Raw genomic sequence first — 72,089 nt, 5'->3', positions numbered from 1 at the left:
CTGAATATTAATATTTTTTGATTTATTCTTTTTTATTTATTACTCATCTGAAGTCATTCAAGACATAAAGTGACTCTTCCCTAAAACTCACTTTAGTTCTATTATAATTGAGGGCTGTCATCAAAGGTTAAAAAACAAAGAGGGGAACTAGGTGACTCAATGGATAGAGACTGGCCCTAGAATCAGAAGGCTCTGAATTCAAATCTGATATTAGACACTTAATAATAATTACCTAGCTGTGTGACCCTTCGCAAGTCACTTAATCCCATTGCCTTTCCAAAGGTTCCCAAAAAATTACTGCCTCATTAAATCAGACATTATAATTAAATTATAGAAATTTTCTGAAGATCAAATGAAAAAAATGGAAGTAAAACATGTCAATCCTTAAAAAGAAAAATTAAAATGTTAGCCACAATCATCATTGGTAATACCCATGGGAATTCTACTCTCAAAATATCCTTATGTTCTGCTGAACTTGGATGAACTAACTTTTCCATTTGCCCAATTTCTTCTCAGTGCCCCTACAGATGCTTGCCTGAAGGTTGCCATATTTTATAACTTTGAAAGCCCTACTCAGTCTTGAATACATGGAGGAAAAATTCATTTAATTTTGTTTCTAGAATGATAATTAGAATTACTAAGTTAGGACTTACACCATTATATTACTGACACTAGCATATTTCTCAGCTGTACATCCATGTTTATCTTGGCAAGAGAGATTAACATCATATTTCAAAAGAAGACTGTGCATGCATGGTAAGTTCCCTCTGACAGCAATCATGAGGGCTGTTCTAGAATAACAAAGAAATAATTCACATTTATGAATCTAAATAAATAATCAGATATTTTTGATACATTTCAATAAGAGGATATCTCATATTCTTTGGTGTTACTATGCATATAGAGGTATGAACATTTACTGATCAATATGAATACTTTTATTGCTCACATGCAGCATTACTAATGGCAATTAAGACCAAAAATATCAGAAAAGAGTTTTGTGGGGTTTTGGTCCCCTTAGAGTTTAGTAGGGACTAACAAAATTAAGATTTTGTAATAGACAAGACTGTGTCAAAGCCACCGATGTGCAACAATCAAGGACTTTTTCATCTAGGGACACCACACTGCTAGGGACGTCACACTAGTGTACTAGTTTTCAAAGTAAAATAGAGGTTCTTTGAAAATTATTAGATTAAAAACTCTTGCCAAGTTATTCCACTAAATTTCTATTGAGATGCCCTAATCATAATGTGGATATCAAAAAGCTGTTATATATCCTAACAAACGAGCATAGCGATGAACTCTGTTATTTAAGGACAAGCCTAAGGAAATCAAGAAAGGCTCATCAAGAGAAAGCTAGCACCAGTGAAGAAGGCCCATTGACTGAGGAAGACAACACACATTAATGAAAACAGATCTTCTGAAGCACTGGATTTGTCATTATGTGAATGATTTGTGGGCTTTTTGCCTTAGGCAATACTCCAGTCTTATCAGTAAGGTCATAATGAGGGCTTGCTGTGCCTTGACTACTTAGTGATAACTGATACAACTGCCTGGAACTATTAAAAGGTGAGAAGTCACTATCTGAGAAAACTGCTGGGAAAACTGAATAAACAATAGGACACTTTGTGGACCAAGATAAGGTCAAATTGGGTGCATGATTTCCATGTAAAAAGGGGCCTTAAGTAGATTAGAAGAGCAAAGAATAGTTTACCTAGCAGATCTATGGAGAAGGAAAGAATTCTTTTCCAAACTGGAGATGGAGAGCATTGCCAAAAGTAAAATAGATCATTTTGGTTATATTCAATTAAAAAGCCTTTGCACAAACAAAATCAATGCAAAATCAAGTTTAGAAGGAAAACAGAAAGTTGGGAAACAATCTTGACAACAAGTTTCTCTGATAAAGGTCTCAATCATGTACCCATTTTGATCTTACTTTGGTAGAAGATGTGAGATGCTGTATGCATCAACACAAAAAAAGGGGTAGAGTAAATGTTGTATTGAAAATAAAAACCAGAAAGTACTGCTGTTGCACAGGTCATTAAATATTAAAAGAACTAGTAGAAGATTTCAGTGTGTTTCCTGAATCCTCAATGAAGAATTCACAGAATGGTAAGGGCAAAAATCATATTGGATGAGAAGGCATGGAAGGAATAAAATCTGAAATCTGAATGCAGGTGAAAAAAAATGCTATTTTCATATTTTTCATTAATTTTTTATTTTTTCATTTTCATGTTTTGTTTCCCTTTTTATTCTGATTCAGCTTTCACAATATGAGCAATATGAAAAGGTATTTAACATGATTATAACCAAATTACTTGCTGTCACAGAGAGGTAGAAAAATGTGGAAATGAATGCTGATGACAATCTGTACAAGTAACTGGAAAAAACCAAAATTTACATTTAAAAATTGAAGACTCAGAAGACCCTAAAACTCATATCTTAATATAAAGAATTCTCTGCCATAATACTTAATCAAAGAAAAGGCACTGGTCTAAAATCTAAAATCTCATCCCATGTTCCCTGAAAATTCCAAAAGCCAATGAGCTTTGACTACAGATTTATTTTGTTATTTTCTTTTTGGGGGTTTTCTTTTTAGGTTTTTTTTTTTTTTGCAAGGCAATGGGGTTAAGTGGCTTGCCCAAGGCCACATGGCTAGGTAATTAATAAATGTCTGAGACCGGATTTGAACCCAGGTACTCCTGACTTCAGGGCCGGTGCTTTATCCATTGTGCCACCTAGCCACCCTATTTTGTTATTTTCAATAAAGACATAATACTTCCATGAATAGATGAATTATAAATTATGTGAATTGGAAACTACCCTATTACACATTTTAGCTCATAAAATTCTTTATCACACAAAAGATGGTCTTCTACCCTGTTTTTTTGCCTCAATGTCGGATTTATGTTGAAGTAGCCCTGTAACTATGGCTGTGTTCTGACCAGAGGCAGCATAGTGAAGTGCAGTGTTGTTGAAGATATCTGCAAGATGAGGGTCTGCACCATGTTTAAGAAGTATAGATGTACATTCCTCCTACTGACCCTGTACTGCCTGTCACAAAAATAAAAAGAAAGAAATAATAAACCCTCTAACAAAAAAATTTAGTATACTAAAACATTATTAGTGATATTTAAACAAGGTAGTAAAGTTTATTAACTTAATCAAAAAGAGAAATCAAAATGCATTTCATTGATCAGCACTTAACTAGTGCATACCTTAAGTAAAGGTGGTTGATGTTCAATGTCACCTAAGTTCAGTTGGCATTTTCTCTGTACTAGGAGAGACATAACATCTATATATTCATAAGCACAAGCCAAATGCAGAGGTGTCCTATGGAAACAAGAGAGTGATGTGATTGTTTGATAATGTCCTACCAACAATTATCTGTTAGAATAATTTCAAACATAAAATACAATACTACTCTTATGCCTGAACTGTGACTCACTGCCAAAATAAATAGCCACCATGGTCACCTAAAGACATACACAATATGCATTAACTCTTGCTGCTAGAAATATGGAGGACAAAATTGTCAGGAGAAAAAAAATACTCCAAAACAGCAGGTAGAGTCAGATTTCATTACAGACTGGCATAGGAACTTTGCTCAGTTTCTGACCTCAGTTGTTTCCTCTCCTTAGGTAACAGGGTGGCCTTTTGTGTCATGGGACCTGCCATAATGATGCTGGGCTAAATAGAGACCCCCCAACTGGCAATAACCGACTGCAGCTTGGATCTCAGGAGTTCTGGAGATCTGGGAGCCTCAGCCTCACTGGTAGCTAGGATGACAAGTGTATATCAACCTACCCATCTGATTAGCCTTATAGACTTCTTTCCACCATGAATATCCATATTTACAAAATATTTCATATTGAGGGGCCTAGTAGAAATTGAAATTGTCCCTAAAATTATTTTTTCTTGACTGATCTTGATAAGAGTTTATGGAAAAGAATAATGGAACAGTATATTAAGGGAATATGCAAGTAATTCAGTCTGAGTAATGGGTTCTGAAAAGATTTGGATAAAGAAAAAAGGGTTGCAAGGAAAAATGAAAAGGCATATAGAGACTATTGGGGTTTTTGAACTATTTGTGAAGTATGGACATTGGTTTAAGCCTGTAGAAAGGAAGTATGAATGGATTTGACTTTGTATATATATATAAAAGATGGATTTTGGGAACTTTGAAAATGATTTACAAATCAATGTAGTAAGAGAAGAAAGTATAGAGAGTTATAAGTCTATACAGAGATATGTGTTTAAATGTGTTTGGGATAATCTGAAAATTGCATTAAACCACCACTTTTGCAATATCTGGCAGTGAATTGATTGGAAAAGTAATAAACCCCATAAAGTGAAAAGTTTGATATGAAAGCAATTGCTGAGTAAATGTTAACTGTTTCTTCAAATTGGTTAATTCTATAATGTGTTAATCCCATGTATAAAGTGATCTGAAAATACATGTAGCTGAATTTAGTTAATTGCAAAAATAATACTGATTTTTTTTTTTCAGTTATAATATATTTTGGCTCCTCCAGAGTAATAGGAGGAAAAAGAACTTATGGAAATGCTAAAACAGATAGGGACAGAATGGCCTTGATAAAAGTCTGGGAGTCTGCCAAAACCTGTTAGCACAGACTTCTTAGTTATGTGCTCTTAATCAGGCTTTATAATTGTCAAAAAAGGGGAGAGGTATAGTTCATGTATCTGAAAAACTTGGGGTGACTGAGGTATGATAAACAGTATAGGTAAAGAATTAGTACATACTATCTTGATATCTAAAAATGTGGGAATCTCCAATTCCCAAATATCATTTTGTCAGTGAGGATAGAGAGGTCTTATAAGTTAAAATATTGAGAAATTAGAATAGCACTGATACAAATAAGAAGAATTTGCTAACTTTCATATTTTAAAAAGGAAAATAAGGTAATTTTGAATCTGAGTTATGGTATTTATGAGATTATTAAGAGATCTATAAAGAAAATCTTGTAATCATAAAAATTTTTAGAAACATCTGGTCTTAAGAATTTTTTTCATTACAAAGTTTTAGGGAGTAAAGGGAAAATTCATTAAATTGAAATGTGTTATATATAATTAGTAAACTTTGCATAGGAACAGAATTCAAATATTTTTTAAAAATTTAAAATTGTTTAACAATATCAAAATATGAATGAATTGAAGTGTTATCCATCACACTTATAAATATTTGTTATAAGAAAATTAGAGAATACTTTGCCAATAGGTTGTATCTCTCAAGGTCTTTTTTGGCCCAGAGAGTTTGTGAAAAGCTTTGTTTTTCCATCTCATGTTTATGAAATTATATATATTGGAAATGATATATATATATTATATATAATATATATATACATATATATATATATATATATATATATATATAAATATAACTTGTAACACTGGCTTTGGTAAAAGATTTTACATTGGGTTTTTGAAATTTGCATATATATACATATATATATATATATATATAACTAAATTAAAAGAGAATATATTTTCTTTTTGAAAATAGGAGTGAGTGTATTTAGAATAAGAGGAAAATATGCTTATGAAAAGAGATGTGAAAGAAATTTGTGTGTAAAAGATATTCAGGTCTAAGGTTAACCTTAAGAGAATTTGTTTTGTTTTTGCTTTAAGAAAATGAGATGTCAGCCTGAAGATTTTATGTTTCATGTAGGTTAAGAGTTCAGTGTTCAATTTTAAAGAAGTGAAATGGGAAACTCAGAACAAGAGTGTATAAGGGTTTGGGAAGTATACCTTAACTTCAATTATTTCCAATAATATTGTGTATATATGAGGGACTTTGAAAGATGATTGGGAAATTGAAAATTATGTATCCCATAGTTAGGTGACTTGCTGATAATCAAGATATTGAAATTATGTGATCTAGTTTTGTCTATGTGAGCTATTTTATTATAATAATATTTAAGCCTGGAATTAATGATTGATTGCTTTGAAGAGGTAAGCAGGGAAAATGTCAGAAGTTATGACCCTCTTGTTTCCTTGAAAATTTTAAACTATGTGATAGATCTTGTTCTAATCATGGAGGTCCAAGTATATATATATCTATATCTATATATATATCTATATATATATTACAAAAGAAATTATATACTCCTTTTACATCAACACAAAAGAATGAATTATATGCTATAGAATTGGTATTAAGAGAATGGACACAACTCCTTAATATTTTTTTTAGGTTTTTGCAAGGCAAATGGGGTTAAGTGGCTTGCCCAAGGCCACACAGCTAGGTAATTATTAATTGTCTGGGACTGGATTTGAACCCAGGTACTCCTGACTCCAAGGCCAGTGCTTTATCCACTACGCCACCTAGCCGCCCCAACTCCTTAATATTTTTACAGATAGTAAGTATAATTATCATGTGGTCAAACACATAGTAATAACCTGTATTAATCATAGCACTGATGTAGTATTATTGCAATGCTTTAAAGAATTACTAGAAGTTATTAGAAAAAGATATAATTTATTTTTTACTGAATTTATAAATTGCCACTCTGGATTGCCTGGATATATATATATATATATATATATAATATATATATATATTATATATATATATATATATGTATTTGAAAGTAATCATAGGAGCAATCAATTAACCCTTCCACTCCTTATAAGCTTAGAAGAAGAGTAAGCTAAACTGTTTTGCAAAAAAATTTCATCAGAATGCCTCTTTACTAAGGAAAGAATTTAGAATCACCAGAGAGCAAGCTAGGAATATAGTAAAATCCTGTCCACAAAGGGGTATTTACCTACCCCCTCCAAATTATTTTAAGAATCCTAGAGGCCAGGCTCCAAATGCATTGTGGTAGATGGATGTGACTAATTATGCACCTTTTGGAAAAATGAAATTTATTCATGTTACCATACATACATTTAGTTTTTTATAAGGCAACAGCACAAAGTTCAGAGGCTACTCAAGGTGTGATTGATAATTTATTACACTGTTTTGCAGGGATACCCAAATCTATAAAAACAGATAATGGCCCTGGATATACTTCTATGGTATTTAAACAATTCTGTCTATATTACAATATAAAATATATTACAGGCATTCTTTATAATCTCACAGGTCAAGCTTATATTTGAGGGGAAGAATAAATTGTTAAAAATGTTCCTACATAAACAGAAAAGGGGGAATGTGGGAGAGCACACCCAAATAAAGCTTTGTATTTATTAAATTGTTTGACTTTGGATGATAAGAGTAAATCCCTGGCTGAAAAGCAGTTTGGTTACAAAATTACCATAGATAACATAATGAATACCCCTAAGAGTACTCATAGAGTAATGTGGAAGGACACAAAAGGTGGACATTGGAAAGGACTTGATCAGTTACTAACCTGGGGTCGAGGGTCTGCTTTTGTTTTGTCCACAGATGGAGGAACTGTCTGGAGGCCAGAAAGGAAAATCAGACTGTACAGACCAGATGATCAAGTAATACAGAAAATGAATACCTTACACTTAAGAAATCGAAAAAGAAAGCACAATAGGAGAAGGAAGGACAAACCACATAAAGGAAAGCACGACATGGACTTATAGGAAAACTTGTGATGCTTATCTTAATCATGAGCAATTTGGGGACTGCAAAAGGAACTGAATATTGGACTCATATTCGAAACTACTATGGGGATAAAAATATAACTGAAGTTTTGATAAGGGGAAGCTGCAAATTATTTAGGAGATAACAAAGTTACTATTGGAAATATCAAAGAAGAGATGCTGAGAAGTTAGATATAATTTTTCTGACTTAAGTAGTGTGACTACTATATGTTTTTGTAAAAAAGTATACTGCTGAACTATGTATTAAATTAAGTAAAACTAATCATTCAACTTATTCAAATATTTAGAGCATGGGAGCATTTAGGACCTTAGAAATTTTAAGAGTTCCATTTGTAGAAAGTACAGAAGGCAGAAATAGACTTCCTACAGAACTTCCTTGTTTAAATTTACATACTTGGGATTTTAATCATGAACATTTTCCACCCTGAGTTGCTTGTCACACCTCATGTAGAGGAATTTATTATCATTACTGAGAAAAAGAGGGGAATAATATTAACTGTTACAATTGCATTATTTGAGCATGTGTATGTAAAGAAGTGATGAATAACGAAAAGGCAGACCCAAAGTATGCTTAAGAATTATCAGAAAATATTACTAGAGCATTTAAAGCTCAGAAGAACACTTTATGAAAATCTTTATCTTTTGATTAATGCATTACAAATTTCTGTAATGAACAATTTATGTTAGGGAAGAAAATATATATTTGAGGAAGAAATTGTATGATTGGCTGTCTTCTCCACCTGCAATTAGTACATGGTTACATGGTATTATTTCTGTTTTCAGCTTTGTTATATTTATGATATTGATCATTTGTTGTTTGCCTCTCATTTTAAAATCTTTGACCTGAATAAGAGTGGGTTTCACATTCAAGATGTTGAAAAACAAAGGATGGTTCAAATCCAATGCTGATCATGGTTTTGGTGAATTAATTCAATGATAGGAGAACCTCCTATCTGGAAGGTTTAAGAGATGTATTAGTTGTTTTGTAGTTAGAGTTATTATGCTTGTATCTCTTATAGCCTCATCTGTATCACTTGCCCTGTCTATATATATAATATACAAAATGAAGTTGTTCAAGCATGTTATTAAGAGGAACTTAGTAAAAATGTAAGTTTGGGCTTCTAAAAACAGTCTGATATTGATGAACAATTTTGCTAATGTTAGAGGGTTAGAAAAAGACTATAGGAGATGAATTGGATATGATAGTGTTTAGACAAATACTTAGTTGTGAATATTGCTACATGGAAATTTGTGTGACCAGCCTGGAGTATAGTGATACTCAATGGAAATAGAAAAAGGTTAGGAATCACCTTAATGTATTGCTTGGGAATTCTACTATATCTTTTGGTATTGATGATTTGTATAAGTTGGCTAAAGGCATCCAAGAAACCTCCTAGCAAGACTTAACTCCTGAAAAGACAGCTGAAAAGATAAGGGAGTGGTTTCAACATCCCACCCTCTGCATTGGACCCAGAGTATTATAAAATTGTGTTTTATATTGATTCTGTTGGTGTTTCTCCTTTGCTATTTACCAAATTTAATCAAAGTATTTTTTTCCTGTAGCCAAAGCTTCTATATATGCTATCAGTAGAATTCAGAATTGTGTAACCCAGGTTGAACATCAGGTTGGGCAATTCTGAACTTGTGTAAATAGCAAAGGGGGAAGTGTTGAGAGCTGCTCAAGAGAGTTTGCGTTAAAAGGTCAGTTGGTGTCCCTCGAGCTGAAGGCTCTCCACAGAACTCTGCTGTGATAACACAACTGTGTCATCCATGACCTCACTTGTGTGATAGCCCTGTGCCTGAACTTATTGACCTGGGTTACATCCTGCTAGGTTATTTCCTGTACCAGTTTTAGAAACATCATTGTTTTATCCTGTATGCTAATTTTGTGGTTTTCTGCCATAAAGAACTGTTTGATACTGTCAATAAACGGCTCTGCTAGTTGTCCTTCTAGGACGCTCACCTGTGTGTACACATTTAATTTCTCTCTTGAGTCAAACTAATCCTCCTGCTCATCAAGGGTCCTATTAGAAAATGACTATTCGTATTCTTTGCTCATTTATCAATTGGAGAATGACTTATAGTCTTAAAAATTTGACACCATTTTTTCTATATCTTAGAAATAAGTCCTTTATCAGAAACACTAGCTGTGAACATTCTTTCCAACTTTTTGCATTACTTCTAACATTAAATGTATTGGTTTTATTTGTGTAAATAAATTTTAATGTTGCCTCTGGTCATAAACATCTCCTAATAGTCTTATGGTGTCCAAATCATGTCCAAATTCTCTTGGACCTGATCTTGGTAGTGGCTGTGAGATGCTTGTCAATGCTTGATTTTAACATACTAGTTTTGAGTTTTCAAAGAAGGTTTTGCCAGTGACTATTAGTCTAGAAACTGAAGACTTTGGGTTTATTAACAGTAGATAACTGTAGAAACAGTAGAAAACTGTAGTAGAAAACTGCTTTTTGTTACATAGTAGACTATTCCACTTCTTTATCTCTAAGCCAGTTCCACACAGTTTTGATAACTACCACTTTTTTATACAGTTTTGGATGAGGTACCTCTAGGTCATCTTAATTTCAATTTTTTTTCATAAATTTTCTTAATATTCTTGACCTTCTGTTCCTCCTGATGAATTTTCTTACTATTTTTAATAAAACTGTAAAATAATATTTGATAGTTTGGTATGACACTGAAAAATTAATTTAGTTTGGGTAAAATTGTCATTATTATTATAATTGCTTGTCCTAACCATGAGAAATTGAAATTTGCCCAGTTATTTAGATTTCATATTATTTATGTGAAAACTGTTCTGTAATTGTGTCCCTATAGTTTCTGGGTTTGTCTTGGGAGGTAGATTCTCATTTATTTCATTTTGTCTTCAGATACTTTAAAGGGAATTTCTGTTTCTATCTCTTGATTTTGGACTTGTTTGGTCATGTACAGGAATGTTAACGGTTTATGTGGGTTTATTTTCTTTACTGAAATTATACAAATGTTGTTAATTTCTGCAAGAAGTTTTTTAGTTGATTAAGTTGATATTACCATTACAATAGGCCTTAATATTACCTATTATAATAGGCCAAGAGTGAGAGTTTGTTTCCTTATCATATATTCTAATTTCTTTTAATTACTTTTTTCAAATTCCTTCAATAAGATATTCTCTTATTGTAAAGCTAGCATTTTCAAAGCAATATTGAGTAATACTGGTGATAATGGGCATCCTGGTATCATGGGAATGCTTCTAGTTTATCACCCATTCCATTTAATGCTTTCCTGATGATTTTAGATAGACAATGCATATCATTTTAAGGAAAATTTCATTTATTCCAATACTGTCTAATTGTTTTAATAGAAATGGGTGCTATATTTTTCAAAAGTTTTTTAAGCATACTCTGAGATAATTGTATACTGTCTGTTTATTTTTTATTCAAATTATTCTGATTGTTTTCCTAATATTGAACCATCTCTGCATAACATATAAATCTTAAACCTTGCTGGCATCGGCTAAAACTGTTTTAAAATTTTTTGAATCAATATTCTTTAAGGAGATTACTCTATAATTTTCTTTGTTTTGGTTATGTCTAATTTAGGTAACAGCACTGTGTTGATTCATACACAGAATTTGGCAGGCTCCACCTATTCTTTCTAATCATTTATATACAATTGGAATTCATTGTTCTTTAAATGTTTTATAAAATGCACTTGTAAATCCATCAGACCCCAGAGATTTTTTAAAGACAGTTTATTGATAGCTTGTTCAATTTCTTTTCCTTTTTGAAATAGGATGATTGAAGAATTTTTTTCCTCTTCTGTTAATCTCAGCAGATTAAATTTTGGAAAATATTCATTCATTTCACTTAAAATGTCAGATTTGTTGGCATACAATTGTGCAAAATACTTCTGAATTATTACTGTATAACTTGCTCCTCATTGATGGTGAGTTTACACTTTTCATTTTTGATACTAGTGATTTGGCTTTCTTTCAGATTAACAAAGTTTTATTAAAAACTCAATTTTATTTATTTATTAGTTCAATAGTTTTCTTACTTTCATTATTGTTGTCTGGGAGGAAATTGGTAATTATTTCTAAAAACTGTTATTTGACCCACTCATTCTTTAATATTAGGTTATTTAGTTTTCAATTAATTTTAGTTTATCTTTCCATGGCTCTTTATTCTACAGAAGTCATTTCCCTTTCTAAAATTCTATTCATAACCTCACACTCATTTATTTTATTGCTAAATTTATCTCTTTGTGAGAGGACTTTGAGGTCCCCCACTAATATAGTTTTGCTGTCTATGTCTTCCTGTAACTCTTTAGCTTCTCCTCTAAGCATTTGGATGTTATATCACTTGGTGCATAATATTGATATTTCATTGACTGGAAACTTTTACAAATATAGTTTCATTTCTTATCCTTTTTTTAAACATTTTCCCTCATTTTTTAAGATTTTAACATTTTATTTGTTTGCCAATTAAATACAATAGTAATATGTATCCATCATTTTTTGCAAGGCTCTGAATTCTTCAATTTTTCCCCTCCCTTCCCCTCTCCTCCCCCCCCACAGAAGGATGTCTGATTTTCTCTACATTGTTTCCATTCCATATATTGATGTAAATTGATTGTGTTATAAGAGTAAACATAAACCCCCTCCTCTCACCAAGAAGTTGAGAAACCTCAAAGATAGTGAGAAAAAAAATTGTACTTCAGTCTGTGTTCAGATTCCAATGGCTCTGTCTCTGGGGTAAATTGCTTTCTTTATCATAAGTCCACCAGTGAAGTTGCTTCAATATTTTTCCCACAGTTGCTGTACCTCCACTCTATTTCTCCCCACTCTCATTCTATTCTCTCTCTCCTTTCATTCTGCCCCAAAAGTTTGTTGAATCTGAGTACCATCTCCCCCATATTCTCTCTCTTCTATCACCTATTCATCCTTCCCCTGTACCATTCCCCCTTATCCTGTCCCTTTCGTCTTATTTTTCTCTAGGTTAAGATAGATTTCCTCACCCTAATAAGTGTGTATGTTATTTCCACTCTGAACCATTTCTGATGAGAATGAAGGCTCACTCATTCCCCCTTGCTTACCCCTTTTCCACTTCCACATAAGAAAGGTTGTTCAAGTTAGAGCCAGGGTCCCCCTTTCACACAGTTGTGAAGAACAGGGTCCTACTGCCCAGTTACCAGGTTTGAATCCCCTCTGATTTTGCTAAGTCTGTTTTCCTTGCAGTCCTGTGCCCACTGAGGGCTTTCCAATACACCCCAAAAGTTAGTTTCAAAACTACCTATTATCAGTGCTTCAGTTTTATTTGGCTAATTAAGGCAGCAAGAGGGGTTCACTGTCTCATCCTCAGGTCTCCACACTCTTATCTTTTCCATAAGTTTTTCTACTCCACTCACTTTTATGTGAAATTTCTTAGCTTCTTCTTCTCCTTTTCCCTCCTCCCAGTACTTTCCTTTATCACCAATTGATTTCACCTTTTTACTATATTATACCATTGTATTCTGCTACTTCTTCTGTCCCATCTATATATCCTATATCTCCTTCTAACAGCTCTTATAAATGAGAAAGTTCATATGAGTTATCAAAATCTTCTTCCCATGCAGGATTACAAACAGTTCAATATCATTAAGTTCCTCATAGTTAATGCTTCTCTTCCACTCCCTCTATTGTTCAACAGAGTCCTGTACTTGGAGATCAAACTTTCTGTTCAGCTCTGGTTGTTTCAGTAGGAAAGTTTGAAAGTCCCCTGTTTCATTGAAAGTCCATCTTTTCCCCTGAAAGAGGATGTTCAGTTTTGCTGGGTAGTTGATTCTTGGTTGTAAATCCTTAATGTAGATGCTGCCAGATCCTGTGTAATCCTTACTATGAAGCTTTGGTAGTTGAACTGTTTCTGGAAGCTTTTAGAATTTTCTCTTTGATTTGGGAGTTTTGGAATTTGGCTATAATATTTCTGGAAATTTTTCTTTTGGCATCTCTTTCAGGAGGTGACCAGTGAATTCTCTTGATTTCTATTTTACCTTCTGCTTCTAGGCTCTCAGGGCAATTTTGCTGTATTATTTCTTGAAAATTGAGGTCTAGGCTCTTCTCCTGGTCATGGCTTTCAGATAGTTCAATAATTTTAAAATTATTTCTTCTGGATCTGTTTTCAAGGTCACTTGTTTTTCCAGTGAGATATTTCACATTTTCTTCTAATTTTTTGGCTTTTTGTGGAAGAGTTTTATTTCTTTCTTCCTGATTTCTTGCAAAGTCATCAGTTAGTTCCATTCTACATTTGAAGGAGTTATTTTCTTCAGAGAGCTTTTTTATCTGCTCTTCCAGCTGGCCAATTCTGCTTTTTAAGGCATTCTTCTCATTTGCCTTTTGTTTCCCTTTTTCCTTTAGGCCTAAACTGGTTTTTAACATATATTCTTCAGTATTTGTTTTGTATATCTTTCACCAAGCTTTTGATTTAGTTTTCATGATTTTTATGCATCATTCTCATTTCTCCTCTCAATTTTTTTCTCCATCTCCCTCAATTGCTTTTTCAAAGTCTTTTTTGAGCTCATTCAATAGTCTGAGCCTATTTTCTATTTCTCTTGGAGGTTTTGGATACAGAAGCTTGGATTTTGTTATCATCTGAGTATGTGTTTTGATCTTCCATGTGGCTAAAGTAATTCTCTATGGTCAGATTCTTCTTTTTCTGTTGTTTCCTCATTTCCTCAGCCCAAGACAGCACTTCCAAGGCTTTGGTTTTTTTTTTTTTTTGGGGGGGGGTGCCCCACTGGATCCTTTATTCCTCCAAGGTCTTATGTTCTCTTGCTTGTGCTTTGATATGTAGATGGACCCCATACTTCCCTCTGCCCTGGGACTATAAGGAGGGATCCTGCTATCTTATCTAAGTGTAGTCAAACAGCAGAGTCCTACCCTGAGGGAGAGCAGAGAGCTAAATCAGTATCTCCCAAAGTATTTTTAATACATAGCATATACATATATGACAGTTCCTAATACCACCTTGGGTGAGGAACTTTTATCTACCTCTACTCCTCCACAAGTATTTAATATAGGGGAAAAAAGATCACTGAAGTACATAACCTTTGGAAACCAATTCAAAATTCCTTTTATTTCCTAGGCTGATAGATTAGGTATGTGTTGGGGAATGTGGCCATGAGTAAGCAATGTCTAATTTCCTTATTCTCCCAAGTTGGACCACTCAATGGAAACTGACAGAGAAGTGCTCTGGAGGAAAGGTTTGGAGCAGGAAGATGATCCTCATGATTCAAAAAGCATTTGGTGATTTGGATTCTTGGCAGTTTGGCAGTTTATTAGAATAGGTCACCCCCCCCTCCCCATTTCCCATCCCTCTTTCTTGGTGAGCTTTTCATCATCCTATGGAAATGGAAAAGGGTGAAGATGAGTGATAGGCTTGACCTCACATACAGAAAAGCATCAGTCACAAGTCAGCAGAGACAAAAATGGAATTTCCAGAAAGCACAGCTCTGTTTCATCCTTAAGGAACATGTTTTAAAAAATAATGTACCAACAGAGTTCCCACTCCTGAGTGCCAGGCTTGTAGGGGAGGCTTGGGGCAGTGTTGGTGAAGGTGGTGGTAGAGGGGAAGTCACCAGGCTTTTCAGGGCAGTAGTTAAGAGCTCATGGCTGTAAAAACTCATGGAAAAGGTAGAGTGTGGAGACCTGAGGATGAGACAGTGAACTCCTCTTGCTGCTTTAATTAGCCAAATAAAACTGAAGCATTGATAATAGGTAGTTTTGAAACTAACTTTTGGGGTGTATTGGAAAACCCTCAGTGGAAGGGATTCAAACCTGGTAACTGGGCAGTAGGGCCCCGATCTTCAAAACTGTGTGAAGGGGGGCCTGCCCTGGCTCTAACTTGAGCAACCTTCCTCAGCCTCTTCAGAGAGCCCCTTAAACACAGACTCTCTTACCCATCTATCATTCTGATTTGGCAGAGCCTTGGCAGACTCCTTTTGCAAGTAACAAGGGTTGGGATATGATAGAAAACCCAATGGTATTCTCTCTATTCTAATGGTCTGTCTTGACCTAAGATCTTCCAGTTTTTGATCTCTAATATGTAACCAAGAAAAGTCAGATTCAGCTCACCCCTTCTGTTCAGACCCCAGGAAACACTACCTACCACTCAAATGCACAACCCTCTCCAAAGTCAGGGCTTTGTTCCAAGACATTTCAAAACTGACTTCTTCCCTTTATGACCACATAGCACTTTGGAGGACAAGGCATATTAAACCAACCTGGAAAACATATACACACAACATACCCAAATTGCTTGGTTTACTTTACTGTTCAAATGGAATCCTTTCAGGACCAAAACTGGTTCCAAAAACCCTAAGTGAAATCTCCCTTGGCTTCAGAGGCAGAAGGGAGTTTGGTCAGACTGAGGATTGGCAAACCAAGCTAAGATTTGGCTTTTCAATTCACTCAGTGTTTTTCCTACTCTCTTCATCATTACCATGGAGAAAAGAGGGAGGGAAGGGCTATAAAGAATTTAAGAGAGAAAGGTAATCCTCCCTCCCTCTCTCTCCTCATTCTTATCCCATACCCATGGGAGCTAGAGTTGTGCCCCAAACCCATCTTTGGGGAGAGGGAAGGGGAACAGGTTGAAAATTATGGAAAAGTCTTTTTCCATAAACCTCAACTAGGGGAGGCCTCTGCTGATTAGGAATTTAGTGAGGCCACGTGATAGCTCCTTGTGGAGGGAATATTATTATCCAGATCTGTTGGCCTGCTCTTCCAGAAGCTGAAGGAATAGATGATCACCAATATTTCCTTGGTTGCTGTTGCCATATGGGGAAGAGAGAAGATTAAAGCCTCTTCTTCCCCAGTCCCATGCAAGGAAGCCCTGGAAATATTTCCATATGCAACTGGTCCAGGGGGAATTGGGATTCCTTGGATTGAGTTCTTATGAAAGATAGCACTACTTTAAAAAAAGAGAGGGGTAGCTCAAGTCTGAATCATCAGAATCCAAAGTGTGAAGTGCTGAACAACCAAACCCATGCTCCTATCTCCCTCATTTGATTCTTTGGTATTCCTAGGTATTCCACTTTCATTAGATCCAATAAGGACTTATCACAAGATTTGCCCAAACTATAGCCAGCCAGAGGTCAACCTTCCCACCAAAGGGAGAGAGGAAGGACAGAGACCTAGGAGAACGAAGATCAGACTTGGGGAGGAAAATAGTGGAAGAGAGTGTAAAAAGAGAGGGAGATTGTATCCTTTGGATGCTAACAAGTCCTGACATTTTTTGATTTGAGTACTCTGGTTCTGGTGCCCCATCTTAGTAGGCCATGTAGAAATAAAGAAACCATGGGAGCACCTCCTAATGACTCCAGAAAAAAAATTCCTAACAACCCTATTATCTGTGCTGAAAATGAAAGTGATTGATAAAAAGGGGGGGAAAACACAGAGGAAACTCATCAATAATGTAGAAGCCCTAAAACAATGCCCCATCCTCCTCTACCTGGCAAAATACAGATTGCTCAATATTCCCTCCAGGAATGAGCCTAATTAGGCTTCAGAAGAATAAATTAGAAATGGTAAGTTGGGCAGGTGATAAAATTTGATGTCGGTGGGTGATAAAATTTGATGTCACTCATTTTCCCATATCAACTGTATCTTTTTTTAAATTAATTTTTATTAAAGATATTATATGAGTTTTGCAATTCCCCCCCCGCCCCATCTTGCTTCCCTCCCCTCCCCACAGAAAGCACTCTGTCAGTCTTTACTTTGTTTCCATGTTGTACCTTGATCCAAATTGGGTGTGATGAGAGAGAAATCATATCCTTAAAGAAGTCTAAGAGGTGACAAAATCAGACAATAAGATATCTATTTTTTTTTTCTAAATTAAAGGGAATAGTCATTGAACTTTGTTCAAACTCCACAGCTCCTTATCTGGATACAGATGGTACTCTCCTTTGCAGACAAACCAAAATTGTTCCTGATTGTTGCACTGATGGAATGAGCTAGTCTTTCAAGGTTGAACATCACTCCCATGTTGCTGTTAAGGGAATACAGTGTTTTTCTGGTTCTGCTCATCTCACTCAGCATCAGTTCATGCAGATCCCTCCAGGCTTCCCCGAAATCCTGTCCCTCCTGGTTTCTAAAAGAACAATAGTGTTCCATGACATACATATACCACAGTTTGCTAAGGCATTCCCCAATTGAAGGACATTTACTTGATTTCCAATTCTCTGCCACCACAAACAGGGCTGCTATAAATATTTTTGTACAAGTAATGTTTTCACCCTTTTTCATCATCTCTTCTCAACTGTATTTTTTAAACTGATATTTTCACCTCAGGAGTCAGTGATGGTATTAGGACTCATTTTTTACTGTTGGCCAAACAATGAAAAACTCAAAGTTTAGTAACAAATATAGAAGTTTGTCTCTACCCTTCCTCCTCTCCAAAGCTTCTCAAAACATTCTCCCCCCAGAGGACACAATAAGTAAGATTTCTAAATGTCTTAATCTTGGGTTGACTTCTTAGAGTGAGAATCATACTGTTCTTGTCAGAGGGGTGAGGAAGGTGTGGAATGGAGGGGGAAAAAAATCAAGAAAAGGAAAGAATAAGCAAAGCAGGAAAACATTCAAAAAAGTTTATTACAATGATTGTGATTTTGTAAATAGTAAATTTCAAACAGTATGGTTGGTTTGGGGGTTGTTGGAATTTTTTTCCTCCCTTTCTCAAGTCAAAAGATCAAGGGAAAAACCAAATGGAATAGAGAACTGAAGTTGGTTAAAGTGGATGCTACCCAGCTCTCTTGTGGTCATTTTATTTTATTTTTTTAAATTTATTTTTATTAAAGATATTATTTGAGTTTTATAATTTTCCCCCAGTCTTACTCCCCCCCCCCCCCCCCCCCCACGGAAAGCAATCTGTCAGTCTTTATTTTGTTTCCATGTTGTACCTTGATCCAAATTGGGTGTGATGAGAGAGAAATCATATCCTTAGAGGAGAGACGAGAAGTCTAAGAGGTAACAATATCAGACAATAAGATATCTGTTTTTTTCTAAATTAAATGGAATAGTCCTTAAACTTTGTTCAAACTCCACAGCTCCTTATGTGGATACAGATGGCACTCTCCTTTGCAGACAGCCCAAAATTGTTCCCGATTGTTGCACTGATGGAATGAACGAGTCCTTCAAGGTTGAACATCACTCCCATGTTGCTGTTAGGGTATACAGTGTTTTTTCGGTTCTGCTCATCTCACTCAGCATCAGTCCATGCAAATCCCTCCAGGCTTCCCTGAAATCTTGTCCCTCCTGGTTTCTAATAGAACAATAGTGTTCCATGACATACATATACCAGTTTGCTAAGCCATTACCCAACTGAAGGACATTTACTTGATTTCCAATTCTTTGCCACCACAAACAGGGCTGCTATAAATATTTTTGTACAAGTAATGTTTTTACCCTTTTTCCTCATCTCTTCAGGGTATAGACCCAGTAGTGGTATTGCTGGGTCAAAGGGTATGCACATTTTTGTTGCCCTTTGGGCGTAGTTCCAAATAGCTCTTCAGAAGGGTTGGATGAGTTCACAGTTCCATCAACAGTGTAATAGTGTCCCAGATTTCCCACAACCCTTCCAACAATGATCATTATCCTTCCTGGTCATATTGGCCAATCTGAGAGGTGTGAGGTGGTACCTCAGAGAAGCTTTATTTTGCATTTCTCTAATAAGTAATGACTTAGAGCAGTTTTTCATATGGCTATATCCTTTGAGCATTTGTCAATTGGGGAATGGCTTTTTGTTTTAAAAATATGACTCAGTTCTCTGTATATTTTAGAAATGAGTCCTTTGTCAGAATCATTAGTTGTAAAGATTGTTTCCCAATTTACTACATTTCTTTTGATCTTGGTTACATTGGTTTTATCTGTGCAAAATATTTTTAATTTAATGTAATCAAAATCATCTAATTGGTTTTTGGTGAGGTTCCCCAACTCTTCCTTAGTCATAAACTACTCCCCTTTCCATAGATCTGACAGGTAAACTAGTCCTTGATCTTCTACTTTGCTTAAAGTATTGTTTTTTATGTCTAAGTCCTGTAACCATTTGGATCTCATCTTGGTAAAGGGTGTTAGGTGTTGGTCTAATCTAAGTTTCTTCCATACTAACTTCCAATTATCTCAGCAGTCTTTATCAAAGAGGGAGTTTTTATCCCAATGGCTGGACTCTTTGGGATTATCAAACAGCAGCTTACTATAATCATCTCCTGCTTTTACACTCAGTCTATTCCACTGGTCCACCACTCTATTTCTTAGCCAATATCAAACAGTTTTGATGACTGATGCTTTATAATACAATTTTAGATCAGGTAAGGCTAAGCCACCTTCTTTTGCACTTTTTTTTTCATTAAGCTCCTGGCAATTCTTGACTTTTTATTTCTCCATATGAATTTACTTACAATTTTTTCTAACTTGTTAAAGTAATTTTTTGGAATTTTGATTGGTAGGGCACTAAGCAGATAGTTTAGTTTTGGTAGAATTGTCATTTTTATTATATTAGCTCTACCTATCCATGAGCAGTTGATATTTGCCCAGTTATTTAAATCTGATTTAATTTGTGTGAGAAGTGTTTTGTTTTCAAAAAAGATACTGAGTCTGTCTTGGCAAATACACTCCCAAGTATTTTATATTGTCTGAGGTTACTTTGAATGGGATTTCTCTTTCTAGCTCTCCTGCTGTATCTTACTAGACATATATAGAAAAGTTGAGAATTTATGAGGGTTTATTTTATAACCTGCAACTTTGCTAAAATTGCTAATTGTTTCTAGTAGTTTTTTTGGATGATTTCTTGGGATTCTCTAGGTAGAGCATCATGTCATCTGCGAAGAGTGAGAGTTTTGTCTCTTCCTTCCCAATTCTAATTCCTTCAATTTCTTTTTCTTCTCTAATTGCTGATGCTAACATTTCTTATAAAATATTGAATAGTAGTGGTGATAATGGGCACCCTTGTTTCACCCCTGATCTTATTGGGAATGCCTCTAGCCTCTCCCCATTGAATATAATGCTTGTTGATGGTTTCAGACAGATACTGCTAATTATTTTAAGGAAAAGTCCATTTATTCCTACACTCTCTAGTGTTTTTAATGGGAATGGTTGCTGTATTTTGTCAAAAGCTTTTTCAGCATTTATTGATATGATTATATGATTTCTGATAGGTTTGTTGTTGATATAATTCAGTATACTAACAGTTTTCCTAATATTGAACCAACCCTGCATTCCTGGAATAAATCCTACTTGATCATAATGTATTATCCTAGTGATAACTTGTAATCGTTTTGCTAAGATTTTATTTAAGATTTTTGCATCTATATTCATCAGGGAAATGGGTCTATAATTTTCTTCCTCTGTTTTAACTCTTCCTGGTTTAGGTAACAGCACCATATTGGTTTCATAGAAAGAGTTAGGCAGAGTTCCACTTTCCCTATTTTTCCAAAGAGTTTATATAGAATTGGAACCAGTTGTTCCGTAAATGTTTGGTAGAATTCAATTGTGAATCCATCAGGCCCTGGAGATTTTTTTTTTTAGGGATTTCAGTCATGGCTTATTGAATTTCATTTTCTGAGACAGGGTTGTTTAGGTATTTAATCTCTTCTTCATTTAACATGGGCAACTTATATTTTTGTAAATATTTATCCATTTCACTTAGATTATCAAATTTATTGGCAAAGTTGGGCAAAATAATTTCAAATTATTGTGTTAATTTCCTCCTCATTGGTGGTGAGTTCACCTTTTTCATTTTTGAAACTAGCAATTTGGTTTTCTTCTTTCTTTTTTTTTAATCAAATTGACCAGAGGTTTATCAATTTTCTTGGTTTTTTCATAATACCAACTTTTGGTTTTATTGATTAATTCAATAGGTTTTTTGCTTTTGATTTTATTAATTTCTCCTTTAATTTTTAGAATTTCTAATTTGGTATTTAATTGAGGATTTTTGATTTGTTCTTTCTCTAATTTTTTTAGTTGCATGTTTAGTTCATTGATTTCCTCTTTCTCCAATTTATTCATGTAAGGATTTAGAGCTATAATATATCCCTTGAGAGTCGCTTTGAATGAATCCCATAGGTTTTGGTATGTTGTTTCATTATTATCATTATCTAGGATAAAATGGTTAATTCTTTCTATAATTTGATTTTTGGTCCACTCATTTTTTTAAAATGAGGTTATTCAGTTTCCAATTGGTTCTGGGTCTACATCTCCTTGGTCCAGTATTGCCTATGACTTTTATTGCATTGTGATCTGAGAAAGATGCATTCACTATTTCTGCCTTTCTGCAGTTGATCATTAGGTTTTTATGTCCTAGTACATGCTCAATTTTTTTATAAGCTCCATGTACTGCAGAGAAAAAGGTATATTCAGTTCTATCCTCATTCAGTTTCCTCCATAAGTCTACCATATCTAATTTTTCTAACAATCTATTTGCCTCCTTAACTTCTTTCTTGTTTATTTTATGATTTGATTTATCTAGATCTGAGAGTGGGAGGTTGAGGTCTCCCACTAGTAGAGTTTTGCTGTCTATGTCTTCCTGTAGTTCTTTCAGCTTCTCCTCTGATAATTTGGGTGCTGTCCCACTGGGTGCATATATATTCAGTATTCAAATGACTTTATTGTGTATGGTACCTTTTAGGCAGATAAAGTTTCCTTCCTTATCTCTTTTAATGCTATCTATTTTTGCTGCTGCTTTGTCTGAGATAAGGATTGCTACCCCTGCTTTTCTTTACTTCAGCTGAAGTAAAATATATTTTGTTCCAACCTTTTACCTTTACTCTATATGTACCTCTCTGCTTCAAATGAGTTCCTTGTAAGCAGCATATTGTAGGATTCTGTTTTTTAATCCACTCTGCTATTTTCTTATGTTTTAAGGGAGAGTTCATCTCATTCACATTCAAAGTTATGATTACTAATTCTTTATTGCCCTCCATGCTGTTTTCCCTCTGTTTGTATTTTCCCCCTTCCCCTTTATCCATATTCCCCAGTATTTTGTTTCTGAATTCCACCCCCTTCAGTGTGTTTGCCCTCCTATATCACACCCTCCCCTTTTTCCCCCTTTCCCTTTTCCCTTTTTCCCTTCCCTTACTTTTGTTATTTCCCCTTGTTTCCCCCCACTCCCCTTCCCTTTCTCCATCCCCCCCTCCCCCTTTCCCCTTTTAATACTTGGAAGGTTAGATGTTTTATAAGTTAACTGAGTATGTGTAGGTTGACTTTAATCTAAGTCTGATGAGAAGAAGATTCAGGTGTTTCTCATCTGCTCCCTTCTTCCCCTCTATTACCATAGATTTTTTTTTTGTACCTCTTAGCGTAATGAGATTTACCCCATTCAATCCCCTCCCTCCTCCCATCTCTTTCCTGTCCCCCTTTTTAAGTAGGTAGTGTTTTTTACATCATTCTATATAAATCATAAAAAATTCTGACTGTCTGTCCCTTCTAGTTCAGTATATTCTATTGAATAGAGTCAAAATTCCTGAGAGTTATTAGAGTCTTTCTCCCAAGTGGGGTTAAAACTAGTTACATCCCATTATATAGCAGTCTCATGGATAGGTCATGAATGTCCATCATTTCTGGCTAGGTATATTCTCTCTTAGAGTTACAGTTCTCAAGATTTATGAGAATATTTTCCCCCATGCTGGGATATAGCCAGTTTCAACTTACTGGATAGCATTTTTTTTCCTTTTACCACCCACCCCCTGTTTTTTTACCTTTTCATGTGTCTCTTGAACCTCCTGTTTGATGTCCAAATTTTCTGTTTAGCTCTGGTCTTTTCATCAGAAATTTTTGGAATTCTTCCATTTCGTTAAATGTTCATCTTTTTCCCTGGAAGAGAAGGCTCAGATTTGGGGGAAAGTAGATTCTTGGCTGTATTCCAAGCTCCCTTGCTCTTCCAAATATGTCGTTCCAAGCCCTTTGATCCCTTAATATTGATGCAGCCAGGTCCTGTGTGATCCTTACCGTGGCTCCTTGATATTTAAATTGTTTCTTTCTGACTGCTTGCAGGATTTTCTCTTTTATCTGATAGTTCTGGAATTTGTCTACATTCCTTGGTGTTTTCATTTTAGGATCTTTTTCTGGTGGGGATCCTTGTACTCTTTCAGTAACTACTTTGCCCTCTGATTCCATGATATCAGGGCAGTTTTCCATCACTAGATCCTGTAATATTAAGTCCAGGCTTTTTTTCTCTTCAATGTTTTCAGGAAGTCCCATAATTTTCAGGTTGCCCCTCCACGATGCATTCTCGAGGTCAGTGGTTTTGTTGATAAGGTACTTTACATTTTCTTCTATTTTTTTCTATATTTTGATTTTGTTTAACTGACTTTTGCTGTTTCATGGACTTGTTAGCTTCTGTAGACTACATTCTTTTTTTGGGGGGGGAGGAGTTTTCTTCATTAACCTTTTGCAACTCCTTTTCCAATTGGTCAATTCTCCTTTTGACCAATTGAGCTTTTGAGAGAATTATTTTCTTTTTGCATTTGCCCAATTGAGGAACTGAGAGAATTATTCTCCTTTTGTATTTGTCCAATTGTACTTTATAAGGATTTGTTTTCTTGTTGCAAGGTATTAATTGTTTCTCCCAAATTTTTAAGCTCCTTACTTATTTCTTCAAGGAAGTCTTTCTGTGCTGAAGACCAGATCGTATTCTCCTCAGAGGTTCCAGGTTTCTCTGAGTTGGGGTCTTTCCCTTCCAGGAATTTTTCTGTGGATCCACCTTTCCGCTGACCCTTTTTCATTATGCTAAGACCTTGAGTTGGGGGGGGGCCTGGTTCACCTGGGCTTGGGATCGCTAAAGGCTTTACTGATTGCAGTTTCTCTGGCTGGCCAGTAGGAGGTGCTGGTTGCCCTCTCTGGAGTGTCTGTGACCTTGGTTGGGAGGCCTTCTCCCTTTGCCCGAAGGGAGGAGTTGGAACTATTGAATTCTTTTGCCTTCAATCAATGGTGCCCTTTACCCTGGCCTGAGGTCATTCCTCAGCTGGGCTGGTTCTTCTGCTTACACACCTGGGCCTGAGGCAGAATTAGTTTGCATTTGTTTGTTCGGGAAGAGGTCTGAGCTGTAATAGGACTCTGAGTTCCTCAGACCAGAGGAGCCCAGGGATGGTGTTCCCAGCTCTCCTGCACCAAAACTCTCCCCCCAGCCCTGTCCGAAATCCCCCGGGGGACAGCACCAACACCAGTGCATCTGTTCCCTAGTTGACTCAAGCTCCTGCCCTCTAGCCCCACTACTGATCCAGCAGGTCCAGTCTCGGGCCCTCAGACTCCGGGCTTCAATTCAGCTGTTAATCTCCTTGATCCAGGGCTGATCCTCCCTCTGAGCCCAGACTCACCAGCCCGAATTTGGCCAATGCTGCTGCTGGAGACAAATCCTGAGGTAGATGTTTTTTTCTCCTGTCTTTTCTTTCTGGGTTTTGTGGGTAGGATTTCTTTTAAGAGGTTTGTTTCATATGATAGATAGGAAAAGATCAGGAGACTTTTGAACTGTGCCTGTCTTCTCTCCACCATCTTGGCCAGAAGTCTCTTGTGGTCATTTTAACAATTCATATATTATAATAGTCTATAACTCACTGCCCACAGAAGATGAAACAGTAGAATTGTGTGGAGAAATATCTACAGGAATGTGGGTAGAAACAGTATTTATTTCTCACGCATTCTTGCTGTTCTGTCTCCTCATAGCAGCCAGATAAAAGCCAGCCACCATCTGGAATTTGTTAACTACCTAGATCTGTAAAGAATCAGAGAATGAGATGGTTTTGCTCCACAGTCAGAGAGAAGACTGAATGGGAAGGAGGTGAGGGGAGTTGGAGGCTCAGGAAGACAATCAAGGGAAAAATAGAGGAAAGAATGAGACAGAAAGTGAACACCCTAAACAAGGAAAAGGGGAAACTCATTGAAGATTATTATACTTCATTAAGAATTGGGCTTGCCATGAAGTACAAAAAAACAACTAAATTCCATTTTCCCTCCCTTTAAGCTGTGGTAAGGGCACAGCAGGCTTCTGTCTACTTGTCTCTTTAGTTGAAAGAAACCTTGGGGGTACAAAGAGCTACCCTGCAAGAAGAAGTTGGGGGTGGGGGAGGGGACATAGAATCATAATCCAAATGCTCAAAATTAAGGCAAAAAATTGAGAGACATGGATAGTTTTACCTGAGTTCTGATGCTTGGGATAGCCAAACAAAAAACAATACTTTCATTGCTTTGTCAGTGAGAGATCCATGAAACTGGGAAAACTAAAAAGTCTATCTCTAATTTGAAGCCAGGGAGTCCTGGTGGAAAGAGCCCTCATCAACAGATTGATGAAAGGAGCATTGAGTAGGGGGGGGGGCATCTCATCCCTCAGTTTTACAGATGAGGAAAATGAGGGCTACCAAAGAAAGATAGGATTCAAACCCAGGGCAGACTGCAGTATTATGCTGCCATTCAATTATTGGGCCCATCCCTGGAACAGTGTTTTCTTCTCCCAGTCAGCCTTCTTTGAGGGCTGAACTTGAAAGGAGGCACAAATAGAAACAACAGCCAGACTATTCTATAGTGGTGGTGACCTCCTGGCCAGCAGGTTCTTGGAATAACTTGGAGGATTAGACTGACAAAGGGGAAGGAAAAGAGGTGATAGAGGTAGTGGTGGTGGTGAACAGCTGCTCCACTGGTCCTATGGAAGGAGAATATTATAAATGGCATATTAATAGTCAGATAGTAAGGAGCCATTGTCAATACTGGATTAAAGCTAGAAGAGGTATTGTACTTCTGAGAAGCTTTTAGCTAATAGGAACACAGGTAGACCTCTTCTAACTGAAGTACAATATTAGTGTTTGTGAAATTCCTGTATAGAAAGGGGTCCCTGACATCCTTCTGGGCCCTGAGAAACTTATTAAGTGTCTGAGCTTAGATTTGAACTCAGGTACTCCTAACTCCAGGGCCAGTGCTCTATCCTCTGTGCCACCTAGCCGCCCCTTCCAATTGATTTTTAAACTCCTTCTTGATTTATTCTATTTATTTATTCTATTTATTTATTCTATTCTCTCTCCTTGATTTCTTCAAGGAAATCTTTCTGGGCTGGAGACCAATTCATATTCTACTGAGACTAATTCATATTTTCCTCAGATGCGCTGCAGCTAAAGGTGGATATCACACCCATCATTCACTGAGGCTGACCCTCTGACCTCCCCCAGCTGTAGTCCTCAGCGCTGATCCTCTGCTTTCATCTCCCAGTTCATCCACAGTCCCCTGAGACAGACCTTCAGACCAAGGTGTTCTTCTCCTAGCTTCTCTTTTTGGGTTTTGATGATCAATTTCTATTAAGAGGTTTCTCTCATGTTATTTCTGAGGGGAAAGAGAGAGCATCTATGACAGTGTCTGTCTTCTATTCACCATCTTGGCCAGAATCCTAAATATTCTTTTTTAAAAGTTAATTATCCAGTTTTCAAATGAAGACATTCCATGAATTCTGATCTGCATTGGATCTAAAGGATTGGAGAGATCCCAATAAATTTATCTTTTCACAAAGATTAAATATTTCTACCTCAAGGAGCTTCTTAGTAGGTTCATCTCATGTGTGATAGGTAGCCCTCATTCAGAAATTGGCAAGTCTGGGCAGGAAAAGGTTTATCTATATAACCTCTTGTTGTCCTAGGAGGAACTAGAATTTGCTTTAACTGATTCTTCCTTATCTCATCCACAAGGGAGATAAAGGAAGGTTTATTCAAGATATGCAGTGCTGCCTACTACCTAGAGTCACTATAGGTAACCTCTTTTCAGAGTGTTGCTTCATACTTCATTGCCAAAGTTGAAACTATTCATTGAGAACTCCCTCTTCTGCTTTCCTCTCATATGTTCCTCTTCCTATGAGGTAACTCCCATTTACCTCTTTTAATAAAACCCTGAAGTTCACAGGGATGAAATGATGAGCAAGAAATTCAGTGAGGAATTATATTCCTCCCCAAATGTGCACCAGAATTCAGGAGGAAGCCTTAAAGGCAATAGGAATTGGGATTTTAACCAGTAAAACCATGGCCTGGACAAGAAAACATACTGATATTCTTCCTAGCCTGAGAATATGTCATGGGTCTAGAGTCTCTCTGAGTGAATCCAGTATCTGGTTTGCTTTGTTCTAAGATCTTTGTCCATGAATCTTGAGTCTCTATCAAGATGGACAGATATAGTTATTTTGCACCTCAATGAATTCAAAGTTTCTCTTGGTTCAGCCTCCTTTAAGTTAGAGGACATTTATGACTTTTATGGGTCTAGGGAAATCTTCCCAGTCAGAGTTTGAAATCTAATTTCTTGTTAAACCTTCCCTTGGGTCTAAGGGGTCTCTTTCTGTGAAGTAAAATCTTTCCATACTTGTGTCAAGGGTCTCTGGGTATCCAGGATTTCTTACTATCTGGAAAGGGGATGAAGAGAATTTATCCATGACTCTGACTCTCTTGGTCTGGGTGTTCTGAAAGTGAGTCCAGGGTATCTTCTTTTGTGCTCTCTGTGGTCTTATAGGTCTCTTCTCTCCTTGAGTCTGAGAACCCTGGAAATCCAAGGTATCCATGGGTGGGCCCAGGGTTTCTGCCATCATTTTCTAATGTCACATTAGACTATGTCTCATACTGACCCCTCAGTCCTGGTCAGGGGATTTCTCTTCTTGAATCTAAGGTCCTCCAAATCTCAACCATAATGTTCTGATCTTTATTTTATGTTTGTGTGTATCTCTCATTTTTATAACATTTCCTGAAAGTGACAACCCCTCCTCACTCCTCTGCTTTACTTTTTTTTTAAACGTTTTTGCAAGGCAAATGGGGTTAAGTGGTTTGCCCAAGGCCACACAGCTAGGTAATTATTAAGTGTCTGAGACCGGATTTGAAATCTGGTAGTCCTGACTCCAAGGCCAGTGCTTTATCCACTATGCCACCTAGCCGCCCCTTTGCTTTACTTTTTACTGCTACTTTGAGCTTGTATTCTTTAACCTACAATGTGAACTTGGAAGATGATGTGGTGCTGTAAATGTTTCTCTTATCCTGTCAGCTTTGGGGAGCCTAGGTGTTCTTACTAATCTCTCTCTCTCTCTTTTCTCTCACCTCTTTCTGAATTTTAAAGGGGAAATAGAGATTGGGGATTCAACTGTCACACAGCAGGGAAAATGAATGGTGCAGGGGTTGATAGGCAATTTTCTGGCTACAAAAATAAATCAATCAAAATTACATTAGTAAGTGACTTTGATGTGTTAAATACTGGGGGACACAAAAAGAGGTAAACATAGTCCCTACTCTTAAGGAACTTGCAGTCTAATGGCTGAGACAACATACAAATAAATATATACAAAGTAAGTTATATATAGGATAAATAGAAACAATTTACAGAGGGAATGAATTGTAATTAAGAGGGGTTGGGGAAGGTGGAGTTTTAATTAGGGCTTAAAGAAGTCAAGGAGGTCAGTGGAAGAGCAGAGAAAGAAGAGTGATCAGGGTTTGGGTGTCAACCAGAGAGAATTGAGAAAAAGACAACAAATAATTCTCTAGCTTTGTTATTTTAGGGATTGATGCTATCCCAACATGTGGTTCATACTTCAGGGTTGTTTCTGTTTTCTACTAGGGCACATGGAAGAAAAAAATGACCCTCAGCAAGAGAAAAAGCTATATAATACACACACACACACACACACACACACACATATGTACATATATATGTTTTTGCAATAATGCATGATATCTGGGGCACATTATTTGAGCACAATAAAGAGCTGTATTGACTTGATCAGCACCATCTTTCAGCAAATTAGCACCCATTTATCGAGATGCAGGCTCATTTTTTTAATTTTTACTTATTTAAGGCAATGTGGTTAAGAGCAACTTGTTCAAGGTCACACAGCTAAAGAATTATCAGGTGTCTGAGGCTAGATTTGTACTCAGGTCCTCCTGACTCCAGGGCCAGTGCTCTATCCATTGTGCCACTTAGCTGCCTACACATTCTTGGTTTTTAACATAGTTGAAATTTGTGTTTGCAGTTCCTGAATCCTGTTTTGGGTATCTCTGACACGTTTCATGCCCTGTATCAATGTACTTTCACCTTTTTTTCTTCCCAATGTCTTCTTTCATACATTTGAATTTTCCCTGCCTGTATCTCCTCCCTTATAGCCCTATCAGGTAATAAGAATTAATATAGTAAACTAAGATCTACCCTTCTTCACCCTCTTTTACCCTAATCCTTAAAGGTTTTAAAGTGTTTGTTCTAGAAAACTAATTGAAATTCAGTAGAGGTCTTTAATACAAAAGAGGAAAGTATATTGGACAAGTTAGAGGATTAGGAGCACTGAATCTTATGATGCACTTAAGCAGCCAGCTATTTTGCTTTTGCATTGACTTGACACAGAACAAATAGAGCCAGTCAAAGATGTACATATATTTAGGCACACAGATAAGCTTAAACACATGTGTATACACACACACACACACACACACACACACATGCACACATCTCCTTTGAAGCAGAGTGGAGTAGTAGAAGACCCATTGGACCTTGGCTGTTAATCTTGGATCCATGAACTTTAAAAAAAGTTTCTATTTTGCTATAATTGGTTTCCTTCCTAATCCTATGATTTTTATTTTAAGCATTTAAAAATGTGATTCTCAGGGGCCACTAGGTGGCAGTGGATAAAGCACTGGCCCTGGAGTCAGGAGTACCTGGATTCAAATCTGGTCTCAGACACTTACTAATTACCTAGCTGCATGGCCTTGGGCAAGCCACTTAACCCCATTTGTCTTGCAAAAATCTAAATGTGATTCTCAGAAGGGATTCATAGGTATTTCCAAGGGAGTCCAGAACATGAAAAAGGCTAAGAGCCCTTGGTCTGGGAGTTTTCTAAGAGCCTGTTCACATATTCTATAATCTTATTTATAAAGAGATACAGATACATAGCTTCAGCATCCACACAAAAACAACTGTGTAAAAATGGAGACTATACTCATAGGCTCACAGAGACATACTTCCCAGATAGCAGTAACCAATTGGCCATGATCCTTTAGAGGCTCCCCTATGATCATATTTTCTATATTTTTGAGCCTGATATTTATGACTGACTTTAATTTTTTAACTTAAATTTTATATTTTTAAATTACTTACAAAAATAATCTTCAACTTTTTTTATAAGATTTTGAATTCCACAATTTTCTACCTCTTCTTTCTTCCCTTCCCCCTCCCCATGGTAGTGAGTAATCTGAAATTGGTCATACATGCACAACTATGTTTAATATATTTCCATATTAATCTTCCTGCTATGACCTTAAGCAACTACCAGAGCAAGCTTTAATGGCTCTTTGGAGAAAAGATCACATAATAGAACAATACTTGATCTTCATGAATTGAACTAAATATAGTCTGTATATTGCTTTTTATTCAGCTTTGGAAAGAGATATCAAAATATTTTTTTAAAGGTTCATGGATCAGGGGCAGCTAGGTGGTGCAGTAGATAAAGTACAGGCCCTGGAGCCAGGGGTACCTGAGTTCAAATCTGGCCTCAAACCTGGCCTTAATACTTACCTAGCTGTATGGCCTTGGCCAAGGCACTTAACCCCATTGCCTTGCAAAAAAAAAAAAAAAACTAAAAAAATTAAATAAATAAAGAATTTGGATGCTGTACCATTGGGTGCATACATATTTAGTACTGAAATTACTTTACTGTCTATGGTACCTTTTAGGAGCATATAGTCTCCTTCATCATCTCTTTTACCACTATTTTTGCAGCTGCTTAGTCTGAGATAAGGATTGCTCCATACTTTTTTTTTTAGGTTTTTGTGAGACAAATGCAAGGTTTTGGGTTAAAAATTTATTTCCTCCTCCCTCCCTTCCCCTCTCCCCAAGAGAAAGCATCTGATATAGGCTTTAAATTTGCATCCGTGGTAAGTATAGATCGAAATTGAATGTGTTGTGAGAGAAGAATCAGATCCAAAAGGAAGAAAGAAAACATTAGAGATAGCAAAATTACATAATAAATAAGATAACTTTTAAAAATGGAAGATAATAAACTTTGGTCTCCGTTTCAATTCCTCAGTTCCTTCTCTGGCTACACATGTATTCTCCATCACAGATCCCCTAAAATTGTCCCTGATTATTGCACTGATGGAATGTCAGCTCCCCATTTTTAAGAGCAATGCAGGGTAGTGGCTTCTTCCCTTTCTTCCCATCAAGAGAGGAAATCTTGCTTGTCACTGAAATTCTGGCTTCTTCAGTCTTTTTAAGTGTTAGCTGCCTTTTAAAGGCTGAGAGGAAAAAAAACTAGGTGATTTCTATCTTGACCAGAAGGTATGCATCTTGAAAATCCATGCCTCCTTAGCATGCTGCAAGGAGATCTGCCTTGCAGTCATTTGGTAACATTGGGTGTATACTTCCTTTCTGGACCTCTATTTCTCCATAGATTTGAGATATTACCCTCTACCCTCTAATCCTTTTGGTGGAGTTGGGGAGACAGAAATAAGTCTGAGGTATCTCCTGACCCAAATCTCTATACCTACATTTCAGGGAGCTCAAGGAATAGAAGAAACTGGGTAAGCATTGATCTTTTCTCTTTAGGAAGGTCAGGGCTTAAGGGTAAAGCTTCCCTTCTGACTTCCTATTTTCCTCTAGATTACAGTCTGACCTCCCTTTCTCCTGCTTCTTTCTCTGGAGATCATGGGTCCCCATGGGCTTCAGCTCAGGGACAGTAAACCAGGAACTCACAAGGGAATGGTTGCTAGCACTATTACCTCTAATAGGAACTCTGGGAGGCCACCCCCCCCCCCCGGGTGATTTGGATCATAACTGAAGATTAATGTTTCCCCCATATTTTCTCTTTATCTAGTGTCTCATTTTGCCCCGTGTTCTTGTGTTCTTTTTTTTGTGCTCTCTCTCTCGCTCTCGCTCTCGCTCTCGCTCTCGCTCTCCCCCTCGCTCTCGCTCTCCCCTCTCTCTCTCCCAAACCCCATTCTCTTCATTTTCACTCTTCTTTCTCTCTCTCTCCCCTTTTCTGTTCTTGGTCTCTCCCTCCTCATATTTCCCTATGTGTGTCTATATCTGCTCATATCTTCAGCTACTTTTTAATAATGAAAGACAGGTTTTTTGTTACATATAGCAACCTGCTTCCAAATTAGATTTCATTTTACATTTGATAAGTTAAAAGAAATCATTTGTGTTACAGTTTCTTCAGAAAGAATATTCTACTATCCTATTGCTTATCCATTACAGTCTCCATACTTGTGCAATTCTTGTTTTGTCTAACTTGTTCTCTCTTACTACAGTTGTTTGTCAACTTCTTTGTCTTCTTTGGGTCTATTTATAATTCTCCCTTGATGCTGTTCCCAGATGCAGGTTACCATTATCATGGATAATGATAATGATACAGCAGTGTCTGAGTTTATTTTGTGGGGATTTTCCTATTTGGGGACGTACCAGAGTGTCCTCTTTTGGGGTGTGCTCTTTGTCTACTTGGTCACCTTGTTGGGCAATTTCTTGATCATCACCCTTACCCTACTAGACCCAACCCTGAGCACTCCCATGTATTTCTTCCTTCGACATCTCTCTATGATAGAGATTCTCTACACTACTACTGTTGTGCCTAGAATGCTAACCGATCTTCTCTTCTCCCATCCTGCCATTTCTCCTGCCAGTTGCTTCACCCAGATGTATTTCTTTGCTCTCTTTGGCATTGCTGAATGCTTTCTACTCACTGCCATGGCCTATGACCGATATGCTGCCATTTGCAGACCCCTGCATTATACAATGCTGATGAGCCAGCAAGTATGTGTGGGTATGGTGGCTGCTTCCTATCTAATGGGCATCACCACAGGCATTACCCATGCCATGTTCATCTTTACCTTACCTTTCCATGGCACCAACATTGTTCATCACTTCCTATGTGATAATTTGCCTGTTTTGAGACTGACAAGTGGAGATACATTCTGGGGTGAGGTTGGGAATCTTGTTGTCACCTTACTCTTTATTATTACTCCCTTTGCACTCATCCTTCTTTCTTATGTTCGCATCCTCATTACCATCCTTGGGGTAGCCTCTGCTCAGGGACGCCAAAAAGTCTTTTCTACTTGCTCTTCCCACCTACTGGTTGTTACACTTTTCTTTGGGACTGCAACCCTTGCCTACATGAAACCCGGAACCAATGCTACTGAGGACACAGATCTAATCCCTTCCCTTTTCTACACAGTTGTAACCCCCATGTTCAATCCTTTTATCTATACCTTGAGGAACAAGGAGGTGATGGGAGCTCTGAGGCGTAAAGTAACAAAACATCTTTGAAGTCCTTGCTTGGTCCAGTGGCTTCTTTTTTTGGTGAGTTGAGATGCTTCTTGATCTTTGTTTTTTTAAATTAATATTTACAATTTTCAACTATCAAACAATTATTTGTTTTTCTTTTTTTTTTTAATTATTTGCCCTTCCCTGGAAAAAGATAAACAAAACCCTTGTTACAATAGGTATATCCAAGGAAATCAATGTCTTAAAGTATGTCTTGTTCTGCATGCTTAGTGTTCTTCACCATGGGTTGAACCCTTAGGTTTTTGCACGGTATGGAAATTCCTAGAGAATTATGTTTAAGATGGGCCTGGTATTCCAGAAAGACATCCTTATTTTTCTTAAGGTCCAAGGAATCTGTTACTTTTCATCTAACATCTGTCTCTGGTACCTGTTTTCAGGTTTGTGCTTCAAGTGGAGGCCAGATGCCCACTTTTGGAGTATAAGTTACATGAGATGGACTAGTGAAACAGTGTCTGTTGCCATTTGAGAGGGGTTCATTAGGATTAAAGGACACAAACATGAATAAAACACCTCATACTGCCAGAGGATTTGGGACCCCTCCCTCTACCAGAACCTTGAAATGGAGTCCTCCCCTTCCTCTCTAGTAAGGCATTCCATTGGCTGTGTTCAGTGCCAGTAACTCTTTTTAGTGATGAGAAATAATTATAGAATAAGCTCCATACAGGTTTGAAGTTACCAGGGGCAGGAAGTATTCAGATTAACTGAACAGGCATTTATTAAGTGCTTACTATGGGTAATATATTGTGCAAAAGTGCAGAGGACACAGAGATACAAATGCAACAAGTTCTTTAAGGAACTCAGATTTTACTGGAGGAGATAGATGTAGAATTTGGTTTGATCAAAATTAGGAGGTAAGTCTTGTTTCTGAGATCTCTAGCAACACTATGAAATCAATATTCCCTATCCAGAATTGTTCTGGAATCATTAACTCCATCAGGTTCTGAATTCTACTCTAAGCTCAAGATGGATCCAGAAGCTGTGTCTGGTTCTTCTGGTTCAGAGATCAGAAGATCTTTCTGTCTGTCTAACTCATTTTGCCCTATCTAAATAGTTCACCCTTTTAGAAATCCTGGTGATGATTATATACTGACCTCTCATATCATCCTTCAGGCTCTCAGACTTCATTCTTTTTTGAAAGCAATTGAGGATAAGTGACTTGCTCAGGATGAGACAATTAAGTGTCTAAGGTCAAATTTGAACTCAAGTCCTTCTATCTCAATGAGTGGTACTCTATCCACTGCACCACCTAGCTGACCCTTCTGTTTGTATCCCTCAAACACTCTGGCATTCCATTTCATTTCCTCCTCAGTCTCTCTCTCTCTCTCTCTCTCTCTCTCTCTCTCTCTCTCTCTCTCTCTCACCATCAATATTCACAAGAGTCCTAACTTCACAATACAGAAAACCAAAATTCTTCTATATGCCATTTAATTTCCTTATTTGTATTTTTATCTCTCTTACCCCCCCCCCCCCCGCCCCCATTTTCTCTTTGTTTTCAGGGCAGTTCTGAACTCATTTCTACCTTCACTGCTTACCTAATCCTGTACAAGTACCCTGGCTTTGGACAATTCATTCACCATCTTGAAGCTCAAGTTGACCAGTTCAATTTTATACTCTTTTCTAGCCTTACATCTCTCATACCCTATGCCATCAACTTTTATGCCATTCCAAAGCCAAGATTTAGATTTCCCCCATAATCTAGCTCCTCTCTTTTTTTTTTAGATTTTTTTTTTTTGCAAGGCAATGGGGTTAAGCGGCTTGCCCAAGGCCACACAGCTAGGTAATTATTAAGTGTCTGAGGCCAGATTTGAATTCAGGTACTCCTGACACCAGGGCTGGTGATCTTTCCACTGTGCCACCTAGCTGCCCTGCTCCTCTCTTTCTTACATAGAGTTGACAAAAATCACAGAACTTGACTGAACAGGTTAACTACAAATTTGACAGCTTGATGGAACAGTGGATAGAACTCTGGATCTGAGATCAGCAAGATATAAGGTCTGACTTCAGACACTTAGTGGCTGGATGATAGAGACCAAGTCACTTCACTTCTCTCAGTTTCAGTTTCCTGATATTTAAATTGACCATTATATTAGCATCTGCCTCTAAGGTTTGTTATGAGATAATTATAAAGTGATTAGCAGAGTTCCTGGCAAATAGTGAACACTATATAAAATGTTTATTATCATTATTATATCTTGGCTAAATCCTCTGGCTGCCAGGTTATAGACTTTTCCCTGATTGATCCCTTGGTACACTTTTTATTCCACATCTTCTTATTTCCAGTCATTGATGTCACCCTCCCCCTCCTTCTAAACAGATGATTTTGTTTCATACTTTGGCTATTAGCATGAACTCTGTCTTCTCAATTCCTCATTTCAGATACTCTTTAACAACATCTTTCATTCTTCCATTTTTTGCTGCAGTCTTAGAGGCAAAGTTAGCCTGACTCCTCTTTTGTTGATCACTTCTCTTCAAACTCAATGGGAGCTCGAACTTTTTGATTATTCTTTCTCTCCAATCTTCACTTTTTTATCTAGTTTCCTTCCTTCCTATATGCAAAGATGCTTAGAACCCCTTTGGGGCAGCTAGATGGCGCAGTGGATAGAGCACCGACCCAAGAGTCAGGAGGACCTGAGTTCAAATGTGACCTCAGACACTTAATAATTACCTAGCTGTGTGGCCTTTGGGCAAGTCACTTAACCCATTACCTTGCAAAAAAAAAATAACCTAAAAAAAAGAACTCCACCACCTTTCAAAAACTTTCACTTGATTGTGGCAAACTATTATACTATGTTTCCTCTACCTCTGATGAGCTCCTAGGAGAAAAAAGAAACCTGGACTCTACTGGTTTCCTTCATTTCATCACAGCCTCCTATTTTTTCAAAGAAAGAAAGTTTTATTTCTGTGATTTTACATTGGATAGCATTCTTGATGAAAAAATAAAATCTGCAAAAAGCTCTCTCCACTTTTCAGCCACTGAGCTATTATCAATAATCTCTGTATATTTTCTTAAACTTTTCAGAATTATGATCATGTTACTTTTTTGTTTGAGAATGAATCACTTGTGGAGGAGACAGGCTTCTCAATATCTCCCAATCTGAGTGATCAAGTTTTTGATTCTTCCTTGACCTTTAGAACTGAGGTATTGAGCTCTTTCCCAAATATGACAGTATAGCCCTTACCTTTCTGCTACTTAACAGGTTGTTTCCTATATCTGGAGTGTACTTCATCCTCATTTGTCTCATTTATTGCATAGCTCTCAACAAGTCTAACCTTTCTCATTTTCTGCCTCCACTTCATCCCCACCAATCATTAATATTGTCCTCTTGAAATTACTTTCTATGTATATCATTTTGCCTTCTCTGGTGTACATGCTGTACAACTCCAGAAGGATGTAACATCCTTTACAACAGAGGTGTTTCATTTTCATTTTTGTGCCTATAATTTCTAGCACAGCTACTGGGACACAGCAGCATTAACTAAATAATTTAATTGCATTTCTTTCTTCTTTTGCTAATTGTCATTTGCCTCCCACTTTGATTCTTGACTTGGGTTACTTTGATCTGCTGTCAGAAGGGACCAAGGACAGCTCTGTCTCTCCTACTATGGTCAAGTCTTGTTGATTGTAAACTAGGACTATATAATTCCAGTTGTTCGCATATCAACATAGTCATTAATTTTAGAGCCAGAGAAGGGAACTAGATGACCAAAGCAATACTGCACACATACACAAATATTGGGCAACCTTTGTCACACCATTAAGGTAAAAACAATATGTTGTTTGATTTTGACATTTGTTTGGCTTGTTTGTTGTAGAGAAGGGGAGAGAGGGAATGGTAGGAGCATTTTCCAAGTGTCCATGATAAATGCTTTTCAGATATTATCTAGAGGAATTCTGAATTGTGTGTAGTTTTTAAGGCTCAGAAAGGAGATCATATGGAAGACAAAGATTCTCTGCCATTTTTTATCTGCTTTGTATTGTGTACTGTGAGTATAAGAGGAGACGTTGAGGTCAAAATCAAGGAAGAGTATTATAAAAAAGTTAGTTTCCTCTGCAAGCTGACTACAATTCAGCTTTACAGACTCATTTCATCTTTTATTCCCACCATGTTCCAGTTAAATCATTTGTCCAGTCTCTTATCTCTGTCTTTGCTTAGGATATAACCCCATGTTGGAATGCACTTTGTTCTCATCTCCATATTTTAGAATTCCTAGTTTCCTTCAACACTCATGTGGAAGTCCCATCTCCTGTATCATTCCATTTCTGATCTTCTCAGTTACCAGTGCCTTTATTCTGTCCCATCAAATTTTATTATATATATATATATATATATGTATATATATATGTATGCACACACACATGTATCTCCATATAAAGATAAAATTTTTTATTGGTAGGGACTGTGTCATTATTGTCTTTATATCTCCAGGATTTTCCATATAAGTGTGACATATAATAAATGCTTAATTATTGCTTAATATTCCAGGTAAAGATGGCCATGTGAAAGATGCAGAGGACCCAACATTCCCACCTTTACTCCACCAATGATTTAACAAGAGCATCAGATTAAGCAATAACCCTCAAATCCCCAGTGACTTTTCACTAAATTGATTCATCCGGCCTAGGGTTAAAGCAAAATTTGATAATAAACTAAGAGCCCTGGAAGAGGAAAAAGTGAAAAAGGTTCCAGAGACTCCCTGCCTGGGAACACTGCACCTGTAGAGTAAAGCAGTAATATGATTAGGGTCCTCAGAAGGGCACAGAAGAGATAGGATCCTTATCTTGGAAGCCTCAGAAGGGAGAAAAGGCTACCCATTGTTCTGTAGGGGCAACCACCTACAGAACTTTGACCTCATTTTGTAAATGAAATAAGAAGTAACCTAAGAAGTAATTTAAGAAAAATAATCTTAAGAAGGAGGAAAAGAAAATATTTTAGGTGAAAAATGTGGGAAAAGGATCAGAAACTTATTATTTCACATAATCAGGGAATGTTTGTTGAAGAGTCCATAATTATGGAGGAAGGGGTGGTTAATATGTTAACTTGAATTTTCATGTGAACTAGACCAAAAGTGCTTTAACAAAGTTTTAGACACACATTCACATGCAGAATTTTGGTACACAAATATATTAATCCCTGTTGGGAAACTGGGGAAGGGGATGGTTTAGAGGCAGTATGGATGGTATAAGCAAAAAAATTCTAGTGTGGCTCTGATGAATCATGAAGGGGAGATTAAGAGGAAAGAAAGAATAAGAATTTGAGGAGGTATTAGGTAAGGAGAAGGGAAGAGGAGCATTGGGACAAAGAGATCACTTCAGTTATCTATCACTAAAATATTAAGCAAACTTCTCTTTTTTACCACATTCTTTGTAAAGAAAGTTATGTGTGTGGGGTACAAAGGAAAAAAAGTGTACAGGATGGAGGAAAATACATATTTGATGGTTATAACCACAAATATGAATAGGATGAAGTCACTCACAAAAAGGAAATCCAACAAATTTTTTATAAGAAACACATAGACTCACTCACACAGAATTATACAAAAGGGAGGGGTTAAAATTTATTTCTGTTTCAGGTGAATTTCATTTTATTTATTTTTTCAAGTGAATTTTAAAAAGGAAGGATAGTAATCATGATTTTAGATAGAGCAACAGACAACATAGACAGGATTAAAAGATTTGAACAGGGAAAATTCATTCTCCTTCAATTCACCATGATTAATGAATCAATATTAATACTTAATATAATGAAGAGACACTTGGAGGTAGCTAGGTGGTGCTTGTGGATAGGGAGCTGGGCCTGGAGTTAACAAGACCAGAATCCAAATCTGGTCTTAGACTTCCACTAGCACTTTGACCTTGGGTAAGTTTCTTTATGTCTACTTGTCTTAGTTTACTCAATTATAATGTAGGAACAATAATATCGCCCTCCTGCTTTTCAGGGTTGTTATGAGAGTTGAATGAAATAATATTTTTAAAGTACTCAGAATGGTGACTGAGTCAGTACTTTGCAGAGGCTTCTATTCTTGCTTAATATCTATCCAAAAATACTGATTGGCCTAGTATCTGAACATTCTGGACAGGTAGGTCTTTTAGAGGGTTGCTAGGTGGTGCACTGGGTAGAGTATTGGATTTGGAGTCAGTAAGACCTAAATACAAATCCATATTTTCATATATATTTGTTGTGTGATCTTAGGCTAAGCATTTAACCTCTGTCTGCTTTAATTTCCTTATTTCAAATATAGGAATATTAATAATACATTCATCCCTCAGAGATTTTATGAGTTTTGTTACAGATCACCATAAGGCAAACATAGTAATAAAATGAGTTACATGATTTTTTTCATTTTCTAGTGCATATAAAAGTTATATTTATATTATTACATAGTCTATTAAATGTATAATATGTCTAAAAACAACATTCATCCTTTAATTAAAAAATTTATTCTAAAAGTGATTATCCGAGCCTTCAATGAGTTGTGATTTCTTTGCTTGTAGATGTCTTGACTTGATGTTGATGGCTGATGACTTGTGGCAATTTCTTAAAATAAGACAACAATGAAGTTTGCTACTTTAGTTGCCTTGTCCTTTCCCTTGAACACTTAGAGGCCTTTGTTATTACTTGGTCTAATTTAAATGTAGTTTTGTCTCAGGAAGAGGGATACCAGGGGACAAGGAGAGCCAGGGGGGAATAACTGGTCAGTAAAGCAGTCAGTGAAGTCAATGAAGCAGAACAAAGAACATTTATCAATAAAGTTGATGTCTCACATGGGTATGGTTTATGACATCCCAAAGTAATTACAATAATAACAACAAATATCACAGATAATAGGTCCATGGCACTGGACAAAAAGCAGACTTGTAATGCAGAGTTATAACACAAATCTTCAATTTATTAAAAAAAAATGCAATGTCTACAGAGCACAACTAAAGTAAAATGCAATAAAACAAGTTTTGCCTGGACATCCCAAGTTTGTTGTGATGAGAAAGCAAGCTAATATTTGTAAAGTGTTTTATAATCATTCAGGACTTAAATAAATGCAAGTTATTAATATTATTATTGTTATTATTTCAAGGAGAAATAAAAAGTAAAACTCTCAAAAACTATTTTGGTCAGTTGTATACCAGTAAAACATTTAACTTATATGAAATGGAGGGACTTTGTACAAGAACACAAAGGATTCAGATTTGCTGGTTAGAAATAGAGGATTTAAGTTATCCAGTTTCAGAAAATAAAGAAAATAAATTAGTCATAAATGACTTCCCAAAGCAAAAAAATATATATACATAAAAAGTTGGATTTATCAAATAATAAAAGAACAATTCATTCAAACAGTATATAAACATTTTACAAAAAGAGGAACAGAATTCATCCTATTTGAGTATTTCTATCATTCAAATATTAATACCTAATCCATAAAGATACAAAAAAGGAAGTGATCATTTATTCCTAATGTCACTCCTAGAATATTGAGTAAAATATTAACAATGAGGTTACAACCAACAGATTGTATACTACATCCAGCTTAAATTTATATTGAGAATATTGGGTTCAACATAAGAAAAGGTATGCTAATAGACCATGTTAATTACAAAAAATAAAATAAAAAAATACATAATTAATATAAGCAGAAAATTTTAAATAGAATTTAACATTTACTTTTGTTAATAACTCATAGGAACTTTTATGTCAATAATAATAATATTTGCACTCTTGATTCCTAGGTTGTGGTGAGAATAGAGTTTTGTTAACCTTAATGTGTTATCTGTAATCTGTTTCTACATATATATGAATATATATATATATATATATATATATATCTTTGCAAATGAATATAACATATAATATATATTGTGGGCATGCTGTAGGGAAGGGTTAGATTAGGGAATCTCTGATCAATAAAATCTCTCCCTAACCAACATGATGAGATTTGAGAATGTAAGGAGCAGAGAGCAAAACAATGAAGTTTTAGAATACATCTCATTTAGCTTTTGAGTAGTTGCATTTATAGTTTGTGTGGTTCATACCCAAGAGTAGCAGACAGTATTTATTGCTTCATCCCTTTCATGCTTTGTTGGGCAAAGGAAGTTAGAAGCATTCATGTTTCTTTTCTATTTTAGAAGGTGAGATGATTTGCCTCAGTCAGCTTAACTGAAGATTGTATCTCTGGTCACAGAAAGAATAACCAAACCAATGGAAGGGAGTTATCTCTGCTAATATGGAGGAGAACTAGATAAAAGAACCTTGCTCGTAAGAGAGCATCAAAGGTCTCTTGATTCCTATTACAGTTAAAATTATTGCCCTTGCCTTGTTATCTTAGATTTTATTCCTTTGACAATTTTCTGGCAATGGTGGTAGCTGAACTGGCAGCCGCTGTGGCAGTTCTTCCCTCTTGCCAGACATCCTATCCTCCTTGGTTAACCTGTGCTCCAGTTTACGGTGGAGTGTTGGCTATGATTATCTCTAGGTTCCTAGCACAGTTGGTAACCTATCATACCATCTGTCTGCCAGCCCTTTAACTTAACTTCACATTCTTAAGAACAATGTGGTTTTATGGCTTTCTCTTTTCCATCAGGATAGGAAGGCTTGTTTGTTAATCAAATTCTGATTTATTCAGGCTGTGTCAATGTTAACCACCTAAAGACTGAGAGGAGGAAAACTAGGTGATTTCCATCTTGACCAGTACGCAAGCATCTTGAAAATCCTCTTCTTAGCATCCTACAAGGACATCTGCTGTAGACTCACTGGCTGACACTGGCAGAGTATTTTCTTCTTTCTGGACTTACATTTCTCCACAGACTTCAGATATTTTCTCCATTGTCTAATTCTTTTGCTGGAATTGGAATGACAGAGATGAGACTGAGGTGTTTTCTTACTCAGATTCTACATTGCAAGGAACTCAGGGAGAAAGGAGCTGATTAGTTATTGTTCATTTCTCCTTATGAAGATCAGGCTCTAAGATCAAAGCTTCCCTTCTTCTGTCTTTCCTCTCGATTACAATAATCTCCCTTTCTCTACTCGCCATCCTGGGGATCATGGATCCTCGTGGGCTTTAGCTCAGAGACAGTAAACTGGGGAATAAGCTGCCTTACCTCTAATAGGGTCTCTGGGGAGGATACCCACGGGTGTTGGGGAGCATATCTTAAAGTTCAAATTTCCCTCATCCTTTATCTTGTGTCTCACCTTTGTATCTCAAAGTATTCCTCTGTTTCTTTTATTCTCCTCACTCTTTTTTTCCCTTTTTATTTCATCTCTCTTCTCTCCTCTCTCCCCCCTTTTCTTTTCTGTCTTTCCCCTCCTCATATTTCTTGATATATGCCTCTATCTTCAGATACCTTTAATGCTGAAAGACAGAAATTTTCTCTCATAGAACCCAGAGCTTTCTTCTGAGATGAAAAGAACCAAATTGATATTATATTCAATTTGATCCCATTTTACATTTGAATGTTAAAAATAGTTTATGTTATAAGTTTTTCAGAAATAACATTGCAATCTATACTACTGGGAAGTTCTTGTTTGTCTTACTTGGATATATCTTACTAGAGTGAGTATTGTTTTCTCTTCTTTGGTACTATTTACAATTCTCCCTTGGTCCTGTCCTCAGATGCATATTTAGAGACAAAGAGATGATAATGGAATAGCAATGACAGTTTATTTTGTTGGGATTCTCATATTTGGGGGCCCAGCAGTGTGTCCTCTTTTGAGGAGTGCTCTTTGTCTACTTCGTCACCTTGTTGGGCAGCTCCCTGATCATCACACTTACCTTGTTGGACCCAGCTGAGCGCTCCCATATATTTCTTCTTTCGACATCTCTCTGTGATAGAGATTGTTTACACTACAACTATTGTTCTTAGAATGCTAAGTGATCTTCTCATATCCTGCCCTCTCTCCTTCCATGTGCTTCACCCAGATGTATTTCTTTGAACTCTTTGGTATTGCTGAATGCTTCATGCTCTCTGCCATGGCCTATAACCATTATACTGCCATTTGCCAGCCCCTGCATTATACCATGCTGATGAACCAGCAGGCATGTATGGATATGGTGGGTGATTCCTATCTAATGGGAAATACCACAGGTACTACCTACTCTATATTCATCTTTACCTTGTCCTTCCATGACACCAGCATTATTCATCAATTTCTGACATTTTGCCTGTTTTGAGACTAACAAATGGAGACACATTCTAGGGTAAGGTTGAGAATCTTGCTGTCACCCTTCTCTTTATCATTGAACCTTTTGTACTGTATCCTATTTTCTTATGTGTGCATCCTCATCACCATCCTTGGGGTAGCTTTTGCTCAGGAATGCCAAAAAGTCTTCTCTACTTGCTCTTCCCACCTCCTGGTTGTCACACTCTTCCTTGGGACAGGGAATCTTGCCTACATGAAACCTGAACTTATACTAAATCCTCTCTTTTCTAAAGAGTTGTAACTCCTACACTCAACCCTTTTATCTATACTCTGAGGAACAAGGAGGTGATGGGAGCCCTGAGGTGTAAGGCAGCAAAATGACTTTGAGGTCCTTGCCTGGTCCAGTGGTTACTTGGCTTCCTTTTTGGTGAGTGGAGACATGCATACTGTTCTTTGCTTTTACTTTAAATTAAAGTTTATAATTTACAACCATCAGACATTTATTTGTTATTTCACCCCCCCCTCGCCAAAGAAAAGAACAACAAAACCTTTGTAAAGTCAAGGAAAACAAATTCCTCTATCAATTTTGTCTCAAAGCAAATCTCTTTCTGTGTATTTGGTCTTCTTCACCATCATGGCTTGATCTTTCTAAAGTGGGGGGGAGGAGTAGGCTAGACTCCAACATTTTTTACAAAGTAGGAAAATTCCTATAACATTATCAATAAGATGGGCCTGGTCTTTCAGAAGGTCAGCCTTCCTTTTCTGAAAGTCTCAGGAATCTCTGTTCCTTTTCATTTAAGATACAATCTGGTACCTGTTTTCAGTTTTATACTTTAAGTGGAAGCTGTGTGATACTTTTTGGATAACCTTTTTGGATCTTTCAGATATTCAGGCATGGGTTGGATGAGATGAACTAGCAAGACAGTGGACAGTGTATGAAATAAATAATTATCTATCTATACACACACACACGCACACATTTGTATAGAAGTGCTAAAATTTAGGGGCAGAGGTGTGAGTTGGATACTGACCTCCTGAAGGTAAGAATCCTGAGATTCTGTGATTTGGATTCTGAGATATAATTTGGGAGTGTTGGGTATATAAGTGTTTGCCGATTCTAGGAATCTGAGAGGGATTCAGATGGATTAAGGGTTGCTGACATGACTGAATCATTGCGATTGTGATATATCAGCTTTGACACATCTCAGACACCACTCCTTGAAGACTTGGGACCCCTTTCTGTACTGAAACATTGAAAGGGAGCCTTCCCTTTCCTCTCTAGTAAGACATTGCACTGGGTTGTTTCAGTGGCAGTAACCACTGTAGTCCTGAAAAGTAACCAGAGAATGACTATATTCCAGCGTCAGGGAATATTTAGATCTGTTGAATAAGTATTCATCAAGTGTTTACTTTGTGAAGACATTGTGCAAGGTGCTGAGGACAGACAGACGCAAATGTAATAAGTCCTCCTTTAAGGAACTCAGATCTTACTGCAGAAGATGCTGAATTTGACTTGATCTTAATTAGTAGGTAAGTCTTTTTTAGATTATTCTTGCTTATGACTGTTTCTATTCAAGTCCTCTGATTTCCAGCATCACTGTGAAGTTAATATTCTCTGCCCAGCTCCATCATTTTGAAATTATTAACTCTATCAAGTGTTAGTCCTAATCCAAGATGAGATGGATATTCATCCTTTGTCTCTTTTGCTTCTGGGATCAGCAGATCTGACCTAATCTCTCTAACTCACTTTGACCTTTCTGACTATATCACCCTGTTGCCATCCTGGTGGTGATGACCCCTCAGATCATCTGTAGTTTCAGTTGCTACCATATACAAATAGTCATTAATGATAGATCTAGAGAAGTTGCTGTCTACACCATTGTCACAACATTAATGTCTAGGAAATATGTTGTCTGATGTTAACAATTGTTTGGTTTGTTTATAGAAGAGGAGGGGAAAGGGAAGCTGATGACATTTCCCAAGTGTCTGTGCTAAGTATTTTCCAGATATTATTTGGGGGGAGTGCTGAATTATGAATAGTGCTTTCTTTAGAAAGGAAATCATGTGGAAGACAAGGACTCTTCCATTTTTCTCTGCTTTGGATTAAGTACTGTGGATGTAGGAGGAGGCAAAGAGGCTATAATCAAAAAACATTTTTAGGATAGTTACTTTACTTACTGCAATTCACCTTTACAGACTTATAACTCATTTCATTTTTACTCCAACCATATTCCACTTAAATTGACTAGTCAGTCTCCTATGTTTGTCCTTGCTTGTTGGAATACACTTTGTCCTCATCTCTACCTTTTAGAATTCCTAGTTTTCACAGTTGAAGTTGCACCTCCTATATCATCCCTTTTCCTGATCTTTCCAGTTGCTAGTGCCTTTGCCCTTTCTCATCAAACTGATTTTTATTTCTTTTGAATATATACACAAGCTATTTCCCTATAGAAGGGTAACCATATTAATGGGAGGGATTGTGTCATTTTTTATCTTTGTATTCCCCGGCATCTGTCACATTGTGGCATAAAATAAATGATTAATTATTGCTTGCTATTCCAGGAAAAGTTGACCAAGTGAAAGGTGCAGAGCATCCAACTCTCCCTTCCTTTACTCCAGTGATTATTTAACAAGAGCAACCAATCAAGCAATATTCCTCAACTCCCAAGTGACCCTTCTATTAGTTGATTCATCCAGGGTTAAACTAAAAGATGATCAGAAGTTAAGAAGTCTCATGGAGGGAACAGTGCAAAAGGTCCTGACTAGGAAATCTCCAGCAGTACAGTGAAGCAGTAGTATGACTAGAATTGTACTCAGAGGGCACAGAAGAGGCAGGATTCTTATCTTGGAAGATTCAGAGAGGAGAGAAGAGCACCCAATGTATGGGCAGCATCCTATAGAGATTTGACCTCATAGTGGAAATGAAAGAAAGAAATGACTCAACGAGATGATTAAAAAAATGGAAGAAAAAGGAAGGAAAGGACAATATATTAGGGGAAAAATGAGGAGGGAACTTACTATTACATATAATCAGGGAATGTGTGCTGAAGAGTCCATAACTATGGGGGAAAGTATGGAGGAGTGTGTGATATGAAACTTACTTTCATCTGAATTGGACAGTTTTACACACACACATACACACACACACACACACACACACACACATAGAATTTCACATATACATTATCATCAGCAGGTAAATTGTGGCATAGCTGGAGAAGGTGGTGGTATAGTGGCAGGGTATGGAGAGGACAGGATGTAGGGAAATACATAAATGATGATTATAACCACAAATATGAATGGGATGAAATCACTCATAAAATGTAAGTCTAACAAATTGTTTACAAGAAACACATAGACATAAACAGAATTATACTGGGCTAAAATTTATTTCTCTTTCAGGTGAATTTTAAAAAGGAAGGGTGGTAATCATGATTTCAGACAGTGTAATAGTAAAAATAAACATGATTAAAAGAGATAAACAGGGAAACTTCATTCTGCTTCAATTCATCATGAATAATGAATCAATATTAATATTAATATTAATATACAAAGAGACACTTAAAGGTAGTTGGGTAGTGCCTGTGGATAGAGGGCTGAGCCTGAAGTCAGGAAGACCAGAGTCCAAAACTGGTCTTAGATCCCCATTACTTCTCTGACCCTAGAGTAAATTTCTTTATTTTTGTTGCCTCACTTTCCTCAATGATAAACTAAGAACAATAATATCACCTACATTTTAGGTGATGAAAGTTGAATGAGATAATATTTGTAAGGTGCTCAACATGGTACCTGAATCATAGTTAATGCCTAAGACAAACTTCTTTCCTTGCTTAATATCTATCCAGCTGCACTAATGATGTGGCATTTGAATATTCCAGATCGTAGATCTTTTAGTAGTTGCTAGGTGGTGTAGTGGGTAGAGTATTGGATTTGTAACTGAGAAGGCCTTAAGTCAAATCTAATTTTGACATTTATTTTCCATGTGACTTTAGGCTAGGCACTTCATCTCTGTCTGTTTTAATTTCCTTATTTTAAGAGTAGGAATAATAAGAGTCCATCCATATCTCAGAGATATTGTGATGTGAGTTTGGTTCCAGATCACCACAATAAAGCAAAAATAGTAGCAAAATGAGTCACATGAAGTTTTTTTGCTTCCCAGTGCATATAAAATTCTATTTATATTAAAGTTTGGTTTATTAAATATGTAATAATATAATCTAAATATGTAATAATCTAAAAACAACATATATACTTCAATTAAAATATTTTATTGCTAGAAGTAAAAACTTTTATCTGAGTTTTCAGTAAATTGTAATTTCTTTATAAGCTGATGTTTTGACTTGATATTGATGGCTGCTGACTAATGAGGGCAGTGGTTTCTGAAGCTTGAGATGGCTATGGCAATTTCTTTAAATAAGACAAGTTCGCTATATCAGTTGACTTTTCCTTTCCCTTGAACACTTAGTGACTTTTGTAGGGTTATTATATATAATTTATATATATATGTATATATATATTATATATAATTTAAATATAGTATCTCAGGGAAGTGGGGGACTATAGGACAAGGAAAGACTGGGTCAGGGAAGCAGTCAGAAAAAAGAACATTCACCAATTAAGTTTGATGTCTCACAGGGGCATGTTTTATGGCATTCCAATGTGATTTTAATATTAACAACAAATATCACTGGTAATAGACTACTATAATACATTTAGTAATAATGAAAAAGCTTTCATATTTCATGACAATTACCACAATATGACCCAGAGACATGATATGAGCCCATAGATTTTGAAAAAATTACAGCAATGGACTTGCAATGCAGTGTTGTCACAAACTTTAAACTCACTATTAGTTGTAAGGCCCAAGAAAGCTAAAGCAATAAAAGGAGGTAAACTTGTACAACCCTCCTTCAATCAAATGAGGAAACATTTGCAAAATGTCTTGCTAACCTTAAAGAACTATATCAGTGGTTATTATTATTATTATTATCATCATTATTTCAAGGAGAAATACATGTTAAAACTATAACTGTAGGAAGTCAAATTGTAATACTTTTTATCTAGAAAAAACAAAAGATAAATAAGAACACATAAGATAACATAAATAGAATTTTAGATGAGTTCAATATGAAAGTTCTCTTTCTGTTTCTGAATGTGAACAGAAAATTTCACCTGGTTAGTTGGTGCCTTTGCAGTTAAAGTGATAAACCTGGAATCAGAAAGACTGCAGTTCAAATCCTATCTCAGGAAAGAACTGACTGTATGGCTCTCACCAAATCATTTAATTTCTCAATTTCCGTTACCTGATTTGTAAAAGAGAGATAATAAAACCAGCAGTTATATTACATGATCATCATGCAGATTAAATGAAATAATACTTGTTAATTACTTTCTAAATCTTATGCACTATGTAGATGTTATGACATGTTTTTCATGTATGCATAACACCTTTACAGAAGTTGATCGAATATTAAGGCAATATTAACAACTCACCAAGAGATTTAGAAAAACAGAAATGTTAAACACACTGTCTACAGAAGACAAATTAAAACTGTATTTAATGAAGGGAATTTGGAGAAAGAATTAAAAATCAATTCAAGAGTAAATTACCTCCAAAGAATTCATACATCAAAGAATAAATCATAGAATAATAAATAATTTCATCAAAGATAATGGCAAATCTAAGACAACAAAATTTTTGTGATGCAGGGTAAATGCCACTGTAAGGGGGCATCTAGGTAGCATAGTTGATAGAGTACCAGCCCTGGAGTCAGGAGGACCTGATTTCAAATCTGGCCTCAGACATTTAATAATTTCCTAGCTGTATGACTTTTGGCAAGTCACTTAACCCCATTGCTTTAAATTAAAAAAAGATCTAGTGAAGCAGGATAAAGCAATCTTAGTGAAAAATTTATAACTTTAAATTCTTTCTTATTTGAAGACTAAATGGAAGTCACAATCACTTGAACTTGCCTGGAAAACAGAAAAACCACAAATCCAAAAGCCCCAAGTCAACACTAAATTATTTTCAAAGCAATTTGAAATTAAATTGATAAATAAAACTAGGAACTGACATTATGAACAAAACAAACCAAATAGCTATTGGATTTGATTAAATTTTCAAGATGAAAATCTAATTGCCAACATCAAAAGTGGAACAAAGAGAACTCAGAAGAAATGAAGATAAAAGAAATTATAAAAACTATTTTGCCCAATTATTCAATTGGACAAAAAAACTATTAGCAATGATGAAGTTGATGAATTTGTACAAAAATACCAAAGCTATTTTGATTGGATTAAAATTAAATTAAAATTTGCTTAATTTGGTAAGAAATGGGGAATTTAAATGATCCAATTTCAGAAAAAAGAAAGTAAATTATCCATAGATGAACTCTCAAAGCAAAAAAGCCTAGGAAAAGATGGTTTTACAAGTAAATATGTCAAACATTCAAAGAACACTTCATAATAACGATGCTCAAATTGTTTACAAAAATAGAGGAGTGAATCCTCCCCAATTCTTTCTTTGATACAACTATTGCCTTGTTATTTAAACCAGGAATTGTACAAAAAAAAGAAAGGAAACAAAGGATCAGTATCCTTACTGAATATCAAACCAAAAATATTAAGAAGAATATTAGTAATGAGACTACAACAATAGATTAAAAAGATAGCATACTATGTCCAGGTAGTATTTATATTGGGAATACTACTTTCAATATATATAACTTAATAAACAGAATTGACTAATGTTAACAGCAAAAATAATAAAAGTAACATAATTTCATTAATGTGTGCTGAAAAACTTTTTAAACAAAAGTCAGCACTCAATTCTATAAAAACTTTATTTTACAAATAATACTTGCACTGCTTGAATCACAACCTGTGATGAGAAAAATTCTTTGTTCGCCTTAAAATAGCATCTATATCTATTGTTACATATGTATATATCCACACATGTATGTAACATCTATAACATATAGTGGAAATGCTGTGGAGAGAAGATTGATTAAAATACCCCTGATAATTAAAGTCTTCCCTAACTTATATGATGAAATTTCAGAATATAAGGTCAAGAAAATGAAGTATTAAAATATGTCTCATTCAGCTTTTGAGGTTTGAATTTAGAGTTTGAGAGACCCAAACCCAGTGTGATATATTCATTGATTAAAAAGATTGTGGGGGCTGGCACCAAGATGTTAGCATGGCCATTTGAAATGGCTCATATTAAGGACTCTAACCAGATTCTTGAGTGACCAAACCCACAGGCAGTCAGGCTGGAATAGGCTGCTGTGCAGCCCTGGCCATAAAGGGCCAGTGAGAATCAGCTCCAACCTTCCAGGAACAATTTGTGGGGCACCTGAGTCTATGGTAACAGGGGTGATTTCCAGACCTTTCAGCTTAGGGATTGCCAATGACAACTTGGAAGGTCATCAGGAAAACTCTGCTGCATCAGAGTGAGCTTGGAACCCAGGTCAGTGTAGCCCTCAGTGCAACCCTTAGCACAACTCTGACCAGGAACCAGAAGCAGGCTTGAGGAGCCACCCATCCGAGCTCTCAGCCTACAGATGGTAAGGAGGTGGGGGGAGACTGTGGAGGTCTCTTTGCTATACCTGGGACAGGACTCTGTTCCTTTGTCCATACTCAGATCCAGGTCCAATGACAGCCCCTAGCAGAACAGGGACTCCCCTCAGCTCCAGAGCAGAGGGGAGTGCTTGAGGTCATCCATAGACCTGAGCACAGACTAGGAGAGCAGTCAGAGCCTTTCATAAAACATTGAAGGAATTGAAGTCCCTCAATTGTAAGTTGTCACAAAAGCACTCAAAAACCTGGAAAGTATGTTAAAACCAGGTCATAGGTTGGGAAAAGGAGTAAACAACAGAAAACCATAGAAAATTACTTTAGTCCCATGGAGGATCAAAACATACACTCAGAAGATGACAAAGTCAAAGTTTCTGTATCCAAAGTCTCCAAGAAAAATAGGGTTTTGTTTCAGGTCATGGAAGAGCTCAAAAAAGATTTTGAAAATCAAGTAAGGGAGATAGAGAAAAAACTGGGAAGGGAAATGAGAGTGATGCATGAAAATCATGAAAACCAAGGCAGCAGCTGGGTGAAAGAGATACAAAAAATACTGATGAAAATAACATGTTAAAAACCAGTTTAGGTCAAATGGGAAAAAGCAGTTCAAAAGGTCAAAGAGGAGAAGAGTTCCTTAAAAAGCAGAATTGACTAAAGGATATAAGAAAACCCTCTGACGAAAATAACTCCTTCAAATTTAGAATTAAACTAAGGGAAGCTGATGACTTTGTGAGAAATCAAGAAACAATAAAACAAAACCAAAAGAATGAAAAACTAGAAGAAAATGTGTGAAATATCTCGTTGGAAAAGCAACTGACCTGGAAAACAGATCCAGAAGAGAATATTTTAAAATTATTTGGTTACCTGAAAGTCATGACCAGGAAAAGAGCCTAGACTTCTTTTTTAGAGAAATTCTCCAGGCAAATTGCCCTGAACAGCCTAGAAGCAGAAGGTAAAATAGAAATTTAGGGAATCCACTGATCACTTCCAGAAAGAGATCCTAAAATAAAATCTCCCAGGAATATTATAACCAAATTCTACAACTCCCAAGTCAAAAAGAAAACATTACAAGCAGCCAGGATCACACAGTCAGTATCACATAGGATTTAGCAGTATCTACATCAATGGCTTGTAGGACTTGGAATATGATATTCTGGAAGGTAAAAATGCTTGGATGACAACCCAACCAAGAATCAACTGCTCAGCAAAACTGAACATTCTCTTTCAGGGGAAAAAGATGGACATTGAATGAAATAGGGTACTTTTCAAACTTTCCTTTTGAAACAACTAGAGCTGAACAGAAAGTTCAATCTCCAAGTACAGAATTCAGATGAAACATAGAGAAGGTGGATAGGAAGGGCAAATTATGAGGGATTTAATGATGTTGAATTGCATGTATTCTTGCATGGGAAGATGATACTGATAACTCATATGAATCTTTTCATTTATTAGAGCAGTTAGAAGGAGCATATTTAGATGAGGAACAGGAATATGAAGGCATAATATATTATAAAGATGGAGTTAATGGGTGAAAAAGAAACATACAGTTAAAAAGGGAAAGGATAAGTAGAATGGGCTAAGATATTTCACATAAAAGAAGGTGTAGAAGGGTGAGGGGGAAGGTGAGGGTGTATGAGAGAGAGACTTCATTCTCATCAGAAGTGACTCAGAGAGGAAAAAATATACACACTCAGTAGGGTACAGAAATCTATCTTATCCTAGAAAAAAAGGAGAGGAAAGGGATGGGAGAAAGGGGACAAAGGGAAGGGGAGGAGGGGTGTAGGTGATAGAAGAGGCAGAGATCATGTGAGAAGGTAATCAGATACAACACACTTTTGAGGAGGGATAGAGGGAAAGAAGAGAGAATAGAATAAATGGGAGTAGGGAGAATGGAATGGAGGGAAATACAGTTAGCAATAACAATATGGCAATGGGTTCAGTAACTTGCCCAAGGTCACACAGCTAAGAAAATATTATGTGTCTGAGGTCAAATTTGAACTTAGTTTCTCCTGACTTCAGGGTCAATGCTCTATCCACTGTGCCACCTAGCTGCCCCCTACCTTATATCCCTTTGAGTATTATCTCAAACCCTTTACTCAATTCTCAATTGTCCTTTCCCTTAATATACCATTCAGCCATATTTCAGACTGTATTCATTCCATAAAATATATTTTTTTTATGATTTAAGTTGTTAAACAGGTCCAATGGCATTTAAAAACCTTATTTTAAACTATACTTTTCCAGGTAAATAGTAATTTTTTCACACTTAGGTGAACATATTGGTAATATATCACTTTACTTTTCACAGCACAATTATTACTTTTAAATTGTCACAATTCAAACATTCCTTTAAAAATGCTTAACCAAAATACTTTAAAGATGTTTTTAACCCTTTGCAAAGTTTACAAAAAATTTCAGCAAAGCATTTTCAAGTTAGTTTCTTACTTATATGGTAAGTAGCAAGATATTTCTTTAAGGTTCAGACATAGAGAGTTAATAGGAGCCTTATATAAATTATAGAAAGATTTCCAATTTTCATAGTACATATCCTAATTCAAAAAGACATTTATGTTGATCAGTGCTTGATATTAACTTATGTGATCTTAGGAAAAAACCATCAAAGCCAATTACCTTTTAACTTATCCCATTTCTCTTGAGGCAGAAAATGCCTTGAAAATTTTCTGTTGGTGTAATTCCCAAGATGGAATGAGCCTTAGATTACACAGAAACTGAACTGTATTTTGATAGCAACTTTGCTTCTGAGAAAAAACAATAAGAATAAAAATTGGGATGATATAAGGAAATTCTCAATACCAGGGTTCAAGTTAGAGCAAGGAATAGAAAGACAGACTCTCCCCTTTTAGGGTGTCAGTTTCCATGTAAACTTTTACCTTTTGCTGCCAACCCACTCATTGTTGGGAGAACGTGGATACTCCCATAACTGTTTGGAGAGGAGACAGTGAGAAGAAAACACTCCCAAGCAGCAGAGGGAAGGAGGGGGAGCAGAGATGGTCATTCATGATACAGAGAAGCATACACAGATGCACACATACAAAGACATTATAATAACACACAAAAAATTTATGCCAGCTAATGTTTTAGCTTTTGCCAAGCATATTTCTATATCTGTATCTATACATTTATCTTAAACTATATCTATCCATCCATCTCTCTCTTTCTCTCTCTCTCTCTATATATAAATATGGTCACATGCTTAGGGAATTTTTTATTGTCTAGGTCATCAGGATGGGGGTGGGCAGTAGGGGTGTGCTAGGGGATTGTTCCATTTGCAAATTCTCAGGATAGAGGGATGGGAGTTCAAGGATCATTTGAAATAAGGAGCAAGGTTATACTTTATCTAAAGAAGGCAGACTGTGATCAGTTTTCAAAAACATGCTTATGTCAATCCTTTTCCATAGGGACCTTTTAACACAAGTTCTGCATTGTAATTTCACAGTTAACCCAACAAGTTAAGCTCTTATATCAAGGAAGTTAATTCTATCCTATTCTCTGTCAAATGACATTTTTTATTTTTGCTTCAATGTCTAAATTCTCTTCAGTGATTCTGCTTAGCTTCTGGTTGCATAGCATCTCCTTGATCTTCTTTGCTGAGGAGACTTGGGTAGCTCAGAGGCAGTGAAAGAAATGAAATATTTTGTGTTTCCATCAAAAGAAGGACTTGTTTAATTGGTGAAATACAAAGGACATAGTTAATATATCCTGGTAGAAAGTGACAGTTAGGATGATTAATGTAATAATAGGGTTTACTTAGTGGTTTCTTGGGTACATTACTCTCAGAATGCTTTTTAAGATTATAGATATTAACTCCCTCACTCCTGGAAGAGGAGCTTAAGATTCATTAAAATAACATGCCATATATGTGGAGACATGACCAGGCTGGGGTAACATATTAAGGAGTAACATCCAAGAAATAGCCTGGGTATTTGGAAATAGCATAATCCTCAATCAATAAAAACCTGAGAGAAGGAACTGAAGTTCCAGAGGCAGAGATAAAACTTGTTTGTTTTTTGCAACTGTGTGAATATCTATCTTTGATCACACACACACACACACACACAAGCTTACTCAGGAATGTATTAAAATTTTAAGTTACTTCGTTCACTCCAGAGTCTATTTTTCCTTAAAGATTTATTTCCAGCAACAGTTTTCAACATTCTTTAACTTTACATTTTGAATCTTATTTCCCATAATTCCTTTCCTTTTCTTTAGCTCAGTCAAGTCAGCTATCTTGATCCCTTCAGTTGGTTTCTGTTGAAAATTATGCTGCCAAGTTGAGATCCTTACTGTTTATTACCAATGGGAGCATCTACTAGAGTTGTCTCTTCCTGTACTTTTTCCCAACCAGGATGACTATAGCCCTCATCCCATTAAGGTCATCTCCTCAAGTTCAGATGATTTTTGGTTTCCTGCAGTTTCAACTGAAAATCCTCCCTCTCCTGCTCATTCAGCTCTGACAAAAAATCTCTCACCTGGGCCCCAGGTCTACACAGCGGCTCATAGTTCAGGTGCAGTAGAATAGCATGCTGTGACCTGCCATGCGCACCTCGAGGTCAGCACATAGGGGCCCCATCCATTGAGGCAAGTGTGGGAGCTGAAAGTCCAGTTTCAGACTGGCCAACAGGTCACCAGACTACAGCTTCTATTCTTGTGACCGTTTTCTGTCTCCATTGATGCTTTCTCCAACGCTACCCAAGTATCTCTTGAGTCATAAATCCACATCTCAGTTTTCATCTTTCTTTTTTTCTCAGCAGCTGTGCATATCCTCTCCTGCATATTCTATTCTTTTTAATAATATATAGCACTTGTTACTGATACTTCTCCCTAGGAAATGGCTCTTTTATCATATCATCATTCATGTCCCTCCTCTATGAATGGGTATACCTCAGGTGTTTATCCCAGGTTTTGTCTTCCTTTTCTTCACTTTTTTCGGAATGATCTCCTAAACTTTCTAGAGTCCAGAGTTTAAAACTCCTCTCTATTCAGATGACTCTCCTGTCTGCTATTGGAGGTCTAAGGCATCAGCTCCCAGAGACATTCCAAATCCAAGTCAAGAAGTCAAAAATAGAACTCATTTTCTATCCCTTTAAACCCACCTTTCTTCCTAATGTGCTATTTTTGTTAGGTTTGAAACCTCTGAGTCATCTTTACCTTTTTCATCCTATCCAATCACCCAGTCGTGTTGAATCCATGTCTTTTCTCATTGTTCTAGTTCAGGTTCTCCTTACCTTTTGTATGGACCTTCAAAATAAGTTATCCAATTATTCTCCCTGTTTCTAACTTGTCCTCTTAGGACAACTGTGTTAGGGGTTGTTATATGTGGGAGCATCATAAACCATCATCACCTGGTGTCATTGAGCACCAGAGCCTTATTTTACTAAGTGCTACAGGAGTGGGAGTGGGCCAGGGACTGGAGGAGGATATTTAAGTACTTGTAATTTGGTAAATAAATGGAGACCTTGGAGACCTTGGTGTACAAAGGGAGAACTTGTCTTCCTTGTCTCCCGCCCCTTCAACACTTGCTTGGGGAAAGGATAAGGGAGTCCAGAAAGAGACTCAACACAACTGAGTTAATATCTCTGAGGTACAGTTTTGTTTTTTTTTTGGTCCATTAGGACTTGCCCAGGGTCATACAATTAAAAGTGTCTGAGGCCAGATTTGAACTTAGGTTCTCTTTTCTCCAGAACCAGTGCTCCATCTACTGAGCATATCAGTTCTCTAAGAACCTTTAGCGGCTCCCTATTTTTAGGATAAGATAAAAAATTGCTTTGTTTCCTATTTAAAGTGATTCACAATCTGATTCCAAACTAATTTTTTTAAGAATACATGCATATTGATGCCCATCATGGCTTTATGTTCCAACCAAAGTGGCCTATTTGTTGTTCCTAAAATATGATAGTATAGTCCCTGCCTTTCTGCTTTTTTTACAGGCTGTTTGCTCTGTCTAGAATGCACTTTCTCCTTCCTTCCTTCTGTCTCATATGCATTCTTTTTTTACAAATTAAGTAATTTATTTTTAATTATTTTAAATAACACTCATATAAATTCTTTCATATATTCAAATCATACACATTTTTAGAAATTTATTCTGAAGCTAGTACAGTAAATGTGTGAGACGTCTGTAGATCTGCATTAGGATTTTAGTAAGATAAAGAGAAGTTTGTTGCTTCAGAGAGGTATATATAACAATAAATTGATTGGATGACTAGCAGAGTTTTTGTGCCTTAAAATCAAATTTAGCTTCAAAACATTAAGTTTGACTTAGATCTGAGAACTGGCTTCATATCTTTTAGTTGCTATATTATTTAATATTTGTAAGTTTGACTTGTAGTTGATGGAATAAAGATGATACATTGTCACAGCTTTGGAAAATACTTCATTCAACCACTGATACCTTATTGATCAAAAGCATTTAATCCCTAGGATATCATTTGGTTCTTTGAGACAAGTTCCTATTGGTTAAAATGGCTCTTACTTTTCCCCTGGGTAGACATCAGCTGAAATTCAGTGTGGATTTGCAACTGTGCAAGTAGCCCTCTTATTACTGATCCACTTCCACCTCCCTCTCATATACTTTCTATGCACATCTTATTGCCTTCTCTGTTTACATACTGTTTTACTCCAGTAGAATGTAAGATTCTTTAAGATAAAGATGTTTCAAAAAGAAAAAAAAAAGAAAAAGGGGCGGCTAGGTGGTGTAATGGATAAGGCACCGGCCTTGGAGTCAGGAGTTCCTGGGTTCAAATCCGGGCTCAGACACTTAATAGCTGTGTGGCCTTGGGCAAGCCACTTAACCCCATTTGCCTTGCAAAAACCTAAAAAGAAAAAAAAGATAAAGATGTTTCATTTTGTTTTTTGTTTCTATAATTCCTAACACACTTGCTAGGTCACAGCAGCACGAAATAGATACTTTAATTACATTTCTTTTTTTTCTTTTGCTAATTGTCCTTTGCCTCCCACTCTGATACTTGTTTTAGGATACCTTTAATCTGTTGTCCAGTGGGGACTAAACACAACTCTGTTTCTTCTAGTATGACTGGGTCTTGTTGATGATCAACATAGATCATACAATTCCACTTGTTTGCATATCAGTATAGTCATTAGTTAAAGAGCCAGAGAAGGAAATCAGATGACCAAAGTGATATTACCTATATGTACAAATACCATGCAGCCTTTGTCACAACATTAAAGTCTAGAACATATGCTATTTGTTGTTGATTATTGTGTGACTAGTTCTGGCAGAGGAGAGAGGGAAGGGTATGAGCCTTTTCCAAGGGTCTGCACTTTCCAGATATTATTTGGAGGAATGATGAATTGTTTCTAGTTTTTAAGACTCAGAAAGGAGATCATATCAAAGACAAATAATCTCTGCTATTTTCCCCTGCTTTGATTTAGGTACTATACATCTATCAGGAGGCAATGAGGCCAAAATCAAGAAAGAATTTCTTGATAAAGAAGATTAATTTCTTCCACAAGGTGACTGCAATTCACCGTTTTTTAAATTTTATTTAAGGCAGTGGGGTTAAGTGACTTGCTCAAGGGCACATAGCTAGGCAATTATTAAATGTCTGAGGCTGGATGTAAACTCAGGTTCTCTTGATTCCAGGGATGGTTCTCAATCCACTGTGCCACCTAGCTGCCTCTGCAATTCACCTTTCCAGACTTATAACTAATTTCATTTTTTACTCACACCATGTTTCAATTAAATTGGCTGTTCAGTCTCCTATCTCAGTCCTTTCTCAGGATGTACTCCTCTGTTGGAATATACTTTGTCCTCATTTCTCTCTTTTAGAATTGCTAATTTCTTTCAACATTCAGTTGAAGTCTCATGTCCTGTATCTTCCCTTTTCCTGATCTTCCCAGCTGCCAGTGTCTTTGCCTTGCCTCATCAAATTCTATTCATTTTGTATGCACACACTTGTTATTTCCATGTAGAAATGTAACCTCCTTATTGGCAGAGATTGTGTCATTTTTTTGTCTTTTTATCCCCAGCATCTGCTATAGTGTGTAACATATAATAAATACTTAATTATTGCTTGCTTTTCTAGATAAAAGTGTCTATGTGAAAGACGCAGAGGACCCAACTCTCCTACCTTTACTCCAGAAATGCTTTAACAAAAACAGGAGGTGAAGCAATAACCGTCAAATCCCAAATGATCCTTCTCTAAGCTGATTCCACCACTCCAGGGTTAAATTAAAAGACAACCAGGAGCTAAGAGTCCTGGAAGAGGGAACGGTGAAAAGTTTTCAACTCAGAGAGGTCCCAGAAGCTCCTTGATTAGGAAAACTAGCAGTAGTATGACCTGAGCTGTCCTTAGAGATCACAGAAGAGGCTATCTTGATCTTGGATGCTTCAAAGAGGAGAGAAAGTCTTCTTAGGGACAGCCACTTATGGAGCTTTGACCTCATAATGGAAATGAAATATGAAGTTGTATGTTCTCTATTAATATATTATGTTAATAGTTTTACATAGATTGAATGCAGTATTATTTACAATATTAATATTATGAGTATGCTGTGAAGATTGTGTTGATTAATTGATTCTGACCAATTAATTCTCCCTAATCCACATGATGTGATTTCTATATATCGTGGGCAGATTGCCAAAACAATGATGTATTAAAATATGTCCCATTCAGCTTTTGAGGAATTGTGTTTTGTTTTGTTTTGACAAGGCAATGGAGTTAAGTGACTTGCCCAAGGTTGCACAGCCAGGTCTGAGGCTGGATTTGAACTCAGTTCCTCCTGAGTCCAGGGCTGGTGCTCTATCCACTGCACCACTCAGCTGCCCCCAAAGACATATTCTTATTTAATATCACTTAGAATTACTGCACTAATGGTATTGCATCTGAATATTCCAGATAGACAGATCTTTTAGTGGCTTACTAGACAGTGCAGTGGATAGTATCAAAGTTGGAGTCAGGAAGATTTGAGTTCAAATCCAACCTTTGGCATTTATTTTCTTTGTGACCTTAGTCTAGGTACTTAACCTTGCTCTATGGTCAGGTTCTTCTTTTTCTGTTGTTTTCTCATTTCCTCAGCCCAAGACTAATTTAATTTTAATTTCCCTATTTTAAAAGTAGGAATTGTAGTAGTAGTCATACCTCAAAAATATTCCAGATTACTACAAATATAACAGATATAGTAATGAAATGAGTCACATGAAATTTTTGGTTTCCCAGTTCATATGAAAGTTACATTTATATTAAAGTGTAGTCTATTAAATGTGTAATAATATAATGCATAAAAACAACATACAGATTTTAATTAAAATATTTTATTGTTAAAAATCATAACCTTTATTTGAGTCTTCAGTGAGTTGTAATTTGAAGAAGTCTTGACTTAATGTTGATGGCTGCTGACTTATGGGGTTGGTGGTTGTTGCAGGTTGAGATGACTATGGCAATTTCTTAAAATAAGGCATAATGATCACTTGAGTCTTCTCTTGAACACTTAGTTTCCTTTGTATTTTTAAGAACTGATCTAATTTAAATAGTATTTTGTCTCAGGGAAAAAGGAGGCCAGAGGGCAAGGCAGGATGAGAATTGCTAGTCTGTGGAGCAGTCTAAACAAAGAATACTTAACAAATTGATGTCTCACATAGGTAAGGTTTATGACATCCTAATACAATCGCAACAGTAACAACAAATATTGATAATAGGTCACCATAATAGATTTGACAATGATGAAAAAAATCTGACATATATGAATTACCTCAATATGACATAGAGACATGATGGAAACCAATGGCATTGGAAAAAAGTACAGCAATAGATTTGTGATTCAGTTGCCACACCTTCAATTTATATATTAAAAAACCCTACTTATTATTGTTAAAGCCCAAGAAAGCCAAATGCAATAAAATGAGGTAGTTTTGTACATACCTCCCTTGATAAAATAAGGGAAGAGTTATAAAATGCCTTACTAATGTTAAAATCTATGCTAGTTATTATTATTAATTCTCATTATTATTTAAAGAGAAATACATGAGTACGAGTCATTCAAGTTATCAACACAATTCCTCAAAAGCTGAATGGGGCATATTTTAATATTTCTGTTTAGGGAGGTTAGGATCCAATGGTAAAGCTTTCCTTCTCACTTCCTACTTTCCTCTAGATTACAGTGTGATCTCCCTTTCTCCTGCTCCTCTCTCTAGGGATCATTGAGTCTCATGGCTTTACCTCAGAGATAGTAAACAGGGATCCACATGGGAATGGCTGCTAGCAACTTTTAATAGAGGCTCTGGGAGGGACCCCCACGGGTGATGAGCATCATATCCGAAGTTTAAAGTTTCCCCCATCCTTTCTCTTCTTGTATTTCATTCTGTGTGCCTCAAAGTCTTCCTCTGCTTCTTTTTTTTTGCTCTTTTCATTCCTTTCTTTCTATTTATATATCACTACTCTCTTCTTTCTCTCCCCTTTTCTTTGCTCTCTGTCTTTCCCCTCCTCATAATATTTTTCTATGTGTGCCCATAACTGTTCACATCTTTGTTTTACCTTTAATGATGAAAGAGTGAGGGTTTTACTCATTGAATCCAGGACTTTGTGAAGTACATTGATGTTATATACATTAACTTGCCTCCAGGCTAGATCCCATTTTACAACGGATCGGTTAAAATATCATTTATGTTATAATTTTCTCAGAAAGTACATTCTACTCTCCTAATGCTTATACATCACATTTATCCATCACACTCCACACTTGGGAAGTTATTATTTTGTGTAACCTTGGTCTCTCTTATTCCAGCAGGGTCTACTTCTTTCTCTTCCTTGGGACTAATTGCAACTCTCCCTTGGTACTGTTTCCCATTGCAGATTTAGAGGCATGGATGATGATAACAGTACAGGAGTGACTGAATTTATTTTGTTGGGATTCTCATATTTGGGGTCCAAGCAGAGGGTCCTCTTTTGGGGTGTGCTCTTTGTCCACTTAGTCACCTTGCTAGGCAACTCCTTGATCATCACTCTTACACTGTTGGACTCAGTCCTGAGCACTCCCATGTATTTCTTCCTTCGGCATCTCTCTGTGATAGAGATTTTCTACACTATTACGGTTGTACCTAGGATGCTGATTGATCTTCTCTTCTCACATCCTCCCCTCTCTCCTGCTGGCTGCTTTGCTCAAATGTATTTCTTTGCCCTTCTTGGAATTGCTGAATGCTGTCTCCTCTCTGCCATGGCTTATGATCGTTATGCTGCAATTTGCCAACCCTTGCATTATACCAGCTTGATGAACAGGCAGGTATGTGTGGGTATGGTGAGTGCTTGTTATATAATGGGCATCATCACAGCTACTACCAATGCCTTATTGATCTGTACCTTGCCCTTTCGTGGCACCAACATTGTTCACCACTTCCTATGTGACAATTTACCTGTTATGATTCTGGCAAAAGGAGACCCATTCCGGGGTAAAGTTGGGAATCTTACTTTTACTCTGCTGTTTATTACCACTCCCTTTGCACTGATTCTGTTTTCCTATGTTCGCATCCTCATTACTGTCCTTGGAGTAGCTTCTGCTCAGGGACGGCAAAAAGTCTTCTCTACTTGCTCTTCCCACCTTCTTGTTGTCATACTTTTTTTTGGGACTGCCATCCTTGCCTACATGAAACCTGGAACCAATGTTCCTAAGGACTCAGACCAAATCCTCTCCCTTTTCTACATGGTTGTAACTCCCATGTTCAATCCTTTTATCTATACTTTGAGGAACAAGGAGGTGATGGGAGCCCTGAGGCGTAAGATAACAAAACATCTTTGAAATCCTTGCCTGGTTCAGTGGTTTGCTTGACTTTCTTTTAGGTGAGTTGAGATCCTTCCTCAACATAGAGATTTCTGTAAATTAAAATTTATATTTTTCAACAATCAGACAATTATTTTTCCACTAAAAGGAATAAAAAAACACTTATTATAGGTACAGTCAAGTGTGTCTCACACTTCTTGTTTAGCATTCTTCACCATCATGGTCTTTGTAAAAGAAGAAGGAAATGTTGAACTCTTTAATCTTGTGCACAGGAGAGAGATTCCTAGAGGATTATGGATAAGATGGATCTGTTTTTTCAGCGGGACATCCTTTTTTGATGGTCCCTAATGTCAATTTTCATCTAAAATCTTTATCTGGTATCTATTTCATGTTGGTGCTTCAAATTGAGACTGGATGCCAACTTTTAGAGGGACATTCATTTATGGCTTGCAAGAGTTGTACTGGTTAGATAGCATGTGAAGGATATAAGCATGTACATTGATGTCTCCAAGTATAAGGGCAGAGGCTGTGAGCTACACACTGACATTCTTAAAATTACTTTTAATCTGAATTTCTGTAACTTGGATTCTGTGGTACATATGCTGAGTCTAGTACTTTCATTTGAATGTGAATTCAACATGATTCAAGGGACACAGGTATGAATAATGTAATGTAATTTTGATATGCTAACTTTGTCCTCTTCTGATGACTTGGGATCCTTCTCTGAACCAGAACCACGAAATGGTACCCTCCCCTTCCTCTCTAGTAAAGCATTCCCTTGGCTATGTTCAATGCTAGTAACTCATTTAGTTGTTAGAAGAAATCACAGAATAAGCTCTATACAAGTTTGAAGTTACCAGGAGCAGGGAGTATTCAGATCAGTTGAACAAGATTCTTATTATGTGCAAGACATTGTGCAAAATGAACAATATACAGAGTCACAAATATAACAAGTCCTTTAAGGAACTCATATTTTCTTGTGGCAGATGCAAATTTCACTTGATCTAATTTGGAGGTAAATCTTCTTTATATTGACCTTGTTTATAGCTGCTTCTGTCCAAATTCTTTAATCTCCACTATCACTATGAAGTCAATATTCTATGACCAGAACTGTCCTTTTGGATTTATTTATTACTTCAGGTGCTGAATCAAAGCTCAGATGGATCTGCATCCTGTGTCTAGGTGTTTTGCTTCTGGGATCATCAGATCAAAGTAACTCACTTTACCCTATGTGAATATATCAACCTATTGCAATCCTGGCGGTGGTTATTTTCTGACCCCTCAGATCATCTGTAACTCCATTTCTTACCATATGTGCATATTCATTAACAATAGAGCCAGAGAAGGTAGCCTGATGACCAAAGAGATATTGTTCCCAGGTATAAGCACCATTGTCACAGTATAAATTTAATTGAAATATTCTGTTTGATTTTGACAATTGTTTGACCTATTTATTGTAGAGGAGAGGAAAAGGAAGGGTATGAGCATTTTTCAAGTGATTGTGTTTCATGCTTTCTAGATAATATTTGGGGGAATGCTGAACTATGAATAGTTCTTAAGGCTCAGGAAGGAGATTATTTGTAAGATAAGGACTGCTATTTTTCTCTGCTTCACATAGAACAATGCTGTTGTAGGAGGAGGCAGTGAGGCTCAAATAAGGGAAAACTTTATGATAAAATTAGTTCTTTTCATAAATCACTTGCAATTTCCCTTTCTAGACTTATTACTCATTTCCTTTTTCATTCAAAACCATGTTCCACTTAAAAAGATTCTTCAGTCTCCTATCTCTGCATTTGCTCTGGATGTGCTAGGTGGATGGAATATTAGTCTTGGAGTTGGGAGGATGGGAGTTATAATCTGACCTCAGCCACTTGACACTTATTAGCTGTGTAATCTTAAGCAATCACTTACCCCTGCCTGCCTCAAATCCAGGACCATCTCTAGTTGTCCTGATTCATATCTGGCAATGGGACCCAGATAGCTTTGCATATTATCCCATAACTCAAATACAGTTTATGTACTTGTCATGGCATCACTTCCCCTGGTGTCATTGTCTTCTTCCAGAATGAAGGACATCATCTAACTCCAGTGTTGGAATGCACTTTATCTTCATCTCCATTTTTTTTTGAATTTCTAGTTTTCTTCAATATCCAGTTGAAGTTCCACCTCCTGTGTCATCCCTTTCTTGATCTTCCAAGCTGCCTTTGATGTGTCCTATCAAATTTTATGTATTTTGTATATACAGACATGCTATCTCCTTATAGAAATGCACCCTCCTCAATGGCAGGGATTGTGTCATTTCTTTTTCTTTGTATCATCAACATCTGCTACTGTGCATGTTGCAAATAATAAGTACTTAATTATTGCTTGCTATTCTAGGTAAAGCTGGCCATGTGAAAGCTACAGACATCTCATCTCTCCCACCTTTACTGCAGAGACGATTTCAGAAGAGTACCAGATCAAACAATAGCCCCCGAATCCAAAGTGACCTTTTAATAAACTCATTCATCCAGTCCAGGGTTAAACCAAAAGATGATAAGAAGTTAAAAGCGCTGGAAGAGAAAACTGCAAAAGGTCCCAGAAAATCCCTGCCTGTGAACACTCTAGCTGGGAGTGACTCAGTAGTATGACCAGAGTTGTCCTCAGAGGGTGCCATAAAGACAGGGTCCTATCTTGGAAGTCTCCTAGGAGAGGGAAGAACATCCAGTGTCCTGACTGTAACCACCTGTAGACCTCACAATGGGAATGAAAGAGAGAAGTAAAATAAGAGTATGATTTTTGAAAAATGGTGTTAAGAAAAGGGAAGAAGGAGCATATGTGTACGGGGCAGCTGGAGACCCGGGGTCAGGGTCAGATGTATAGTATGGAGTGTGAGAGGACCTCGACAGCAGTCTTGGAGTTTGTGTTTGGCCCCCTCCATCAATTTTAGTTATTGTCATTATTATTTCAAGGAGAAATGGATGGTAAAACTATAATAGTGGAAAGTCACTCTAATCCTTTATATCTAGACAAATCTAACCAAAAGATAAATAAGAACAGATATGATAAAGATGTGAATAGAATTTTAGAAATTTGATATGAAAGCTCTCATTTGATTTAGGAATAAGTGCAGAAAAGTCTCTCCCTTTGATTAGCTGGTGCCTTTGCAGCTAGAGTGATGAACCTGAAAGGAGGAGACTGTAATTCATATCCTATCTCAGCAAAGAACTGACTGTGTGTGGCTCTGACCAAATCGCTTAATTTCTCAGCATCTGTTACCTGATCTGTAAGAATAAAAATAGCAATCAAATTACATCATCATTATTCAGATTAAATTAAAAAAATGCTTGTTAATTGTTTTCCATGCCTCATTCATTATGTAAATTTTATAGAACGTTTTTCAGGTTTGTGCAATACCTTTTCAGAAGTTGACTGGGCATTTTTAGGGCAATTTTAAAAACCTCACCAACAAATTCAGAAAAGAAGAGATGTTCAATACTTCCTACTGAAGACAATTCAGTAAAACTATATTCAATGAAGGGAATTTGGAAAAAAGATTGAAAATAAATTCAAGAGTAAATTACTTCTAACAAATTCACACATTAAAGAACCAATCAAAGAACAGTAAACAATTTCATCAAAGAAAATAAAAACTATGAGAAACAGAATTTTTGTGATGCATGTAAAGCAATCTTAGTGAAAATTCATACTTTAAAACTCTTCGTTTAATCTGAATATTGATATTTGTTCTTCAATCTCAAAGGGAGGTCATTCCAGGACATGCATTGTTATGGGAACTGTATTTGAGTGAAGATGTGCTGTGCAAAGTCAACAGCCTCTCTTTTTCCTTTAGAATCACCTGGGTCCAGGGTCCAGATATGAATCAGGAGGACTGGAGATGGCCCTGGATGTGAGGCTACATAGGTTAAGTGACTTTACCAAGGTCACACAGCTAGTCAGTGTCAAGTGTTTGGGACTGGATTTGAACTCCTGTCCTTTGACTCCAAGGCCAGTGCTCTATCCTCTATGTTACCTAGCTGCTGCTAACATACTTTTTGCTTCTTTCTACCCAGTTAAAAATGAATATGATAATCACTTGAACATGCCTGTTAAACAATTAAAAAAGCAACAAATCAAAAAATCCAAGTTATTGCTAAACCAGATATTAAAAAATTTGAAATTAAAACAATAGCAATAGTTTATCAATTGGGGCTGCTAGGTGGTGCAGTGGATGGAGCACCGGCCCTGGGGTCAGGAGTGCCTGGGTTCGAATCCAGTCTCAGACACTTAGTAATTGCCTAGCTTTGTGGCCTTGGGCAAGCCACTTAACTCCATTTGCCTTGCAAAAACCTAAAAAAAATAGTTTATCAAACTGAGAAGTAAAACTAGTAGCTGGCATTGAACAAAACTAACCAAATAGCTACTGGTTTTCATTAAAATTTCAAGATGAGGTCATGATATTGGGGGTGGAGCCAAGATGGAGACAGGAGAAGATCATCTCTTAGGTGTTCTCTCTCTCTCTCTCTCTCTCTCTCTCTCTCTCTCTCTGTCTCTCTCTCTCCTCTCTCTCTCTCTCTAATATTTCAAAACCCATGAAATAATGACTCTAAATCTTCGAGATGCAGAACCCACAGAGGGATCCAGTGAGGCAATTCTCTAGCCCAAGGTAACCTGGAAAATAGTAGAAAGGCTCTGCTCCATGGGGTTAGAGGGGCAGCCACCAGAGTGAGGGAACTTCAGCCTCCCAGAGGCAGCCCCAGGGCACCTGGGAGCTGTGGCTCAAAGCAGCAGGGGGCATGACCTACACCCCGGGGACCACTGGGCACAACTTGGAAGATCAGCAGGGGAACCTCTGCCAGAGCCAGCGAGTGAAGACCAGCCATCAGGGCACTCAGTGAGCAGTGTTGCCCAGCCCCAGGAACTGGAAGCACGTGGATCTGGTAAGCAGGAGCCACCAGGCAATGGAGCCTTTAGTACTCAGCCTAGGTAGGGGAGTGGAGAGAGACTTCCGAGGTCTGTCCTCTGTACCTGGAACAGGACTCTGGGGCTCTGACCACATTCAGATCCTGAACACAACCTAGGCCCCCCATACAACAGCAGGGGTGCCCCCACCACAGTCCTGTGTCAGAGGGGTGCACTTGTAATCTTTCACAAACCAGGAGCAAAGACAGACCTTCACACACAGAGATCCTTGTGGAGGGATTGTCCTAATAATGCCCCAAAGCTCAGGAAGTACCCCCAAACCAGGCACAAGCTGGAGAAATGAGTAAACAGAGAAAAAAAGAGGAACACCATTGAGAAATACATTATCTATGATCCCAAGAAGGGTCAAAATACTCAGTCTGAAGATGAGGAAGTACAAGATCCTGCATCTAAAGACTGCAAGAAAAATGGAAATTGGGCTCAGGCTATGAAAAAGATTTTGAAAATCAAGTGAGGGAGATAGAAGGAAAATTGGGAAAAGAAATGAGAGAGATGCAGGAAAAATATGAAAAAGAAGTCAGTAGCTTAGTCAAGGTGATTCAAAAAAATGCTGAAGAAAATAGCATGTTAACCAGCATAGGTCAAATGGATAAAACAGTTCAAAAAGTTAATGAGAAGACTGCTTTAAAAAGCAGAAATGGCCAGATGGGAAAAAAGAGATAAGAAAGCTTTCTAAGGAAAACAAATCCTTTAGATGTAGAATAGAACTGAGGGGAGCTGCTGGCTTTATGAGAAATCAAGACACAATACTTCAAAACCAAAAGAATGAAAATTTAGAAGAAAATGTGAAATATCTCAATGAAAAAAGAACAGATCTGGAAAACAGATTCAGTAACATCCTAGAAACAGAGGGAAAAATAGAAATTGAGAGAATCCACTGATCTCCTTCAGAAAGAGATCCAAAAAAAAAAAAAACCCAGGCCCCAGGAATATTGTAGCCAAGTTCCAGAATTCCCAAGTCAAAGAGAAAATATTACAAGCAGCCAGAAGAACACAATTCAAATATCATGGAGCTGCAGTCAGGATCACACAAGACTTAGCAGCAACTAAATTAAAAGGTCATAGGGCTTGGAATATAATATACTGGAAGTTAAAAGAGTTCAGAATGCAACCGAGAATCAACTACCCAGCAAAACTGAACTTCTTCTTCCAGGGGAAAAAGATGGACTTTCAATTTAACCAGGGGAATTTCAAATGTTCCTTTTGAAATGGTCAGAGCTGAACAGAAAGTTTGATCTTCAAATACAGGACTCAGGCAAAGCATAAAGAGTAGAGAAGGGTAAAATATGAGGGACTTAATGATGATGAATTACATGTGTTCCATAGAAAAATGATACTGATAATACACATGAGAAACATCTCATTTAAAAGCAGATAGGAGTTTTTATAGATGAAGCACAGGAAAGAGCTGAATTTGAAGATATAATATATTGTAAAAATGGAGTCAATGGCTAAAAGGGAAATGTAATGGGAGTAAGAGGAAAGGAAAAGTGGACTAGGCTAAGATATTTCATATAATAAGATTTTTCATTACAATGAGCTATTGCAATGATATGGAAGGGGGGAAGCCAAGGGGGATTGAGGGAACCTTCACTCACATCAGAGGTGGCTAGAAGAAGAAACAGCATATATATATACTCAATGGTGTAGAGATATCAAGAGTAAGAAGGAGAGAAGGGGGATGGGGGAAAGGGGGGGATGTGAGTGATGGAGGAGAGGGTGGACTGTGGGGCAAGTGTGGTCAGATATAGCACATTTTTTTTAACTTCTTGCAAGGGACTGGGATTGGATGGCCTGTACAGGACCATAGTACCAGGTGGTTGCTGGGCCTAAGGGGTGGTATGTGGGCTCGGGATCTCTTGGCCCCAGGGCTGTTGATCTGTCTGCCACACCACTCAGCTACCCTACAGTATGTTTAAGAAGAGGGACAAAGTGAAAAGAGAGAGAGAAAATATAGTATATGGTGGTGGGGAAGTACGAATGGGGGGAGTTGCAATCAGCAAATGGCAACGGTGGAAAAATATGGAAATAGCTTTTGTGATGGACTTATCATAAAGAATGTGATCCACTGGTGACAGAGCTGGAGGTGTTGGAACACAGATTAAAGCAATTCATTATTATTATTACTGCTATTATTTTTGGAGGGGCGGGGTTGCAGGGCAAATGGTGTTGGGTGCCTTGCCCAGGGCCACACAGTTGGGTGATTGCTGGGTGTCTGAGGCTGGATTCAGACCTGAGTGCTCCTGGCTCCAGGGCCAGTGCTCTGTCTGCTGGCCGCCCCTACTGCTATTATTATTATTATTATTATTATTATTATTATTATTATTATTATTATCATTATCATCATCATCATCATCACCATCATTCTCATTATTATTACTATTATATTTTATTATTTTATTTATTTTTTGTTTTTGCAGGGTAATGGGGTTGGGGTGGCTTACCCCAGGTTACACAGCTGGCTGATTGTTGGGTGGCTGGGGCCGGATTTAGGCTCAGGCTCTCTTGGCTCCAGGGTCAGTGCTCTGTTCGCTGTGATATCTGCCTGCCTCTATCATTATTATTATTATTATTATCATTATTATCATCATCATTAGTTTTATTGTTATTATTTTTAATTTCAATTTTTTTCTCTTTCTTTTACTTTATTGCTCATGAGGGTCTATATTTTTTGGGGGGAGGGGTTATGTTTACTCTTAAACAAGAATATTGTAGTAATATATAAAAAAGCATCATTTGTTCAAAAATAAGAATAAATATAAAGAAGTCATGATACTTAAAAAAAATTTCAAGATGAAAATCTAATTGCCAACTGAAAAAGTAGAAAAGAAGAGAACTCAGAAGAAATGAAGATTAAAGAAATTATAAAAACTATTTTGTGCCATTGTATACAATGAAACAGTTAACATTGATGAAATTGATGAATTTGTATAAAAATATCAAAGATATTTTAAATGTATCAAAATTAAATTAAAACTGGATTAATTTGAAAAGAAATAGAGAATTTAAATTATTGTATTTCACAAAAAATGAAAGTAAATTAGCCATAAATGAACCCTCAAAGCAAAAATGGTCCAGGACAAGTGGTTTTTTTCAAGTGGATTTGCCAAAGAACACTTCATTTCAATGCTAATTAAACTGCTTATAAAATAGAAGAATGAATCCTTTGGGATGCTTTGTATGATTCAACTACTGATATCCAAACCAGAATTGTACAAAAAAGGAAGAAAAGAAGGGGGCAATATCCTTATTGAATATCATACCAAAAATATTAAATAAAATATTAGCAATGAGATTAAACGGTAGATTCCAAGATCACACATTATGTCCATGTTGTATTTATTCTGGGAATACTATGTATTTTTTGCAAGGCAATGGGGTTAAATGATTTGCCCAAAGTCATACAGCTAGGTAATTATAAAGTATTTGAGGATGGATCTGAACTCAGCTCCTCCTGACTCCAAGTCTGGTACTCTATCCACTTCGCCACCTACCTGCCCCCTTGGGAATACTATTTTCAATATATGAAACAATAACCAGAATTGACTATCTTAATAGAAAAAATAATAAAAATGGCGTGGCGTAATTTCATCACTATTTGCTAAATAACTAAACAAAAACCAATATTCATTTCTATTAACAAACTCATGTACACTTTATGTTAATAATACTACTTGCACTGCTCAACTCACAGGTTGCAGTGTGAAAAGATTTTTGTTCACTTTAAAGTGACATCTAGATCAACCTTGATGGACTTGCTCATTCCATCAGTGCAATAATCAGAG

General features: G+C 36.7%; 2 protein-coding genes across 3 annotated transcripts; both read left to right on the top strand.

Annotated features, from left to right (window-relative positions):
• Nucleotides 1-24,639: 24,639 nt before the first annotated feature.
• LOC141511603 (olfactory receptor 10P22-like) lies at nucleotides 24,640-66,660 on the top strand. Of its 2 annotated transcripts, none has more exons than XR_012475355.1 (2): nucleotides 24,640-24,974; nucleotides 65,722-66,660. XR_012475355.1 is itself a non-coding variant. In XM_074220725.1 (2 exons), exon 1 carries the CDS (start codon nucleotides 32,936-32,938, stop codon nucleotides 33,863-33,865), a length of 930 nt encoding a protein of 309 aa, XP_074076826.1. In that variant the 3' UTR covers nucleotides 33,866-33,898; nucleotides 65,722-66,660. The 2 variants fall into 2 exon arrangements, 1 of the variants encoding a protein (XP_074076826.1); XM_074220725.1 differs by lacking the exon at nucleotides 24,640-24,974 and adding an exon at nucleotides 32,936-33,898.
• LOC141511602 (olfactory receptor 10P22-like) lies at nucleotides 62,431-63,360 on the top strand. Its single transcript, XM_074220723.1, has one exon. The coding sequence runs from the start codon at nucleotides 62,431-62,433 to the stop codon at nucleotides 63,358-63,360; it is 930 nt and encodes a 309-aa protein (XP_074076824.1).
• Nucleotides 66,661-72,089: the final 5,429 nt, after the last annotated feature.

The sequence above is a fragment of the Macrotis lagotis genome, chromosome 2, assembly GCF_037893015.1.
Source record: "Macrotis lagotis isolate mMagLag1 chromosome 2, bilby.v1.9.chrom.fasta, whole genome shotgun sequence".
Taxonomy (NCBI): domain Eukaryota; kingdom Metazoa; phylum Chordata; class Mammalia; order Peramelemorphia; family Peramelidae; genus Macrotis; species Macrotis lagotis.
Note: the sequence above shows the minus strand (reverse complement) of the source record. Positions and strands in the feature narration are given on the sequence as shown.

Coding starts and splice junctions, on each gene's coding strand:
- LOC141511603 (XM_074220725.1), top strand. CDS start 32,936: ATGGATAATGATAATGATACAGCAGTGTCTGAGTTTATTTTGTGGGGA.
- LOC141511602 (XM_074220723.1), top strand. CDS start 62,431: ATGGATGATGATAACAGTACAGGAGTGACTGAATTTATTTTGTTGGGA.